General features: G+C 43.9%; 1 protein-coding gene across 2 annotated transcripts; it reads right to left on the reverse strand.

Annotated features, from left to right (window-relative positions):
• Nucleotides 1-6,530: 6,530 nt before the first annotated feature.
• On the reverse strand, nucleotides 6,531-33,624 carry SERP2 (stress associated endoplasmic reticulum protein family member 2). 2 transcript variants are annotated; one of them, XM_055124034.1, is made up of 4 exons: nucleotides 33,481-33,624; nucleotides 33,133-33,250; nucleotides 27,230-27,302; nucleotides 6,531-6,950 (listed from the first exon to the last, which is right to left on the reverse strand). In XM_055124034.1, the coding sequence occupies exons 2-4, from the start codon at nucleotides 33,214-33,216 to the stop codon at nucleotides 6,910-6,912; spliced, it is 198 nt and encodes a 65-aa protein (XP_054980009.1). In that variant the 5' UTR covers nucleotides 33,217-33,250; nucleotides 33,481-33,624; the 3' UTR covers nucleotides 6,531-6,909. The 2 variants fall into 2 exon arrangements, with proteins under 2 accessions (XP_054980009.1, XP_054980008.1); XM_055124033.1 differs by lacking the exon at nucleotides 33,481-33,624 and having other exon boundaries at nucleotides 33,133-33,458.
• Nucleotides 33,625-72,089: the final 38,465 nt, after the last annotated feature.

Below are 72,089 nucleotides of genomic sequence, written 5' to 3' on the forward strand. Positions count from 1 at the left end.
CCTCCTCCTCCTCCTCCCCTATCCTCCTCCTCCTCCTCCTCCCCTATCCCTCCTCCTCCTCCTCCTCCTCCTCCCCTATCCTCCTCCTCCTCCTCTCCTATCCTCCTCCTCCTCCTCCTCCTCCTCCTCCCCTATCCTCCTCCTCCTCCTCCCCTATCCTCCTCCTCCTCCTCTCCTATCCTCCTCCTCCTCCTCCCCTATCCTCCTCCTCCTCCTCCTCCTCCCCTATCCTCCTCCTCCTCCTCCTCTTCTTCTTCTTCTTCTTCTTCTTCTTCTTCTTCTTCTTCTTCTTCTTCTTCTTCTTCTTCTTCTTCTTCTTCTTCTTCTTCTTCTTCTTCTTCTTCTTCTTCTTCTTCTTCTTCTTCTTTCTCCTCTTTCTTCCTCTTCCTCTTCCTTTTCTTCCTTTTCCTCTTTCTCCCACTTCCCCCCTCCTCCTTCTTCTTCTTCCTCCCTCTCCCTCCTCCTTCCTCTGCACATCCTCCTCCCCTTCCCTCTATTGCCACATTCAATCACAGTCTAATAGTAACACCTTCAATAGCCCATCAAAGTTTGCTCCCTGGCATTCTGCTTCACATCTTCTCACCGGAAGTATACCTTTAGTTCATGCTCCTGTCCCTACCAACCCCAACTGTCCCAGTGGGAAATAGCTGACCCAAATGTTAAGAGTCAAATGAAAATCAGGGCAAAATAAGACCTTTTCTCCTAAAGAAATGACACAGGCATGGGATAAACTAAAAGTATCCCTCCTAAAAACATTCCCTCAATGCTGTGATTCTGAGATGGGAGATGGAGTGGGGAGATGTCATCTGCGGCCTGGACAGATGCAACACATTGGTGATTCATGATTACAAAGAGAATTGAAACTGGTACCAAATGCCTTCCTCCCTCCCTCCTCCCTTCCTTCCTTCCTTCCTTCCTTCCTTCCTTCCTTCCTTCCTTCCTTCCTTCCTTCCTTCCTTCCTTCCTTCCTTCCTTCCTTCCTTCCTTCCTTCCTTCCTTCCTTCCTTCCTTCCTCCCTCCCTCCCTCCCTCCCTTCCTCCTTCCTTCCTCCCTCCTTTCGTCCCTTCCTCCGTTCCTATATTCCTCCCTCCCTATATTCTTCCCTCCCTCCCTCCCTCCCTCCCTCCTTCCTTCCTTCCTTCCTTCCTTCCTTCCTTCCTTCCTTCCTTCCTTCCTTCCTTCCTTCCTTCCTCCCTCCCTTTCTCCCTCCCTCCCTCCCTCCCTTCCTTCCTTCCTTCTTCCTTCTTTCCTTTCTTCCTATCTCCTTCCTTCCTCCCTCCCTTCATCCCTTCCTCCCTGCCTACATTCCTTCCTTCCTTCCTTCCTTCCTTCCTTCCTTCCTTCCTTCCTTCCTTCCTTCCTTCCTTCCTTCCTTCCTTCCTTCCTTCCTTCCTTCTTTCCTTTCTTCCTATCTCCTTCTTCCCTCCCTCTCTCCCTCCCTCCCTCCTTCCTTCCTTCCTTCCTTCCTTCCTTCCTTCCTTCCTTCCTTCCTTCCTTCCTTCCTTCCTTCCTTCCTTCCTTCCTTCCTTCCTTCTTCCTTCCTCTTTGTCCTTTCTTCCTCTCCTCTTTCTCCCCAAAGCCTCCACTATGCCCACCTGTTTGGAAACTCCAGGGCTCTGTGAACTGACTGCATGTCCTGCTTTCACTTTCTTCAGGACTCTGTGGCTGGGAGAGTTGAGGATAACGGACACGTGATCAGAGAAAAACTAGCAGGCACGCAGTCCTCAAGGACCCCATAGATCAGCTTCATTAGATGCTTCATTTTGTACTCCACCTTCAGGAATTACCATAAATATTAGTAACAGTCTGCACAAACATGGCACTGGCAGTGGGATCTGAGCTCTGACTTCTCCCCCCACCAGTGGGGTAGCCGATGTCACCCCGTCCACCCTCCCCCTGCGGGGTCCTCTTGCTGTGGGAATGCACTGTGCTAGAGGTGGGTCTGAACATGAAGCAACGTTTTGTCTGTGCCGTCCCCACCTGCCCTGAGCAGTAATTATAATTATATGATGATGTGATTGCCAACAATGATCACATATATAATTGTGAACATCTATAATCATATACATATATAATTTGTAAAGCATTTTATAGTTTTTTTTCAAAGTAATGTCACCTACATCATGTCATTTGCTTCCCACAATAGCACTGTGACGTGGGAGGACAAGATGAGAGAAGCAAGGTGCAGAGAACAGAGTGTGAGCAGAGGCCAGGCCAGCAACCCAGGGACCTGACTTTTTGTCCCAGCCTTTCTACAGTTGCTACCACTTAAATACTGAATCTAGGACTCCTACAACATGCTAAAATACAACATACATTGCACTTGAACAGAGTTCAGCACATATTCCTATGCACCTGGGTTTTCTTCCAATTTTCCTTGCAGCGAAAATGGGCCCAAGTGGTGGTGTGCAGAAGTGAAGGGTCCCTCTCAGGCCAAGGCTGTGAATGGCTGCAGCCCTCCCACCTTTTCTCTATGCAGTGGTGTGCTGGGCTGTGATGTGAGGGTGACAGAACCCGGGTTTCCCGGCACTCCTGGCAGACTCCTCACTAGCCCACGGCAGACGGTGAAAGGAGTGAATATTTATTGTGCTGAGTAGGGTTTCAAAGTTATGGCTGCACAGCCCATTCTCTCCTGACCACTGGAACTAAGTCCTGCCTCAGCTCCCTCTGTAAAGAGGATTCTAGGCATAGAAAGGACAATATATTCCTTTATCTACTTTCAACACCCAGTTCTTGTTCAGAGTGGATTACTTCCAACTAGTATTGTCACAATGGACCATCCTCTATCTTAACTACCCTCCATCCCCCATGCCCTTGTGGTAATTCCCAACCTTTAACCAATCCTCCTGGCCCATTTATCCCTGACCTTGGATGTTAGTTTCATACAAGTCTCACGATGGGGACGTTACTGGTGCCTGCTCAAGCAAATCAATGAACAAGGGGACGACAGTGCTATAGTGCAGTGCTACTTCTTTTTAATATCCCACAATACACATGATGACATTTTATCATCTGTATTGCAAACCATAATGCCTAAAATAGAAGAGAGAAAGAGACAGAGAGAGAGATTGAGAGAGAGAAGAGAGAGGTGCCTTCCATAGAGGATAGAGAACGGCGGGGTGGGGGGCGGCTTGAAGGGAAACTGGGGACATTGGTGCTGGGAAATTACACTGGTGGAGATATGGGTGTTGAAATATTGTATGACTAAAACTCAATCATGAACAGCTTTGTAATGCACTGTCTCATGTTGATTCAATTTTAAAAAGAAATAAAGAAAGACCAATATAGAGGCAGAGAGAAAGAACAGGAGTTAAGGTGCTTGATTTTCATGTGGCTCCAGCTTGATCTCTGGCACTGCATATGGTCTCCCTAGCACTGCCAGGTGTGATCCCTGAGCCCAGAGCCAGGAGTAAGCCCCAAGGAATACCAGGTGTGTGGCCCCCTCCTCCTCCCCAACTCTCCCCTCCAAAAGAACACCTTTCATATAATGTTCTCCAGGGAGTTTGATTCTTAGCAGAGTAGATCCTTGGGCATGGAGTCCTCCTTCATGAAACTCACCCCAAGTCCAAGGGATGGTAGCATACAGCAGGAGCATACTGGCAAGTGGAAAATCCACATGTTTCCGTGGATTCAGGCTGGGGACTGCTTTCTCTGAGGTCTGTCAAGGTACTTTAAATTCCCAAAGAATTTGGTGCTGTCTCTAGATAGGCCTCTGGAGGTAAAGGCTTCAACTGAGATGTGACGTCAGGGGCTCGCCAAGTGCAAGCAGGACGTCAGCATACTTACACTCTAAACTCTGTAAACTTGCCTCTCCCCAAGGCACTTATTTCCTCTGAAGAAATGAATTTTTCAGATAGTGGATTAGAATACATTGGTTGCACATGAGTTGTCACTGTCACTGTCATCCCGTTGCTCATCGATTTGCTCAAGCGGGCACCAGTAATGTCTACATTGCAAGATTTGTTGTTACTGTTTTTGGCATATTGAATATGCTACAGGTAGCTTGCCAGGCTCTGCCGTGCGGGCGAGATATTCTCATTAGCTTGCTGGGCTCCCCGAGAGGGGCAGAGGAATTGAACCAGGATCATGTCACAAAATCAGTGAAGGAAGGTACAACTAGAATTTTTTTTAAAAAAAAATTGGACTGGAGAATAAAATCAGGAAGTATGGTACAGGGGTGAAGACTAAGTATTGGCCCATGAAACATAGTTTTGGCAGCTCTGTGGTGCACTGGGTGGCTGTGCATGCCTTATAGTATGCCAAGGCTTACAGTTTGCTCATTTCTGCCACATGGAGTAAAAGAAACAGCACTCAACATACCTGGTCATCACCAGGCGCTGCTTGTAGAGACAGATGGAGGAAGCCATCAGGGAGGGCCAACTATCGTAAGCAAGGGCTCCTTAAAAACTAGTAGAAAACTGATTAGTAGATGAGCACATAGGCCCAGGAGACCAGTGAATCCTGGGAAGTTTGATGAGGATGATCATGTCAGCCCACCACCCCTCTCACAGGAAGCTGGCTGTGTCAATGGGGCCCTGTGGTCTCACATTCCCCTGTTCCCTTTCATGAAGTAAGTATTAATCGGTGGGCAGGGAGAGATACTCCCCAATACTGGATGAACCATAAAGCTTGGGCTCAGCAGTCACCTGTTCTGTTGGTTTGGTAGCTCAAAGTCATGAATTAGAATTCTCGAGAATTCTCCCTGTGTTCTTTTGGGCATTAGGGGATCAAGAGCAAGACCTACACCCAGGATCAAGTCTAAGCACGATGGGAGTCCGGAGGGTGTAGTGGGGCTTCTGAGCAGGTAGACCTACGACAAGGGGCCTCCTGTCCCCACCTGTGGGACCTGGTCACTCTCTGTTCACTGGTCTATACTGGCCTGGAAGAATTCCAGCAGGAAGAATTCCACAGGATAGGGAAGTTGCTCGTGTGTGCAATGGAGAAAGTAGGGAATATCTCTGCTTGAGATGGGCGTGGGGTGGGCAACAGTCAGGGTCAGGTTTTTGTTTTGTTTTGGGGCCATACCCAGTAGTGCTCAAGGATCACTCCTCAGCAGGGCTGAGGGGACCATATGATGTTCAAAGGATCAAGCCTGGGTCAGTGGTGCACAAGGGAAGTGCTTTTCCACTGTTTTGTCTCTCTGGTCCCCGGGGCTGCTCATTTAAGAGCACCTGCCACCCTCTCTTTGATGGGATGAGGAAAGTAGAAAGAGGGAGGGAGAGCAAGCCTGAAACATCACTAAGGGGTTGGGTGACAGGGTTCAGCAGACAATTTTTAAGCATGCAAACAGACTGTGTACATGCAATTCTTTGAGGAACTTGGGGGGGCCTGGCACTTCAGCTGCTTGCTCTCCCAATTTTAAGAGGGGAAATCAATGGCCAAGGTACAAGTACAGATGGAATGGAAATGAGACCCAAAGACCAGGATATGGTCTCTCGGGGTAAACAGCTTGGATTTTGTTGCTGAGTTCCAGTGCTCCCTCCACTTCTTTAGGGCAGAGCAGAAGTAAGAAGTGAAGGATGGGTCCAGTGTCACCCATCCCTGCCTGAATGCCAAGGTGCCACCTTTAGAGGTTGCTGCTGGGGACAGAAGCATGTTCCCTCCATGCTTCCTGGCATTCTGGTCTCCATATTTCACAAGCATCAATCCCTTCCTTTAATGAGCTCATACAAATATTTATTTTTTGAGGGGTAGGGCATTCATGGTGATGCTCAAGGCTTACTCCTTATGCTGTGCTCAGGGATCATTCCTGGTGATGCTTGGGGGACCATAGGGGACTGTATGTGATGATGGGAATCGAATCCAGGTCTGCTGTGTGCAAGGCTAGCCCCCTACCTGCTCTACTATCATTCCAGGACTCACCAGCCCCAAACATTTATTCTTATCCCCCATGCTGGCAGTGCTTGCTACATGCATCTGAGATGTATGCACCCACCACCCTTGGCACCCCTTCCCCCCCACCCCAGGGACATGGGGAGTTTGGCGGACCAAGGCTTAGAGAGGCATGGGAAGGCTAAGCAGGGAGAGAGGGCTGACACCCACCCTCTTCTGGGCCTGCCCCTTCTGCAGCTGACCACCCAGAGAGCTCTGCCCTCACGCCTAACCCCTGCTGTGTGTGCGGTCAGGACTGGGCCCTGAGCTTGGATGGTTCTCACCAAGAGCCTTGGAGGCCTCCATGCGGGCCCTACAGCTATCCACAAGAGCTAACCACCAAACAAACGCCATCACACGGGGTTTTGGGTGTGTGTATGTGTGTTTGTGCGGGGAGTGGGGAAGAACAACCGCCCAACACTCTCTCCTTGCACTCCCACACCAGATAAAAAGACGGGGGGTAGGGGAAAAGGAAGAATGGTCTAATGTGTAGACTCCCGCTCTTCAGGAAGTTGGAACCCCAGACCCCATGGGCTTGCCTGGGCCCTAAGTAAATGTGCGTCTGGGCCTGCAGATTCCCTGACCAGCTCCCAAGGGCGTTCCCCTGGGAAAGGCTCAGGCATTTTCTTGCGTTTTCTTGCTGTCACCCACACATGGTGCAAGGTTGAAGAAAGACATTTATTTGTAAAACCAATTCCCCATGGGAGGAAGAGAGACCCACTCCATAGAAGGCCAGCCCAAGATCGCGATCATTCTGAGGCCCGCATGCAAACATGGGTGGAACCAAGGGAGAAACAAACAGCGGCCAGCCGCCCACACAGCTCTGGCTCCTGCCACGGAGAAGCAGAAAGTCCTTTCCGCTGGAGAACACGGAGGCGCCGCCCGAGAGGTGCTGGGAGAAGGCAATTTGGTCCAACATCCGCGAAGAAGCTATCAGAAGCCTTTGTTCCTATGCGGTCTCTTCTAGTTGGTGGCTTGCTTGCATCCTACCTGGCTCTAAACTTACATGGTCTTCCAGTCTCCAGAGGGTGGGCCTCCTCACATGCCCATCCTTATACTCTGAATGATCTGGAAGATAGCTGAAATAGAAAATCAAAACAACAGCTCAGCCACTAGACAGCGCCCAGCAGGGACGCCCAGCCTGCACAGTGAGCCCGGCTTCTCCTGACCCCCCGGCCCTGACATGTTAGCACACAGCTGATTAGATATTTCCTAACAAGGAGTTAAGTTAACAAGAGGTCAGTGAACTTCTCTTAAGAGACAGCCATGCCCCCTCTGTTGATGGATGCCTGTGGGATTTATAGATAACGCCTGCTAATTCCTCCGGGAGTTAGGGCCAGAAATCACTCAGCCGATGAAGGATTTGGCGCCCCTCCCCCCGCCCCCCTTTCCAGATCTGGTGTAGTGCTGGGGAGCCAAGTCAAGCCTACCTTTGGGCCTGGGGCTCATTTCAGAGGTTAGTGAGGCCACTGTGTTTTTTGTAAGATGGCCAGTCTCTGGCAAACGAGCAACCACAGACCAGGAATCATGGCCCCTGGCTACAGAGTTCTGTCTCTGGTGACTCTGCCCTGTGACCACTGTCCTCAGCAATATGGACCCTGTCAAGATCTGTGTTCACTCAGTGCACGCCTTTCCTGCTACACCCATGGGGTGGGTAGCCTATACGTTCACAGACCATTTCTGGAATGCTCACTTATTTTGGTAAGAACTGGTTAAAGGTTCCCACCCTAGTCTGGTGGGTCCATTGAGCTTAAACATTACTGGAAGACAGAAGCCAAATTTCCTTTTCACCTCCACCCAGCAGGTACTACAGGTCAGTCTTAACAAAGGTGATGTTAATATTGGTGATAGCAATTACCTTGTGTTGAAGAATTTTTTTTTTTTTTTTGGAGGGGATGTTGGGAGTCAGCTCGTTTAATCAATAATCAAGGTAAATAGAGGTCTTGGGAGCCTTGTCCCTGCTAGCCTTCACTAAGGCATACTGGGATAGATCCACAAAGCTCCCTATATGACCTCCGTCAAATTGGGCTTCCAGACACTCAGGAAACAGAGTAGTGAGCCATTGCATTTGCTCAGCTTAGTGACCACAGCCCCATGCAGACCCGGGACTTTGTGGATACAGAACAAAGTCACACGTTGGTCCCAGAGGGATTCTTCTTGGGCAGATTGAAAAGGCAGAGAAAGCCCTGGTGCTCCATTCCCCATTGCTTTCTGGAAAATAAGTCGCGCACATCAAATATTGATACACATCACCATGATTTTATATGAACTTTTCACCAATGCTCAGTGTGACCATAATGAAAAATAATCCCTGTGTGAGACTCTGCCACACAGTCCCGGAGAGTTCCCTGCATTTAGCCTGACACCAGAACGGTTCTGGTAAGCTGTGCTCTGGGGCTCTCATGTCAGCTGATTGGATTTTGTCTCAATTTACTCTCTGGTCATTTCTCTGGTGAGACCACACCAGTCAGAAGTGGGATTTTGTCTATTAGGATGTTGCTACAGACTAAGCTGAAACAAAGACTGTTAGAATGAGGGATAAAATTAGAGACTGCCAGGTGTCTGTGGTCCAAGGAACTCTAGATACAGTAATAGGGGATTTAACTACTTGTTAATTTTATTCTGGTTGTGATAGGAGGCGTTCTTGGCTTAGTAATTTTTTTTTTTTAATTTGGGTCATACCTGGTGATGCTCAGAGAGTAATCCTGGCTCTGCACTCAGGAATTACTTCTGGAAGGGCTCAGGAGACCATATGGGATGCCTGGGATCTAATCTGGGTTGGATTCATGCAAGGCAAGCACCCTACCCATTGTACTATTGCTTTGGCCCATATTCTAAATTTCTGAATGTATCTTGACAGGATAAATTGCTAGATGAATGAGAAAGTGCCATTACACAGTGTAAAATAAGCTTGCAGATTAGCTGACACGTCTGTCTTCTCCCCACTCCCCAAAGCTGACAAGAAATGAAAATTAAATAAACATGCTCTATCTGGCTTAACAGGAGTGCTGGTTCAACAACATTAGGAAAAAAATATTTACATCTATCATGCCTCAGGCTTTGTTCCTGGGATCAGGGAACTGTCCCTAATCTTCATACACAGACTTTAGAACAGAATGTGAGGTCCCAAGGCAAAATGTTAGGTTTGAATTCCTATTCTTCACTGGATGAACAATTTAACTCCATCAAGTCTATTTCCCTCTTGTCTAAGTTGAGGACTATGGAACTCAGAACTTGCAGTGTTGTCACAGGAGTTAAATGATACGACAAGCACGAAACTCCTCGCACGTCAGGGATTCAACGTGTGGGGGCTGTTACTATCACTACTGTAACTGACTCTATAGCAGGGACTTCCATGTATGGATACGAAGACCAGAGTGCAAGTCCTAGGTGCCTAGTGAGCTTGGGGAAATTTACTGAACTGCACTGAGCCCTGAATCCTCTCATTATAAAATTGGACATTACAGGGCTAGAGCAATAGTGAGCAGGGCGGGCCTTTGCCTTGCACATGGCCCACCTGGATTCAGTCCCCAGCATCCCATATGGTCCCCAAGCAATGCCAGGAGTGATTTCTTTTTTAAAAAATTTTTGGGTCACACCCAACAATGCACAGGAGTTACTCCTGGTTAATGCACTCAGGAATTACTCCTGGCTGTGCTCAGGGGACCATATAGGATGCTGGGAATGGAACCCGGGTCGGCCTCATGCAAGGCCAACGCCCTACCCACTGTGCTATTGCTCCAGCCCCGCCAGGAGTAATTTCTGAGTCCAGAGCCAGGAGTGAGCCCTGAGCATCACTGAATGTGACCAAAAAAGCAAAACAAACAAGCAAACAAACAACCCCCCCAAAAACCTGTCCATAATAATGTTCCTCAAAGGATTGATAGGAGTAAATATAATGAAGCTAATGAAAGACCTGCCTGAGGGCTGGGGATAGAGCTCAATGATAAAAATGCATTTGTCATATATGTGAGATTTGGGTTCTATCCCCGGCACTGAAAAAAAATAAAACAACAACTTAAACTCTTGGGATTGGGGAGCTAACTTGGAGGGCTGGAGCTTATGCTTTGCATGCAGGAGGTCCGGGTTCATTTCTAGAACTGTGTGAGCACACTGGGAGAAGCCCCAGAGCACAGAGCCAGGAATAGCCCCTCAGCACCACTGGGTGTGACCCCAAGGCCCCTTCCCAAATTAAAAAGACTTTCCTGTGATAGAAGCTAAATGGGGCTGGAGCAATAGCATAGTGGGTAGGGTGCTTGCCTTGCACAAGGTGGATCCAGGTTTAATTCTTCCACTCCTCTCAGAGAGCCTGGCAAGCAATGGAGAGTAGCTAGCCCACATGGCAGAGGCTCACAAGCTACCTGTGGCGTATTCGATATGCCAAAAACAGTAACAAGTCTCACAATGGAGACATTACTGGTGCCCGCTTGAGAAATCAATGAGTAACAGGATGACAGTGATAGTGACAGAAGCTAAATCAATATTAAAACCCCTTAAATTTTATTTTATTTTTTTTTTGACTTTTATTTATTTATTTATTTTTTTTATTTTTTATTTTTTTTACAGTTACAGATTTATACATTTTTGTGCTCATGTTTCTCCCTTACAAAGTTTGATAACCCATCCCTTCACCAGTGCCCATTCTCCACCACCAGTAAACCCAACATCCCACCCCCCCTTCCCAGTCCCGTCTCCCCCCACCCCACACTGCCACTATGGCAGGGTATTCCCTTTTGTTCTCTCTCTCTGATTAGGTGTTGTGGTTTGCAATAAAGGTGTTGAGTGGCCATTGCGTTCAGTCTCTAGTCTATATTTGGCCCGCATCATCTTTCCCCCACATGACCAACAACCACATTTTACTTGCTGTTCCCTTCTCTGAGTTGCCCAGGATGAGAGAACAGCCTCCAAGCCATGGTGACAACCTCCTGGTACTTATTTCTACTATTCTTGAAACCCCTTAAATTTTATCCCCAGACAAAAATCAGTAGGATGTAGGTCAACCTGTAAGAGTATATTTAGGCCATGATAGGATATCAAGCTAACTCTTGACTGCGCAGTGTGAGGTAATCATAAAATTCCTTTATTCTTTCTTAGGACCTGCTCCTAATTTCTCTAGTGTTTCAGACAAACTATGCTTGTCTCAGAGGTGCAACACTAAGAAGTAAGTTAATGAAAGCAACTTACCCATGCCTGAGTCTACTGATTCTAATTGAATCCATGAATTAACTCCTAAGAATGTGATAACCCTTAAGGTGTGTACTGGTGGTCCTTTAAAATGGAATCTTCTTAGAGAAATTACTTTCATAAAGTCTTAGCTTAAGCTCACCAGTTGTTTGCTTCCACATCTAAGTATTGGAGAGTTGGTTGAGTTATGGTTCATTTGCAGTTGTAGCAATGTCCTGGAGAAGGCTTCCCTGCCTCTACGATGACTCCAGCTGTGATTCTGTGTGCCTACCCAGAGCGACCCACGGGGAGACCCCCGCCCCCGAATGCGGGCTTTCCAAGGCCAGCACAGAGGAAGGGAGTCAAGAGGGCTTCAAAGTGGGAAAGGAAGTGGGGAGTCTGGACCCTGATAACTAACCAGTGGGTGAACAAAGCTGAGAAAATAGCTGAGCAGGCTGCAGGAAAAGAGGCCGTGGGCAGGCGAGACAGCAGGATGGAGAGGTGCCAAGGAAGGGGGCGGGGCAGGCTTTCCAGGTCAGGGCATCACAAGGTTCTGAGAAATGCAGGCTAGAGCGAGAACCAGGGGATCCTCTGAGCCACTGCGCTCTGCCACCTGCATTTCAGACCCTGGCAGGGCACCACCCCTCCGTTAGCCACCACCTGCTTCTTCTGAGAGAGGCTGTCACTAGGCCAAATAGGCAAGAACGACTCCCACTCAAAAACCTGAGCAAGTCTCCTTGACTCCGCCCTCCCATCAGCAGATGAGCCGCTCCCTCTCTGCTACCATTTTCAAAAGCTATTTTCCTACCTTCTTGCTCTGCTCCTCCCCCTTCAAGTCACTGCATTCCAGCTTCAGTTCATTTCACTCCCTTGAAACGTCTCTGGCTAAAGTGACAGATGACATTTCCATGGCACTCCACCCAAGAGGCCTGCTCCAGCCCCTGCTGGCCTCCCTAGTCTACTCGTTCTTGCTGAGCCTTCCTCTTCTCAACTCTCCCTGTGCCTGGCCTCTGAGACACTCGCCTCTCAGTAGTTTCAGTTTCCTCCTTCCCTCTGGTTCCTGCCTCTAACATGTCTTCTGGCAGTATCCTCCTCTTGGGAACAAGAGGCAGGAATGCCACTCACTCAGTGCATATTTTCGCATTCTTTTCATTCTCTTCCTTCTCCCTGGGCCATCTCAGGCTGGCTCCGAATCAAAACTGCCACTTAGCTTCCATCTGCTGACTCACCAACCTGTGAGGCCAGGTCTAAGCTCTCCTCTTACCTCTCTACCCGCACCTGCCACCATCTCTAACTGATAACTGCACTTAGGAGGCTCAAAGGTCAAGCACAACAGGACCTTCCTGTAATCTCTTACTGTAAAGCTTGGCATGATTTCCTATTTTCCAGGAAAACCAAAAATTCCTTTAAGAAAAATTTTAAGGTAGAAAACCCAACTATTTTATTGATTTCTTACAATCAAATACAGCCAACTAGCATTACTTCCACGTATGGATTATTAGAAACAAAAGGATTATTGCCTTAGTACTTTCAAATGATGCAGTATACAATAAATGTAATGTTAGAACCTAAATGCATCCTAGTTTTTAAAAAGCATAACCAATAATTTGGTTCCTTCTTTCACAAAATGGAAATTTAAATACTTCTCCTGATAGTCTTGAGGTTATCATTATATTATGAGTAGAGCAAAGTTTGGCACAGTTTCACCTAGAAAGGTGTCTTACACACCTCATTACACATCAACGTGCATAACAAAATGCATAGTCAGCAGTGCTTGATAGAAAGCATGTTTCAAATATGAGTCAGCTGCTAAGGTCATCATATATTTTTTTAGGTTCTATGTTATCAATTATGGAATTACGGATTAATCACTGGCAACAGACATATATAGTTTAACTCTGAAGATAAGAAAAAGTAACTGCTGCTTGAAAAAATGATTCTAGGTAACAACTAAAAACCAAAAATCCTTAACACCTCCCACTGTGCTCAGTGGCTACTTCCTGCTCTGTGCCTGGGGAGGTCAGTCCCGGATCACCCTGGGGGGCCATGTGGGAGACCAAAGGTGGCCTCCCACGTGTGAAGCATATTTTCAGCTCATTGTTGAACCCAGTATTCCTTCCGGTCCTGAACTGTGTGCTTTAAGAATCCTATGATGATGCAGCCCTCCCTCCCCTCCCCCGCAGAACTGCCCTAGTCAACATGTCCACTATCTTTCCCCAGATCTCTCCCATTGGTCTACTCCCGTTCCTTTTCAAACCATCCTCCACCATGTAGTTAGAATTATTGTTTTTCCCCCTTTTTCAGACATTGGATTATTCTTTGAATAAAAACAAATATGATGTTGTAAAATTTTTTGGGTCACACCTGGTGGTGCTTAGGGGTTACTCAAGGCTCTGCACATAGGAATTGCTCCTGGTGGTGTTCGGGGGACCATATAGGTTGCTGGGGATCAAATCTGGGTTGGCCATGTGCAAAGCAAATGCCCTATCCACTGTATTATCACTCTGGCCCCAGACAGTGTGATTTCCCAGTTCTTTTTTTTTTTCTTTTTGGGTCACACCTGGCGATGCACAGGGGTTACTCCTGGCTCTGCACTCAGGAATCACTCCTGGCGGTGCTCAGGGGACCATATGGGATGCTGAGAATCGAACCCGGGTCGACTGCGTGCAAGGCAAATCCCCTACCTGCTGTGCTATCACTCCAGCCCCCGTCTCCCAGTTCTTGATGAGGCCCCCATGTCAACCTATTAGAGTGATCTTTCACACTTCTCACTTGGGACTCTCCCTCAGTCTCCCACAAGTTCTTTCTCTTATTTTAGGGCTTTACTTGGGGGTGGGGAGGTGGGGGTGTTGTTTTAGACACACACCTGCCTGTGATCAGGATGTTTTTCATGGTTTTGAGCTCAGGGATCACTCCTGGTGGTACTCCAGGGACCCTATGTGGTACCAGGGATCAAACTGGGGTTGACTGGCTCACATACCTTACTGTAGAGTTTTTTTTCACATGCCATATTTCTCCCTAATTTTTTTCCCCCATCCCAGCCTATTGCCTAGATTTTCTTTATAATTCAGACATTATTTCTTCAGGGAAGCTTTCCTTGACCATACGAAGCAAGAACTCTCAAACTCTATTACCATCTTCTGCAGCTGATACTGGACCCAGCTCCCAGAGATCCTCCTGCAGGAGGGCTGGGCAAGAGCTGAGAATGTTCCTAACTGGGTTGCTGATGATGCTGGAGCTGATGGTCTGAAGTCCACCTGCTGAGAGTGAGCCAACACCAGTCCTTTCCATTCCACACATTCAAAGCTCTACAGGCCTCTCCTTCAAATAGTCCACAGCTAAGATCTCACATAGCTTTGTGATTATTTGATAATCTCAACTCTCTACCCCAGTAGACTTTAATTTCCATGAGAGTAGGGACCAAGATTGGTTTTGCTCACAAGAAGCTCAGCTCCACCCACATAGGATGTTCTTAGTAAATATTTATTAAGGGGATGAAGGTAAATGACGGCCAGCTACATGGATCATAGTAACTTTGCAAAGCAAAAGAATCAGGTTTGAATGGCCACCTTTAGACTCATGTCCTAGGAGATCAGTCCATGAAAAGGAAAGCAAAACCATGACACCATAAATTCCTTAAGTCTGGAACTATGTCATTCCCCACCTACAATTACTCCAGGAAGTGCCAGAAGGGCGTAAAGATGACACAGCGTGTCTCTTAGGTAACTGCCAGACATTGAGAGGCTTCAAAAAGCCACTTTTATTGAAAATAGATTTTTGATGTTAAGAAAGATCAAGGAAGTTGCTGAAAAGAAAGAGTGAAAGACCAGAGAGGTGCAGTCTTTTGGGGAAGAAGGAAATTCTAGAAATCATGCAAGTCTGGTGATTATCATTTAAAAAAACAAAATAAGAAAGAAAAGGATGAAAGAACTTATAAGAAAAGCTCCAGGAGACACAGGTGGAAACATCCAGGAGGTAAGATGTTGCAGAGGGGGTCACCAAGCTCAAAGAATCCCAAGGAAAGGGCAAGGCAACACACCATTCTTTGTAGTATTTCCAGAAAATGTCTCCAGAGATGGAGAAGAGGCCATAGAGGGAGAAGCCAGGCACAGATGAGGGTAGGAAGGCACTGTGAGAAGAACAAATATTAGACAAGACCGTGAAGCCTCCTTTCCACACTAAACTGTGTTTCTGCAGAGGCTGGGAAAGAGACCCCAGACAAAACCCAAGGTGGCTGGAGCTCAGGGTAGAGGGAACACTGAACAACTGAGGCACAGTCACCTTGAGGACGCCAATGGCCGAAGAGACATCTCCAGATCGTCTGTCTCAGTACCTCAGGCAGGAATTCCAGAGCAGGCGCATGGGGTCAGTCTTTCCTTTGGCTGAAAGAGAAGGGCTTCTCCCAGATGCTTCAGTTCCGCAAACAGGCCACTTGTGGCATCACCGTGTTGGGAAGGTTCTGGCAATCTCCTGTGTGAGTGGTCCGCTGCAAACTGGTGAAACCAAGTCTGTCTTGGGAACAAATGTTGAGGGAAAAAGAGGAAGGGGACTGAGTACCCCAGTAGCCAGGTCAAGAAGTTATCCAGGGCTGGTCAAGACTCCTCTGTGAGCAGCCCTGGGATGGTCGGACATGAGGAACCTCTGGCGACACACCTGTCCTGGCAAAGAAAGTAGGGGATGTTTTAACAGCCATAAATGAGCTATAGGGATTGTATGGCTTGAAGAAAACCAAAGACCTCGGCCTACCTTTATCACACATCCTCAAGAAATGACAGCCCAAGTAGTATGAACAGAACCTGCCCACCCTTGTGGGCTGATTTAGGAAGAGTCCTATCTAGAAGGAGAAAAGAGGCCCCCACTATTTCAGCTGCTAAGTCCTGCCCTCTCTTTGCCCAGATGGACACTGGGCTCTCAGGGCTTCCTCCTCCCTCAGACCTCTGCTCCCTGCTCCAGCTGCTCTCCCCACAGCAAGAAGTCACTGCAGAGGTTGAAACATCTGCCTGGTCCGCTGAGGCTTCCCAATCTTGCTCAGAAGCTCGCTAGGAAAGCCAGGAGCTGGGGAGACAAGGAGGCAGAGGCTGATGCCTACTGGATCCTGGCAAACATTGACCAAATCATGACCAGGCCTCCCTGGTGCATTTGACACAGATCAAGCTCCTTTTATCCTTGGGGGGTAATTTTCAGGTAGAGCTTGGGAGTTCGGTGCCTGCGCCATCTCTTTTTTAAGAAAGGGAGGTCAGAGGTGGGGGTGGCGGTGGAGAGACAGCACTGCAGGAAGGTGTTTGCCTTGCCAGGTGGCTCACCCCCGGTTTGATCCCCAACACCATCGATGGTCCTCTAAGCACTGCCAGGAGTGATCTCTAAGCATAGAGTCAGAAGTAAGCTCTGAGCACTACTGGGTGTGGCCCCAGTAAAAACAAACCATGGGAGGGTGAGGGTGGACAAAACTGCCCCACTGGCAGATGGTCAAGCCCAGTTTCAACTGCCGCTACGTGCATGAAAGACTCACTCTTCCTCTCTCTTCCACCCCCCTACCCCTAATAAAAGCAGCCTGCAGAGAGGTTGGGAGGTAGGAGGGGGTCTTTCTGGACATGCAGAGATCTTTCAATGCACATGGGAAGGGAGGTAGCTGGATCACCTAAATAAGAGGCTGGGCAGTGCGACTCAGTCATACCAAGGACAACTCAGAGAATCACATCATGTTATCTGCTGGGAAAAGGCTGTCCAGAGGAACAGCGCAGTCTGTGACATGTTATCTCTCTCCTCCCTCCTGTGCCCACGGACACAGTCCCTGGAGGATACTGGAGAAGGGAACAGGCTGCTAACCAGCAGACAAAGGAAGCATCCTTGCCCTGGAACAGTGTAGCGACTCACAGCTCACAGTGCCAAATTGAAGGAGCAGGCTCAGGGCTGAAAGGCATTCACTGTTATTACTGAGTGCTGGACCACACACACTTCCCCAGATGATAGGAAAAGAGGGTCCAGATGTGTGGGCCCATCAGGAGCAAGACAATGAGAAGATAGAGCAACACACACACACACACACACACACACACACACACACACAAACTTTCTGCTTCAAGCAGAATCGTGGCTCTTTTCATTCCCTCTAAGGTTTAAATAAAGTATACTACAGAAAAAACAAACAAACAAACAAAACCACTAATCTAGACATTTTATTCTTAAAACATTCCTTTTGGGGGGTGCCGGGGTGATAGAACAGCTGGTAGGGCACTTGTCTTGCATGTGGTCAATGTGGGTTTGCTCTCTGGCACCATAGATGTTCCACCGAGCACTGCCAGGAATGATCCCTGAGTATAGAACCAGGGATAAGCTTGGGATGGGCTGGTCGATCAGAGAGTTCCTCTGAGAACCAAAGGATGAGGACAGGGGGGTCAAAAGGTGCCCCCAAAGAATTCCCAGCTGAAACTGCAATGAGGGATGAGGACAGAGGCTATACCGATGTGGCAAGGAGAGCTGTGACAATTGCTGCTCTCTGTCAGTGTGCTGAGTCTCACTCAGCTCCTGAAGAAGTAAATAACAGGACAAGATCCCAAGAAACATGTATTTGCTGACCAGACAACCACAGCTCAGGGTAATGAGCCTCTTTAGAAAATAGGTCTAACTCCTTGGGCAAAATGGAAAGGCGAAGACTCGAAAGGTTGTTATGCCATGACCACGGTGGCTCTGGATTATAAGAAGGGGGGGGGCGGGGATGGCAGTGATGAGAAGAGACCCTGCTGTCAACTCCATGGCCGTGGTGGACACGACAAGTGGACTGCCCACACTCTTCTTTCCAGAAATGAGCTGAGGGTGAACGGGAGTGAAAGCCCAAGGTCAGGGCACTGGGCAGACACAGTGGGGGAACTCTTCACCATCGGTCTGGGAAAGCACATTCAGACGCGAGTGTCTTGTGCAGATAGTGCGTGGTATCCGGGTGACAGCACCTCTGTGGCCTCAGACAGACATTCGGGGTCATGCTTGTCTCTGAGTCTCCAGATAAGAGCCCGCGGTCCTCATCTCTATCATGCACTTCTCCCGAGAGAGGCAGGTTTTGAAACCAGGAATGGAGGCAGCAGGGATGAGCTGCTTATCTGGGAACCAACTGCAGAAAAGTTCACACTTTTATAATGGGGGTGGGGGGGAGGGGGGAACAGCAGTCTCTCAAGTATTGGGGGTGGAGTGGGGAGGTAGGTGACGCTTAAATCCCCTGCATCACAATGTGGATCAGGAGTGTGAAGAGACCAAGTAAAGCCAAAATTAGGCAGTTACAAAGGCTCAGGCCAAAGCAAGTTGCAGGCCAAGACTTGAACCAGCAGAATTTCTGGTCTATTTGGAAAAAATATTGTGAGGGGACCCACCACAGGTATTTGACTGGGAACGGGTTTTAGACTTCTGACAGACTGTCTATCATAAAAACAGCAGTTGAACTGGTTACTCAACGAAACAAAACAAAGCCGCAATGGCCCTGAGCAGGGTTATCTGGCGGATCCCTCGCCCAAAAGAACACACTGTTCTTAAAGCTTTTGTATCACGCAGAGATAAGTGTTAGAGCAAAAGCGGTGCTGTGTTCTGGCTGCTTTAAGGGGAAAGTTCTTAATATTTTGCTTCTGATAATCAGGTTAAAGTACAGACCGCTACTCATTGATTTTTAGTCTGCATTGGGATGCTTTCTTTTTTCCTGCAAGATTTTGATGCTTTTCTTGGGAACAGTGTCTCATGCATCTGGGGTGTTGCTACAGAAAAGCTTGCATCATCTTGCAAGTCCTTCTGGAAGATAAAGACCAGTGGGGATGGCTGAGCCTGACCGTTCAGAGCACAGCAGGGAAGCAGTGAATTCTAATGGAAGTAGATGCACTCACCACACCCTCATTTCCACAAAGTCTCAGGGAGGGATGGAGGTGATGCTGACCAGTGCTGCAGGTTTCAGCTGGCTGTGGGCCTACCCATCCCATCCTTAGAACCACCGGTGGGGGGGGGGGCGGAAGCTTTGGAGAGACACGTACAGTTCCCCTTTAAAAGATCTCTCTAAAAGAGATCAGTGCAACATAAATCATTGGTCTGAGGTTATTCAGCTGATAAATCAAGGCCTTGAACCCCACATCTGACAGATTCCAAAACTATCCCTTCCTTCCCAAGGCCTCTTATTCTGTCATTACTTATTGGTTGGGTTGCAGTGATGTCTCTTGCCCAAGAGACCATCTGCAACCACGGCGGGTGGGAACGGACTTCCCGGGGAAGAGGGGCGTGGTTAGATAAGCTGCTTCAACTACTCCCCCATAGGGCTATGCATCAGAGATCACAGTTACAGATGTAAGGGAGACCGGGGCATGGCTGGGCTGGACTAGGGCCACGGGGCCTCCCGGCAGCCTCGAGGAGCTGGCACGTTTATCTGATTTCCTGGTGAACATTGCCTGTGCGTGTCTGTGTCAGGCGCCTGTCCGTTCCTGTGCTCTGCACCCTCGCTGCTCTCCTGGTTCTTCCTTCCTCTCTGTTATCTCACCACAGGCATGAGCGGCATGTGTGGGAAGGAGGAAGGCTGAGCAAGAAGCCAGAAGCAGGACTGAAGGTCTGGCAGTACGCATCACTCCCAATGATGGGGTCTTGAAACTTGCTGGAATATTTCCCTGATTTTCCATTTTAAATGGAGCAGCACTGTAGCACTGTTCTCCTGTTGTTCATCGATTTGCTTGAGCGGGCACCAGTAACATCTCCATTGTGAGACTTGTTGTTACTGCTTTTTGGCATATCAAATATGCCACAAGTAGCTTGCCAGGCTCTGGCATATGGGCAGGATACTCTTGGTAGCTTGCTGGACTCTCCGAGAGGGACGGAAGAATCAAACCCTGGTTGGCCGCGTGCAAGGCAAATGCCCTACCTGCTGTGCTATTGCTCCAGTCCATTAAATGGAGTAAGAGGGAAAAATGAATGGGCCTGGCATTCCCTTTAATGTCACCACTTACCAGCTCTACCTCTCTCCTAGAATAGAGTATGGAAAACATAAAATATGCATTCTGCATTGTTTGTCAAATCCTGCATATTGAGTTACTTTATGTATAATGACAATATTTCTTTTTTCTTTTTGGGTCACACCTGGCGATGCACAGGGGTTACTCCTGGCTCTGCACTCAGGAATTACTCCTGGCGGTGCTCAGGGGACCATATGGGATGCTGGGAATTGAACCCGGGTCGGCCGAGTGCAAGGCAAACGCACTACCCGCTGTGCTATCTCTCCAGCCCCGACAATATTTCTTTTTAAATAAACTAAACATTATTATTGAGGCAACATGATTAATAATTGTGTTAATGTTTATACTTAGATGTACAGAGTACTATAATTCTATCTTCACCAAACTACTCAAGATCCTCTACCACTGTCTTTAGATCCCTCCCAGTTTTTCTTCCTTCCCTATACACCTCCACTACTGTAGGATAACATAGCCTCAGGTAGTTTAGGTTTACTGGGTTACTCCCATTACAGTGCTCCCATTCCTCTTTGTTTATTTGTAGCTTATTTCTTAGTGTTCTGTTGACTTGCAAATATTGTTTTTCTCTTCTCCTTGAGTCCTTTGCATAGTTTATTCAGAGCCATGTCCTTTTTGTATGGACACAGGAAGACTTAGCAAATGCTATGCTTTTATAACCTGGGAGTCATTTGACTCTACATGATAATTTCCTCCTGGGCATCTGTTCTCTCAACCTAAGCCTCAGCTGCCCTTACTTCCTATCACCCCCAAAAGCAGGGTCCCGATGAGGGAGGAGACGGACCCAGGGCAAGCGGTGAGTTGTGTGCTACCCTGGCATCGAGATGGGCCTGGCCAAAGTGCCTAATGCTTAACTATAAGTTAAGAGCTTGATCATGGACAAATGTTGTCATGATCCAGTGATAACTAGATTTGGACCCTGCTAGGGCTAGGAGTGATTAATCTGGCCTGAGTGCTGTGGTCTGAGCCTGTGGCAAGATGTTGTCAGGAGAGCTGCCTTGCAAGCCTCAATGTATCTCTTGCTATGTGCATACAAAAATAACTAGTATTAAGGTGTTAATAAGTGTTTGGACTAAGGAAAAGAAAAAAAAAAAACCTTAAGAGTCAGGAAGGGCTTTGGAATGCCCTGCCTCAGGAAGGGCTTTCTTATGTTGATTTTGCTACCTGGCTGGGTGTAGCCTAGAGGGCAAGGTGGGAGAGACAAGTGGGAGAGACTAGTAGGAGGAGGGAGAGAGAAGCAAGAGAGGTGGAGCTGGGAGTGCAGGAGATGAGAAAGATGGAAGACTGTATAAACGGTAACTAATCAGCAACCAGCTTGGTCCTCGTTCTTCCTTCGCCTGTCCTTGGCCAACGGCTGTCCCGATCCAGCCCATACACAGCGGTTTCAGAGCACCAAACGCGGGCCGTGAGACAGAGCCGCCCGGAGAGCCTGCGAGTGCACACGCCCCTCAGCGAGCTTTAGTTTTTTACACACTACCAACTTGATTACCTTTGTCTTATATTACTGACACTATTTCTAGAAGAAAAGAGCACTTTTACCAAGCTGTCATTCATTAGAACGTGGAGTCACACAAGCTTGCTGGAACCAAATGAGTCTTTGAAGAGATCTGGATCAATCACCAGATCTTCTTTAATATTATATTTTCTACGTGTCTTCAGTATCTGTACAAAAATTTACAACATATAAATAATCAAAAGCCTGAACACAGAGAGGGACAAGGGTCTTAGGTCTTGCTGCCACTGGATGAAATGGAAGCAGTATCTGGAGCAGGACCTTTCTTTCTTTCTTTTTTTTTTTTCTTTTGGGTCACACCTGGTGATGCACAGGGGTTATTCATGGCTCTGCACTCAGGAATTACCCTGGCGGTGCTCGGGGGACCATATGGGATGCTGGGATTTGAACCCAGGTTGGCTGCGTGCAAGGCAAATGCCCTACCCGCTGTGCCATTGCTCCAGCCCTGGCAGGACCTTTCTTGCCCAAAGGAAAGAGACCTACAGCAAGGACAGGTAGTGGAGGTCTGTCTGCGGAAGTGAGAAACTTCTACAAGAACCCCCAGAGTGTTTCTCAGGAGTGTAACAGGCAAGAGTATAACAGGTGAGGGTGCACAGTATTGAGGTACAGTCAGAAATGAGACACAGGAGATCTTTTTCACTGGAGGTTACAGCAATGGAACAAAGAGGTGTGAGACCAGTGATCTGAGGCTTCAAATGCATAGGAGCCTATCTTCAAAAAGGCTCCATTATGTAGAGACTACATAAAGTAGATTTGATCTGTGGACCGGTCTAATTTAAGTAAATACAATACTTACAAATTTAGAGAAACAATGGGTTTTTACCAGTGGGAGCCTGTGGCCAGGACCGTCCAAAGAGAGAAACTCTCTAAGGACAGTGGACTCTCCCTCTGGGTGTGCATGGGGACTAATCCCAGAGGCAATGGGGACAGAGCTGAAGGAGCTATTGTGTTTTTCGTGGCATGTTTCGAAAAGGACATGTACAAAGATAGAAGGAAGGGCACGGTCCCAAGGACATACTGAGAAGAGTGACACATTTCTGTGAGAACAGTGCCTGACTTGAGCTGAGGCTAGCAAAAGGAAATGCTAACATCGGCCAAAAAAAGAGGGAGGTGGTAGTAGATTATTTTTAGTTATGATTTAAAAAGGGACAGGGCCCATTGCTCAAGGGTCATGGTAGCTTGTTAACAGGGGATTAACAGAAGATAGGGAGAGGAAGCCTGCTAAGCACCCATTTTATGTCTAGCCTCTCCATAAAAGTAAACTAGTCTAACTAGGAAGATTTAAAGGTGCATCATTACACAAGCCCTGAAAACAAAGGGAGAGGATGTAGCATACTAATTTAGTATGTGTGTGTGCCTGCCTGCTTGCCCTCCCTCCCTCCCTCCCTCCCCCCTCCCTCCCTCCCTCCCTCCCTCCCTCCCTTCCTTCCTTCCTTCCTTCCTTCCTTCCTTCCTTCCTTCCTTCCTTCCTTCCTTCCTTCCTTCCTTCCTTCCTTCCCTCCCTCCTTCCCTCCCACCTTCCCTTCCTCCCTCTCTTCCTCTTCCTTCCTCCTTCCCTTCCTCCCTTCCTTCCTCCTTCCTTCCTTCCTTCCTTCCTTCCTTCCTTCCTTCCTTCCTTCCTTCCTTCCTTCCTTCCTTCCTTCCTTCCTTCCCTCCCACCTTCCCTCCCTCCCTCCCTCCCTCCCTCCCTCCTTCCTTCCTTCCTTCCTTCCTTCCTTCCTTCCTTCCTTCCTTCCTTCCTTCCTTCCTTCCTTCCTTCCTTCCTTCCTTTCTTCCTTCCTTCCTGGCATGCTAATACCCCTCTTTCTTTTCTTCCTTCATTGTATCAAGGATCAAACCCAGGGCCTCATACATGCAAAACATGTGCTCTCCCACTAAGCCCTCCTAGTGCCATCCCCTCTTACACTCTTTCCTACACACCATGGCATGTGCTCTTAAAACCACTTGAAGGCAAAATCTCCAGGTTCTCCATGTCCCTATCCCTAATCCCTGGGCAAATGGTATAACAGAGCCCCGAGTTTGTGCTCTTAGAAAATGACAGGTGATGAGAGGGTGCCAATAGTCTGCTGTCAGCAAATGTGTTAATTTACTCAAGGGGGAAAGATATACTTGCTACTCTGGACTATTCTCTGATATAGTCCAGAAGATATACTATGGACTAATATAGGAAGGAAGGAAGATATACTCTGGACTAATAAGAGTAGCAAAATTACAGTAAGTTTTTAAGCCCTTTCAAAAGAATATTTCATTTTGTGCCCCTATAGACCACCTCAGAGTGAAGACTGGAGTGGCCTAACAAACTGTGAGAAAAGAAGGAAGGAACGAAGGAAGGAAGGAAGGAAGGAAGGAAGGAAGGAAGGAAGGAAGGAAGGAAGGAAAGAAAGGAGGGAGGGAGGGAGGAAGGAAGAGAGGGATGGAGGGGGAGGGAGGAAGGAAAAGAGGGATGGAGTGAGGAAGGGAGGGAAGGGGGGAGGGAGGGAGGAAGGAAGGAAGGAAGGAAGGAAGGAAGGGAGGGAGGGAGGGAGGGAGGAAGAGAGGGAGGAAGGGAGGGAGGGAGGAAAGGAAGGAAAGAAGGGAAGGAAGGAGTTCTGTATTTCTTCAGGCCCTGACCACCCAGGTTGCATAAGGACAGGAAGGCCACGTCTCAGAGATTCCTACCATCGAGCTTTGGCCATTCTTGAGTCTTGGAAACTAGGTCAAGCCTCCGTGCTTTGTCAGGAGTGTTCCCTCATGTGGACTAACCTCCCACACACCCTTTGTGTGGGTGTCTGTTCTTCAAAACTCAGCTCTGATTTCACTTCCTCTGCTGCTATCTCCTGCCCAGTCAGATGGAAAAGTCTCTCTATGGCCCCCTTATGTCTTGGTGGAATCACATCCACTGAGCTAGACGCAGAAAGTAGGGGCTCTGGAGGTGATTAAGTCATGTGGTGGAGCTTCATGAAGGGAAGAGATGGTATCAGGAAAGAGACCCCCCCCCAAGTCCCAAACTTCCTAGCTCCTCCTGTCACTTGAGGGTAGTGCACGGAGACACAGAAGGGTACCACATGGGAAGAGGACCCTTTCCCAGTTACTCATCTGACTTCCAGCCTCCAGGACACTGAGCAGTGTATCTCTGCTGCATATTTCTGCCACCAGTCTGTGGTATTTTGCTACAACATCCCACATACAGTAAGACAAGTCCCTTATCCAGACTGCCAAGTGGCCGGGGCACCCATTATCAAAGCCTTCTTTCCCCAGCTAACAACGAACAGCTTCCTTATCTGCCTCCTCCAGTGCCTGCCTGTTCCTGAAGGGGTTGCCTAGGGCCTGACAAAATGCCAGGCACATGGGGGGGATTCTCAAGACACAATGATTGTTTAAATTTTTGCCAAGATGTTGAAAGCTAAGGGAGTTGTCTATAGTTGTGTTCAGTGGTCTAGCCTTTTATTGGTGTCTTAGAAGCATAATATACTTTCAGAATCTCTAAATCCGGGAAGGAAAGATAATTAGATAAAAGACTCAGGATTCAAGATCTAACAATCTATTGGGTGGCCAGAAAGCCTGAAAACATAGATAATGTTTTCATATATGTGGGTTTTTCTGGATTTTTCTGTGGAACCCTCAACCACAGGTTTTTCAGTTTCCTTGTTTTTAATTTTTTTTTTTAGATTAAAAATCAGATACAGATCATCTGAAGCAATGTCTTACACATGCATTCACAGGGGCTGGCATTGACAGGATGCAAGAAGGCACGGTATTCATTGCAACTGCATGCAGTACTTGAAACCAGACAGAGATGACATGGTACATTGGGTATATCAAGTCATGTCCTTGTCCATACTGTACATATAGCATATTACCAGTAAGTCACTCCTTTATGATATTCAGCTGTGTTTCCACGTTTTATGGCTACTTTATAAAAAGACAACTGATAATCAACAATACAATTTTAATAGAAAGATTTATGAAACTTAATATTAGGTCTCAAGAAAGTCAACTGAATATCTACCGAATGGTCCATATCTGGCTCTATTATTCATCCAGGCAGCCTGCCAGTCAGACTTACTGAGCACTCATATGCTAATACTATGCTAGGATACATATGTTTAGTAGAAAATAAACGTGACATTTCCTAAATTTATCTGCTAAAAGAGGAGAATAAATATTACATAAACAAATGACAGAACTTGAAATGCTGAGGAGGCCATGCTTCAGTAAAGCTATGTGTAATGAGGGCAGGGGACCACTTTGAGTGGTGGGGTTGGGGTTCAGGCCGTGTGCATGCATCTCTGAACTTGCTGAAAGTTCCATGTGAAGAATATGGTGGACCTAGTGATCCATTAGCTCAATGTGAGTCAAGGATGTTCTGTGACAGGTAAAAAGAGACTAGATCATAGGGCCAGAAGCAGAGTGATGAGACCTAGTCTAATGACAAGCCTGTCCTCTCTCTCACAGTTACACTACTTCTAATCCAATTTTGCATTGTAAAAGGCTTTGCTTTCGGAGAGTCACACAGAAGATACAGAATGGGGTTCTAGATACCATATCTGATAAGACCAGGTGGGTGCACTGAGGCCGTTTAGCCCATACCTGAACTGGAGAAGACAACACAGTGTAGTTCCAAAGAGAAGCCGTGTTTCTAAAAAAAAATATTAGAATATACAGAAATGGGACAGACTTTTTGAAGAAATGAGCACTCCATGTTCAGAAATTTTCTGGCAAAGAGGTTGGATAAACTGTTCAAGACAGTGAGGAGGGATTCCTAAGTGGGGCAAAGGTTGTCCTTTGAGGATACATTTTTGGGAATACGCTACAGATTGTTTTCTTGGAGAAAATATATTCTTGATAGGACATATCAAATGACATTTTAATTCTTTACGCCTTAATCTACAAAGTACTTTGGGTCACTCTTACCTCCTAAGGCCTTTCGTGTCCTCGGAAGAATGATTTCTTGAAGAGCAGAGGCACTGATCTAGCTTTAGCAATGGGTTTCTTTTACCTCTGCTGTAGAATGATGTCTTTCCGGGAGATCTAGGTCTTTGCAGGAAGTAGGGACTCCTCACCTTCCCAGCCTTCAGCAAGGTTATGGGGAGTGGGAGGTCACCGAGGCTGACCTTACCATTAGAAAAAGGGACCTCCATTCACTAGTATTTCAGACATTCAGACATGGGAACCGGGAACTATGTTACATTTCCTCAAAACAGAATTGGGCTACAAACAACTGCATGATTCCTTTGTTTAAATCTACCCTGTGTCTGTGTGTGTTTGCATATAAGTTAAGTTACTTGAATTTGTCACCTTCCAATCAGGTGATATGCTGAGGTCGAGGACAGGACCCAGTTATACTTAGGAGCTCTTAGAGCATCCTCTTAAAACATAAAGCCTCTCTGGTTTTCTGGAACATGGATTTGCCTCAAGGAAGACAGGTGCTCACTTTCTGCTCAAAATTACCAGTTTGTGGCTATGTCTTCACAGAAAGCCCCGACTGAACTCTAAAGTGTGTAGTATGTGGAGAGCCAATTTAATGGCTCAGCATGATCATGTAATGATTGTTATTTGGTTTGCTGCAAAGTAGCAGAGTAAAAACCTATTACTAGAAACTTCAGGTAGCAGTGATTAACTTGAACCTCAGACCAGTGCATCTTTGCCCATTTACCTTGTGAGTAACACGTGTGTTTTTGAAGATTGGTAAAGAACATGATTAGTGAAAAACTCATACCTGAACCACAGACAACAAAAACAAACAGTGCCAACAGCCATGGTCCCACAGGATATTTCTCTTCTTGTGGCCTCTAAAAAGAGATGGGAGAAAGTCGATTAGTTCACCCATTCCACAAACATTTATTGAGTACTACTTGGTAAGTGCTAGGGGTGGGGATCTCATGGTGAATGAAGCAGACCTGAGCTCAACACCCAATGGACGGATATGGATGAAGAAAATTTTAAAAAGATGGATAAACGAAAAAGAGGGAGAAACGTTTAGAAAAATTCACCAATAACCATATTCATAACCCTGTAATGAATGAACCTGGTGGTTTTAAACATTCTGAGAATACATAGGGTATAAAGACATAAAAAGCAGAGTGAAACAAGAGCCCCCAATCAATCTTTCTAATAATTGCTTGTATTTGTTGAAAGCCTACTCTCCCTTGGCACTACAGGAAGCAATCCACAGTTATTTCTCCCTCCATCTACAGCTCCAGGCAAGGCAAACTTTACCATCTCTGTTTTGTAGTTAAGAAACTGAGACTCAGTTGTTTACCTGAGCAAGGGCTGGGATTCACATTCAGTTCTGCCTCATTGCAGAGCTTGAGGATTCCACAGATGCATTCATCTTTAATTCCTGCACCCGTGAAACCCAAGCACAGTCACAGAGTGCAGTCATTTCCTCAAAACCTTCTCTGTGCTACAAAAATTGGAAACTTGGGGTACTGGAAATTTGGCAGGACTCATTAAATATTTCCTCATTTTCATGATGCCCAAATAGTCTGTAGTCCATCAAAGGTATAGAACTCATTTTATTATAGATAAGGGAACAGTTCTTAGGTTCTCAGCTTACCTATTACATTCTTTGTGACTTCAGTTGGGTTCTCTTGTTACTTGTATCACCACATACTATTTTCTTGGTAGTATTTTCCAGTTTGTAGCTCTATATTTATCCGTGTGATAATGTGTCTCTGTCTGTCTCTACACTAGACTGTAGGCCCACAGGAACAGGCACTGTATGCACTATATCCCTTTTGTGGATCAACAACAACAATACCTGGCACAGATTGATACACATAAAATGTTTTTTTGAAGGATAAATAAGTATACATGTATCATTCGGTGTGATTTTATAAGTCAGATAAAGGTAGGGTCTGGAAAGGATGGGAGTAATTCTTATTTATTATTTATTCTTATTTATTATCTGGAATAATTCCGATTTACTAATACTTCCTAGCTACCCCTATATTTCTCTTACTAAAGGATTATGGTGAAAGTATCAAGGGCAGGTGTATTTTGAGTAAGGAATAAGATCATTCATATCTTAGTCCCTGACAAGCATATATCTATCCCCATGCTTGCATAATGGCAAAATCACTCTGGGGTGGGGGGTGGGTGGGTGGGTGGGGGATAGATGGCTGTTTTCCTTGGAGCTTCAAAGACAAGAACAGGAACACAGTTTTAAATAGTTGCATAAGATCATTTTAACAGGTGTTATTACTAGGCTATATTTTGATGCTAAAAACCAGATTGAAATCAGAACAAGTAAACAACAGAGGTACTATTTAAATAAGGTTACCAGCATTGTGTTATCTATGTCTCCCTTCTCTCTTTCACCAACTTTCTAACCATGTATTATAGTTGACCGAAAGTGCTACTGCTGGATCTGGAGCAATAGTGCAGCTAGTAAGGCACTTGTCTTGCATGTGGCCAACCTGGTTTGGTCCCTGGCATCCCCATATGGTCCCCCTAAGCCCACCAGGAGTGATCCCAGTAAGCCCTGAAGCACAGATGGGTGTGGCTCAGAAAACAAACAAACAAACATCATAAGTTCTACTGCTGTCCTCACACTAATACTATATGACTATTTTTCTTAGAGTATTCTCCAGAGAAACCAGCAAATGAGTTCAGGAGCCTGTAAATGAATGATTGGTCTGGGACAGATGCCACATGGTGTCTTTTTGTTTTCTTTCCAGAAAAATGTAAATTATAAGCATGGCATGCAGAGATTGGGGGCATAGAAAACAGAAAACTATAATCTTTAAAAAAATTTTTTTTTTGCGAGAGCTTTCCTTTGCTTTTTTTTTTCTTAAGGAGAAAGGGGTGTAAGCATAATTCCACTAGGGAAAAACATCATGTAATCTGGAAACTATTGCTGGAAAGACTTAAGGAAAGCAATAACGATCCTACCAATGACATAATTTATTTTACAATGGAATTTGGCATGTTCTGAGGTTCCAAAATGTGATGGTATGACTTTCCTATACTAAATACTAGTAGATAAGTAACTCAGAGCTCTGAAATTTAAGTTCCCCTTTCAATGTGGAGAAGTCCCTATTGAATAATCACAATTCTCTGTTTCTTGGATTAATCTGCTATTTGGGAGTAATACTGATTCACCTTATCACTGTTAGCTAGTTATGAAATAACTACTTTGAAATTTTTACTTTGAATTTTCAGTTACAACGTTTTTGTTCTTGCTTATTAAACTCCTAAATAAGCTGTCCTTTCTTTAAGTTAATATTTGCAAAACATAATAACATTTGACTAATAATTGGGAATATAGGATTTAGATGGTTTTTTTAAAAAGAGAATTTAGTTTTCCTTTTTTGGATGCTGATCAGTTTATCATAAACTTAACCAAAATTCTTCTAAGTGAAAATAAGGATGCATTGTGGCCCAGGGTGAAAACCTTTCATTACAAATTTAGTAGAGCCATTTAAAACCCCTCCCAAGCGCCAGACACTTCTGAAAGGTCTAAGCATTGGTATATCAGGACCTATTAAAAATTCAATCACACAGTACTAGAAGTGTATTTTGAATGTAGACCTCAAAGCCTACTTGAGTTAAATTGCAGGTGACTATATTTTATAGACTTTTAAATAAGTTTTATTCCAATATTTTCATTTTCTTTTTAAATGTTAGCACCAATAATTTTTCTTTCCAATCTCATTTTCTAATGGTCTTGAAAAGCTGGAGGTGTCAACACTGAGTTTATCAAGCCTAGAGGTATGGCAAATGAATAGCAATAATTGTTAATCTTGCAATCAGATAAGTTGTCAATTGAATTCTACAGAGAACTGAATACTGGCTTCGAGTTCTTCAAACAGAACCACACAGCTAGAGATTTTTAGAACATCAACCAGTATTATATCCTGGGAAAAACTGATATCTTAGGAATAGAAGACCATGAGTGCTTCCAACTGAATTAAAAATGGGATTTCAGGCAGGGCTGGGGAAATAGGGAGGGGGAGCACATGCAAGACGGACCTCCAGTGTCCATCCCTGGCACCACATGCTCTAGGCCATCACTAGGGACAGTCCTTCAACCACACCTGAACGCCACTGGGTGTGGCCCCCAAATAAAACAACAAATAATTTTGTTCAATTTTGTCAATTTTCTCAGCAAATTTTCTGAGTAAAAATAAATAGGAGAATCATCTATGTGAAACAAAAAATGGTTTCCATTTGACAACACATTGCCTTCTCACTGCCCATCACACTCAAATGATCTAATTCTGTAACTAGAGAAGTTGAAATATCACTGAGCCTGGAGCTCTGTGAAAAGGTTCAAGGAGAGCTGAGTTTTTTGGGGGGGCTAGGTAAGCTTGGTGGGTCTTTTTTTCCCAAGCTTTTTGGGTTACACCCAGTGATGCTCAAAGGTTACACCTGGCTCTGCACTCAGGAATTGCTCCTGGTGGTATTTGGAGGCGATATGGGATACTGGGGATCGAGCCTGGCTTGGCCTCATGCAAGGCAAAAAGCCCTACTCGCTGTGCTATTGCCCTGGCCTAATAACGCAGAGTTTGATTCTTAGGATTCTCTGCCGCAATATTGCTTGATTTTGTGAGAACTCTAGTGTGAGCACAGTGGATCCAACTTTTTTGCTCACTTCATCACTGTATCACTGTCATCCCGTTGCTCATTGATTTGCTCGAGTGGGCACCAGTAACGTCTCCATTGTTAGACTTGTTGTTACTGATTTTGGCATATTGAATACACCATGGGTAGCTTGCCAGGCTCTGCTGTGCAGGCTGCATACTTTCGGTAGCTTGCTGGGATCTCCGAGAGGGACGGAGGAATCGAACCCGGGTCAGCAGCGTGCAAGGCAAACACCTTACTCGCTGTGCTATCACTCCAGCCACTTCATCAAGCCAACATAATTTCTTTGGCTAAAAGAAATGGCTTCAACTGGTTGCTAAGCTTTCCCAGCCAAACCCCAAGTTTCAGCTGTGCCTCCACTTAACTGCAAAGGATAATGGATTCCATGGTGCCTCTGCTCATAGTCTTGGAGTCTGACCCTGCCCAACAATTTGGACCTGTACGTCCTAACTCACAGGCCTGGCATTTTTCTGTTGAAGATAATCTGCTTTGCTAAACCTCTCTAGACAAGGCAGAGATTTTACCAAAACATCCAACTATACAAAGAAAGAAAAACATTGCATGTTCTCACTCATATGGGGAAGATAAAGATACCAACCGAACAAAACAAAAGCACACCTAGGGACTAAGTTTGGTTAGTCCCTAGGTTATTGGCTCTAACAAAACAAAATACTGGCTGCCAGAACAAAGCGGTACAAGGAAGACTAAAATGGCTCAATTGCATGATGAAAACTAGACACTAGACTTTTGGAGGAAACCATCATATAGCACATGCAAATTGGGACTTAAAAAGCCATATGCCCGCACCTTAATAAAGTTTAAAAAACCAATGTTACTTCAGTAACACTAATTTTTAAAGAGTCCAATTGCAAAGCTTTAAGTTACAGTTGTGCATAGGCGGGGGAAGACAGCACAGGGAGCTTGACAAAAAGTCATCTTTAAAAACTCAGGGGGCTGGAGCAATAGCACAGCGGATAGGGTGTTTTTCTTACACGTGGCCGACTCAGGTTTGATTCCCAGCATCCCATATGGTCCCCTGAGCACTGCCAGGAGTAATTCCTGAGTGCAGAGCCAGGAGTAACCTCTGGCACAGGTGTGACCCCAAAAGCAAAATAAATAAATAAATAAATAAAACTCATGATCATACAGTTGGAATAAATTCATGGAGTGAAAGAGGTTAATGCGGTATTTACACTTTAGCCCAATGGCCAGAGACCTCTTGGGGGGAAAAGCAAAAGAGAAACAAGGATGGAGAGGGGAAAAAGCTGATTCAGAATTTCAACCCACACTTGCAAGGCATTGGGATACATAGTTACAAAGTGGCTGGAAATTTCTTTCCAGCTGTGAGTTGTGAGAGATGGCCCCGAGGCCCAAACCTGGGAGACAGAGAAGATAAATGCATGCATTCCTTGACTCGTTCCCTTTATTCATCCATCTATTCGTCCATTTATTCATCCATCCATCTATCCATCCATCTGTCCATCGGTCTGCCCGTCCATCCATTCATTTGTCCATCGATCCATCGATCCATCGATCCATCCATCCATCGATCCATCCATCCATCCATCCATCCATCCATCCATCCATCCATCCATCCATCCATCCATCCATCCATCCATCCATCCATCCATCCATCCATCTATCCATCCATCCATCCATCCATCCATCCATCCTAGCTCCTATTAGGCTCTGGGCCCTTTGTCAAGCGGTTCACTTAACTGAAGCCTTAAGGACGAGGTTTTGCTCGCTTCCCAGAGACAAAGGCCTGCACCTCCTGGGGAGGCCCTAGCTAGCCCCAGCCGCCCCTCCCAGAGTGGGGCCACGACCACCCAGTGTCCTCTGGGCCCCTGGCTGGAGGGAGGCATCCGCGTCGCCTGCAGCCCAGCTCGGGCACCCACCCGAGGGGCGGGCTGGGGCGCGGGGGAGCGGGGCGGCCGGGCGGGGAGTCGGCGGCCGCCCCGCCCCGCCCCGCCCCGCCCCGCCCGCCCGGCCGGCCCTGCCCCGCTCGCCCGCTCGGCGCCGCCCCCGCCTTACCAGGGTTTTGGCTACGTTCCCCCTCTGGGTGATGTTTTTGCTGTGCTTCTCGTTAGCCATCCGGATCCGCTGCTTGGCCACCATGGCTTGGGCGCTAGCAAAGGCGCTCGACTCCCACCTGCAAGGACCCCCCACCCCCCGCCGCCGCGTGAGCCCCCGACCGGGCCGAGCGCGTCCCGCCCGCGCTGGGCGCTGCAGGTGGCCAAGCCTGCACCCCGCGCACCCGGGTCCCCAACCCCCAAGGAGCAGGCTCCAGAGAGAGGCCAGAGCCCGGACGGAAGTAATCTTTCATCTCAGGAAACCCTCTCCTACTTCCTCGCCATCCTTCCGGTCCCCCCAGCTCCCTACCCGGCACGGCCCCTCCGGCTCCCGGCAGGCACCCGCGGCCCGGCCGCAGCGCGCCCCAGCGCCCGGCCCGCGCCCCTGCGACCCCGGGGGGCGTGTGTGTGTGCGCGCCCAGGGACCACCGTGCCGATCCGCCCAAGAGACACCGAGCCACTGGGGCGCCGCGCTCCCAGCACGCCCCCTCCCCCCCAGTACTGTTGCCTAGCGTTGCGGCTGAGGGCTAGACCGGAGGGGACCCACGGTGGCGGGGGACGGGGTGGGGGTCATCGAAAAAGACAAATACAACCCAAACTAGCCTGGATCTGCGCCTGCCCCAGAGTTCCCCCCTGGGGTGTCTGGGGAAGACCCCAAGCAAAAAGTGGGTTCAGCAATAAGGGCCCAGATCCATCCCCCTATCCCCCCCACCCCAGCCACAGACAGTGATTAAAGGGGTGTGAGGAGGTGACATGAGTGCCTGTGGGACCAGCATGAGTGCTTGTACCTGCAGCTCAGGTGGAACTCAGTGGACGCTGCCTGAAGGAGGGTAGTGGGAACCCGTTTCTGTGTCTTACCCGCTGGATTTCTTTCCACCACCCATGTCCCTGAGGACTTCTGAGGCCACCCCAGGTCAGGGCTGTGAATTGGAGTCCTTCCGCCTTAGATGGATAGAACCAGGAGACTCTGCAGGGCTTAGGGTCCAAGAGGCCTGAGGCAGAGGTGAAAGGTTCGGCCCCTCACCTTTGGACATGCCGGCCAGGTTGCCACGGGCTCTTAGAAGCTCAGGGAGGGACCGCAGAGATGGTACCGGAGTGAAGGTGCCCACCTTGCATGCTGCAGACCTTGACCCAGTACTGGGTGGTCTCCTGAGCACCACCAGAAGTGGGAGCAGAGTCCGAAATAGCCAGCTGTGCCTCCTGGCCCCCAGCACTTCTCTGTGGCTGGGTGTCTGTGGGCCTTTGTGCGAACAAAGTTTCCCTGAAATGTAAAAGGGCTCCTTCTTTACAGAGCTTGTCCTTCTTTTACTTTATTTCATTGAGACCTTATCTCAGAACACAGCATCTACCTTTGATCATTAGTCCAGTCTTCTTGCTCTGTTTTCTACTGCAGGGGGTCTGTGAAATTTCCAGACCTCCTCGGTATCTTAAGCACTCCTGGCAACCCCCAGTGCTGCTCTGATACTGTCTAAGCACATGTCCCCGGTCTAGTTTCATGCTCCAAAGAAAACTGACTTTTAGGCTTGGGAGGAACTGTGCTTGTAGCTGCCTCCAGGACACTTGTGGAGCCAGAGACGGTGTGGTGGGATCAGGCCCTTTCTGTCCAGCCTCTCTCAGATCTTGACCAGGTGCCTGAGCTAGGCTGAAAGCAAATGTCCCTATCTCTTTAAAAACAAAAGAAACCATTCCTTTGCAATTATTTTGCTATTTGCTTTTGCTTACTCAAGTTACCAATATTCTCACATCTACTCAGATATTATCTCCTTTTCATAGTCTAAATATTTCATAGTGTGATCGAACAGTTAAATATTGAACTATTGGAGGATAGTGATTTCCAGGTTTGTTTGTTTTCTGGGGTGTGTGTGTGTGTGTGTGTGTGTGTGTGTGTGTGTGTGTGTGTATCATGCTTTAGTGAACATGCCTAGACAGACATATTCATGTGCATGTGCTGTCTTTCTGTGGAATGGATGCTGGTGTGCAATGGTGCAGCTTCCCCTGGCTTCTCTCTGGCGGCTTGAGGAAGACACCACTTCCTGCTGGACTCCTGCTTTCCCCTCCTCACCCTCTCTCTGACCCTCTGCAGTCAGTCCTGTTCTGCTGCTCCTCTTTGTTGCCTTGAGGCTCTATTAAAAAAAAAAAATCTCTTCAGCAGGAATTCACTGTTTTTCTTCACTCACCTCCAGCTTTTTAAAAGTAAAAGTAAAAGTGGAACAGCCTCAGCGCAGAGAGACTCTTCAGAGGGGAGTTGTGCCCAGCCCCTAGCGTTGCTGCTGAGGAATCTCCAAGCTAAGAAAGAGCGAGGCCTGGACTCATCCTGCTTCTTTGAGGCAGGAAGATTAATCAAGAGCTGAGCATTCCTGTTGGTTCACCTGGGTTGGCTGCAGGAATCTTGACACCCGGGCAGCATGCATGCTACACTGCAGCTTCTAAAATTGCCCTGGACACAGCTGCAGGACATTGCTAGCTGATGATACTTTAATTTAGGCTGGTAAAGTCTTTAACCCATAAAGCAAGAATTCCTGACAAGTCGATGTGTATTATTCATGAGCCTGTCCCATTTAGGGTGCTGAGTTTGGGAGACTGTAGAGATTGGGGATCCTCACCTCTTTGAAAACCCATCTTTATCAAAGTGCAAGGATACCCTAACTATTGAGCTATGAGGTAGTGGACACAAGTCATTTCTCTGTGGCTGATCACACGCAAACGTCCTTTCTATTTGGAATCCTCCCTCACGGTTCGAGTTTAAAGACCCTATCTCCCACTGCGGGAGCACATGAGAATAGACATTTGGTCTCCCCACCCGGGATTCTGGAATTGGGGCATGTGACCCAATTTCTGGTTCTTGTTTTAATTTTGAGCAGGAAGTACAAAGACAGATGGACAAGAAATTTCTCCCTGATGGTGGGGTTGCCAAGAGTTTGGCAGCCACCAGCAGCAGGTGTTGGAGGTGATGATGGGAGCCAATGGTGGCATTGGCTCATTCTGTGGCATCTGAAGCTCCCAACATACATTCTTCTTTTCTTAGCCAGAGTCTGATTGTCTTGTTTACAAGCTAGAACCCTGACTAATGTAAGTTAAAACAAACCAGAAAAGCCAAACTGTTTTCCTTGGTCATTTCCCCTTTCCAGATCAGGGTGATAATTCTGTCTCTGGAGGCTTTCAGACACTGTTGCTAGAGGCTAGTCGTCAGTGGATCTTGACAGGGGGAACTCAGTATTGAGGTCTTGGTGTCAGCCTCTGTGGTTGGTGGGTTCTCTTTTAAAAATTTTTTTTATTTTATAAGGTACTTCACAATATTTGATTACTTTTAATATTCAAACACCAATCCCACCACCATTACACTTTCCCACTTTTCATCCCAAACCACAATCCCTGTCCCAAAGCAGAACCAAAATAATATATTTTGTATTGTTTGCTATGGAAAACAGATGAAAATGCTACAAAAAAGTATCCATAGAGGAAAGAGTGTGAAGATTATTCTATTTTGGCAGGGATATTTAAGACCTTCTATAAGATATCATTAACATGTTGTTAAAGGTTGAGCCTTGTGAATTTTCATATATATAAACATATATACATATATTTCCCTCTATGATTGGTTGCCTATTATTTGAACCCCATCAAATGTGGTGTGGTAGTCTTGGAGAATGGGTAGGGTGTGTCTTATGATGTCTCATGCGGTAGCTCATGCGTGAGGCTAGGCCAGAGCGTGTGGGGAGCCGCCTTGAGCATGGCAGTGGTTGGGTTGTGGAGGTTTCCAGCTGCCAGAGCTGGGTCCTTTGGGTTGGAGAGGACTCTCCCCTCCACCCCGGGGCACCCCTAGTGAAACAGCCTGGTGCAGGGTCCGGCATGGCTATGGCAAGCGTCGTGTTGTGTTCCCTTCTGGAAGAGGACAGACGATCTGGGTGGTGACCAATTACAAGATTATCTGGCAGTTGGTCGGCGGGTTCTTGATTATGGATTTGAGGGCTTGGCAGGTGCACCCTGCATAGATAAAACCAGCAGATTGACAGCACTTCAAATGGGTGCTTTTAGATTTTTCCTCAATCAAATCACTTCCCATACTGTTAAAAAAAATTGGCACATCTTGTTATCTGCTTCTGTACATAATATATCTTCTGGCAGAAGATACATCCTCATGCTCATGGAGGTGTTTCAACAGTGGGCAGAGAAAAAGAAGTGATAGTCTTATCTGCTGCTCGTGTTGGGGGGATTAAATCAACTCAATGCATTGCAGTTTTAATTTAGGCGATCATGCCATAATGTAACTGGAAGAAAGCACAGAGCCACAGTTGATTAGTATGTTTACTAATTGTCTACTACATGCCAGACACTATTTTAGACACTGAGAATCTAGTGATTGATATGAGTTTCTGCCTTAAGGCAGCTCTCAGTTGTGTGGAGGAGTCAAAAAAGTAAACATTGGGAGCTTGCCTTAATTTCCCAAATGAGCAAAAGCCTCAGAATGACAAATTATGAATTTTATTATATTTATTTATTTATTTTTAACTTTTAAAAATTGAGTCACTCTGAGATAGACCCTTACAAAGCTGTTCATGATTGGATTTCAGTCATACAGTATTCCAACACCCATCCCTCCACCAGTGTACATTTCCCAGCACCAGTGTCCCCAGGTTCCCTCCCATCACCCCCCACCCCACCCACTGCCTACCTCTATGGCAGACACTTTTCTTCTCTCTCTCTCTCTCTCTCACTCTCTCTCTCTCTCTCTCTCTCTCTCTCTCTCTCTCTCTGTCTCCTTTTGGGCATTGTAGTTTGCAATATTGTTACTGGAAGGTTATCAAGAATATCCCCTTATCTCCTACTTTTAACCCTCAGATCTTGTCCTATGTGATCATTCCCTGCTATTACTGTCATATTGGTCTCTTCTCTATTGGTCTCTTCTCTTAACTACCCTCAGCTCCACACACACTTGTGGTTATTTCCAACCATTGACCAATCCTCCTAACCCTTGTTTTCCCTGGCCATGGATATTAGTTTTCTACTATATATATTTTTATACACCACAAATAAATGCAGTCATTCTGTATCTGTCCCTCTCATTATGACTCATTTCACTCAGCGTGATACTCTCCATGTTCATCTATATTAGGAAACTATGACAGATCTACACAATGAAATACTATGCAGCTGTTAGGAAAAATGAAGTCATAAAATTTGTCCAATTCTGAAATTTAGTAGTAGAGCTGAAAATAAAACTGAAACCTCTTGATTTCCTGTTTTCTAAAAATAAAATCAAAACAAACAAAACAAAGAAATTAATTTACAAGGTAAATTTGAGTGAGGGTTGGGATGGCTAGGCTCTCCCCAGGATTTCCTTCCCTGAGTTTAGAGAAGTTTATCAGTGCACACAAAAACATATGCATACATGCATACACACCCAAAACTGTAGAGCAAGGAGGCCTCTAAGTTTTGAACTTTGGTCTAGAAATGGCAGTACAAGTCTCACTTTAACAATTTAGATAACTGTAAATTCATTGACCTAGAGGTGATCAGATTAACTTTAGAAAATGCAATATGTGATTACCATCATCCTTAAGTAATTGCACAACATGTGTTATTAATAGTAGTAAAAGCATCATATCCTGAGGGGGTGGGAAACATATCCCACCACAGACTTTCCCTGATGACATCCAGGGCAGTCCACTCAGGCTTAAGCTGTCTGCACTGGTTTCAATAACAAGAGGCCTTGTTTCTCACCAATTGGGTGGATGTTTTCAATGGATGGAAGAGTTTCCTGACAGAGAAGAAATAACACCAGTAATAATAGCTAACATTTCAGTCATACAGTGTTCCAACACCCATCCCTTTACTAGTGTAATTTTCCAGCACCAGTGTCCCCAGTTTCCCTTCCATCCCTTGAAGTCACCACCACCCTGCCCCCCAGCCTGCCTGTATGGCAGGCACCTCGACTGAAAAGCAACCATGAACAATTTTGTAATGCTCTATCTCATGGTGATTCAATGAAAGAAAGAAAGAAAGAAAGAAAGAAAGAAAGAAAGAAAGAAAGAAAGAAAGAAAGAAAGAAAGGAAGGAAGGAAGGAAGGAAGGAAGGAAGGAAAGAAAGAAAGAAAGAAAGAAAGAAAGAAAGAAAGAAAGAAAGAAAGAAAGAAAGAAAGAAAGAAAGAAAGAAAGAAAGAAAGAAAGAAAGGAAGGAAGGAAGGAAGGAAGGAAGGAAGGAAGGGAGGGAGGGAGGGAAGAAGGGAGGAAGAACAACATAAATCCCGATAGATATACATAAAATCTGATGTGAAGAAAGTTTCACTGTATTTTTTTTAATATTAAAAGCTTTGATAATTCAAAAAAAATAGCTAACATTTCCTAAGAATATCCTGAGGGCTGATCTCCCCTAAGTAGTTCATTTGCACTTTTTTATTTCTCACTACTGACTAGAAGTAAGTACCAGGATTGTGGTGACAAGCAAATCCTGGCTTTCCTGTCACCTTAGTTTGGTGATAAAGGTCTTTTTCATTTATAAAGTTGGAATATAGTAATCACACTTACCAGCCATGGTTGTCTTGAGATGAAATAACTGACGTCAAAAGCACTGCGTACAGAGCTTAGATTACTGAAGTTATCATGTTATAAACATCAGCTGCCACTGCAGTTATTATTTCTATATATCATGGAGGAAAATATTTGCAAAAGTTAAGTAACTTGACAGAGGAACTTTAACACAGATGAGCTGCAGTCCTTACTCTCAAGGAATTTGGTGTCTTCTTGAAATACTTAAACTTACTGCTGAATACTGTAAACCCAGATAAAAACCAGGAGCTATTTAAGTGGGAGACACACGATATGTTGGATGTTTTTTCTATGTAATTTCTTTCTTTTTAATTATTTAAAAATCTGAAAAATAAAATTCAAAGGAATGTAGAGAAGAGCCCATTTTTCCTCATTCCTGATCATAAATTCAAAGCAATTTTCTGCACATCCAACACATACACATGATGAATTTTTTTATAAGCACATTAATATATTTATGGGTGATATTAATTTAGTTCTTTACAGACTCCCTTAAATCTGGTTTTTAAAATATCAAACTGTACTTCTCATTCAATGCATCTTATTCTTGTTTTTTTCCACTTCTCAATATATCATGGAGATAGAGTTGTATTATTATATCTAGATCTAGTCATTCTTCTAAAATGGCCTTATGGAATTTTACTGTGTGGAGATACTGGAATTAATTTAAACAATCCTCCACTGATGGATATTTATATTGTTTCCAGGTTTTTATGCTACTATAAATCAGTGAATAACCTTGTATATATGGGTTGGCAAATATGAATCATATATTTGTCAGAGAAATCCCTAGAAGTGTAATCACTGAGCCAGAATTTATTTGCATAAAAGTATAATAGATATTGCCAAATTATCCTGGAAAGCTAATATTCATTTACATAACCCCCCTCCACTTCTTTCTATTTCTTTATAAAATTTACTGACTAGTTTGAGTACTGTGGTAATGAGATCAAGGTTATGAATTTGTTCACTAAGCAGTCAACTAGCTTTTCTGTCTCCTTAATCATGGTTAGTTCTTTTCATTGCATGAGCCTTAATAGGAACCAACCAAAGGAGAAATTGGACAGAGGAGCAATATTCCTGGCCATATCTGGGTTTACTGAAAGACCCTACCTTAATGTAAGTGGTGTTACCAAAAGACTTAAATATGATTTAAAAATCTTTAAATATTTAAAATATAATTAAGATGGCTGTTTTTAAAATTCACTAGACAGGTGAGAGAGAGAGAGGATGTGTGAGAGAGAGAGGATGAGAGAGAGAAAAAGAGAGAGAATATGGAATATGTAGGGGTTATAAGGGTTAAGGTGCTTTCCTTGCATGTGACAGACCCCAGTTTGATCCCTAGCACCTCATATGGCGGTTGTCCAAGGAGTGGCTCCTTGGTGTTACACAAGGCCTCCAGGTGTTATATTACTCCCCACTCAGTTCATTAGATATTAGACACATTTATATTTAGAATTGTACTCAAAATAATTTAGTGAAAGAGGACTAACATTATGGACAATTTAGCTGTATGGAAATTTCTATTTAGTACAGTTTTAGCTACTTCTAGGAATAGACTGATTTTAATTATGAATGTATTCATATCTGATGACACATATAAGGTAGGAGGTGGATATTGAATGGGATAATTATGGAAAACAAAGGGTTTGGAGAAATCAAATATTAATTGCAAAAAAAATCCATTGTTTTGTTTCATTCATCCTGAGTCCATGCCAACTTATGTCAAATACACAAAGCTGGCTTATACTCTAAGTTATGACATAGGTGTCTGAAGAAGACAACTTTAAAATTTTATTTCATTGCCAATGTTATTTTTCTTTAATATACATTAAATTATCAATTTAAATAGTGTACTTATTCTACTCGCTTCTCAGTATTGGTGTCATTTTTATCTCTGTCATGTCCAATTTTAAGAAAAGTCTATTCCTTTTAGCCATATTATCCAGTTACTTGAAAGCAGCATTGTGGATGACCAGGTCTGTTGGCCTCTCTGAATGTCAGCACATTGGACATAACAGTCTAGCTGCTAAGAACCTGTCACAAATGATGAACTTTATTTATTTTATTATTGAATCACAGTGAGATACTGTTACAAAGCTTTTATGATTGAGTTTCAGTCATACAATGATTGAACATCCATCCCTCCACCAGTGTACATTTTCCACCACCAGTGTCCCCGTATACCTCCCATCACCCCCACCCTACCCCATCCCCTACATCTATGGCAGACAATTTTCTTCTGACTCTTTCTCTACTTTTGGCCCTTATGGTTTGCAATACAGATACTGAGAGGCTATCGTGTTTGGTCATTTATGTACTTTCAGCACACATCTCTCATCCTGAGCGATCTCTCCAACCATCATTGATTTAGTGATCCTTACTCTATCCCAGCTGCCTTCTCCCCCATCTCAGGAGGCAGGCTTCTAAATGTGGAACAATCTTCCCAATCCTTGTGTCTACTGTCCTTGGGTGTTAATCTGATATTACGTTATTTTATATTCCACAAATGAGTACAGTCATTTTATGTCTGTCCCTCTTTTTCTCACTCATTTCACTTAGCATGATACTCTCCATGACCATCCACATATAAGCAAATTTCATGAATTCATCTTTCCTAACATCTTCATACTATTCCATTGTGTAGATGTACCATAGTTTGTTTAACCAGTCGTCTGTTCTCCAGCACTCGGGTTGTTTCCAAATTCTGGCTATTGTGAACAGTGCTGCAATGAACATACAGGTGCAGATGTCATTTCTACTGTGCTTTTTTTTTTTCTACTGTGTTTTTTTGCACCCTCGGGATATGTTCCCAGAAGTAGTATTGTTGGGTCATATGGAAGCTCAATTTATAGTTTTCTAAGGAATACCCATATTGTTTTACAGAATGGCCGGATCATTTGCCATTCCCATCAACAATGAAAAAGAGTCCCTTTCTCCCCACATCCGCACCAACACTGGTTGTTCCTGTTCTTTTTGATGTGTATCAGTCTCTGTGGTGTGACATGATATCTCATTGTTGTTTTGATTTGCATCTCCCTGATGATTAGGGTTGTAGAATATTTTTCATGTGCCTTTTTTCCATTTGTATTTCTTTTTTTGAGGAAGTTTCTGTTCCTTTCTTCTGTCCATGTTTTGATGGGGCTGGAGTTTTTTTCTTGTATAGTCCTACTAATGTCTTGTATGTCCTAGATATTAGCCCCTTATCCCCTTATCTGATGGGTATTAGGTGAATAATTTTTCCCATTCAGTGGACTCTTTGGATTTTCGTCATTGTTTCTTTTGAGGGGAAGAAGCTTCTTAGTTTAATGTAGTTCCATTTGTTTATGTTTTTTTCCACTTGCCTGGTCAGTGGTGTTTCACACAAATGATGAACATTAAAAGGACTTTGTAAAAGCTTATTGACAATGATCACTATGGATTAGAAAGGAACCTGCAGGAAACCTAGATGTTCGCATGGGACTGTTGCATTGAAACCACGGCAACCCCGTGTGATCTCTATATTCATGGTGCTTCTACCAATCTGCTTTACCCAGCTTCATCTGGGTAGAACTGTGTACCAGGGAGGGTCTGCCAGGAGGTTGTTATAGAGCAAAATGAAATCTAACCACATATGGAAGTTGGTGTGTGAAGAGGAAGAGGAAGAGGAAGCATGGAAGACTGTGTCTTTTGGTTCACTCTAAATATTTAGAACCCCCAAGACTAGAACCACCTGAAAATATTAGCCTGAGGTCACAAGACCTAGCCCACAAACACACCCAATTTGACCTAGAAGCAGAATCAGAAAAAAAAAAATCAATCTGGGGTATGAAAGGAAATGATTCAGAGCAATTGGCAGTCAAAGTGATTAAGTTAGGAAGTCCTCTGAGTGTGATACCGGGTGGGTGTTTTAAACAAATTGCCCTTTGACTCCAGAATATTTTTGTCCAAATATGGCAAAACACCAGCCATGAGTGACCAAGGCTGCAGGCTCTCCCGAGGGGGCCTGGGGAATGGTGGAATTTTTCCTGACAGGCACTTCTATGGCTCATTTTTCAAGGTATTTTACAGGCTTCATTTGCCAGTCCGCCCACTAGTAGGAGTCAGGTCAGTTTTATTGTTCCTTTGGGAAATAAGCTCAAGATTGGTGACCCTTTCAGAATTTCTATATAGAAAGACTGCAGGAGCAACAACCTGGCAAGAAGGGGATGGAGTACTCAGCAATGGAAATTTGTATCGATGTCATATTTGCATAGCATTTTATATAAAAATTGAGAAAAGCTCTGTCATGTTCATCCTCTAGTCCCCCCATCTGCACACTTCTTTGGTGTCACTGTTGTCCACTGTGACAGCCATGACTGTTTACCTGTGTATGTACGTGTGTGTGTGTATGTACGTGTGTGTGTGCATATGTATCCTGTACCACTGGTGGCAGACCTTAAAGGGCACAGTTTGCTCAGCCCTTTTGCTTTATGTCACAGTTCATTGGTGAATAGACTCTGTTCCTCACATGGACCATGGGGCTTGAAGGTTAGAAAGGACCTTGGAGAAGATCCAGTCCCAGTTCCCACTTAAAGGTGACACAAAGGGAAATGCCAAAAGATAGAAGACTTAAGCATGAGGGTTGCTTGGTAACTGAGAGTGACTTTCATATGCAAAAACTGTACTCACTGCATCTGAGTGCAGTGGAGGCGGATGCCCGTTCCTGGCTGCTCTCTCTTTCTTTCTTTTTTTTTTTCATAATATGTAGGACACAAAGTTAAAAAAACATCTCTTCATTTTCACACAGCCAATTATCATTTGCTAGTAAAAGTCATAAGTGAAATTGGCAGTTAAAGGAACAAAGTCTAGATGGAAGGAAATGATTAGTTTGATTGGGGCTTTCTTTCTTTCTTCCTTTCCTTCTCTCCCTCCCTACCTCCCACTCCCTTTCACCCACTCTCCCTCCCACTTTCTCTCCCTCCTTTCTTTCTCTCTCCTCCCTCCCTCCCTCCCTCCCTCCCTCCCTCCCTCCCTCCCTCCCTCCCTCCCTCCCTCCCTCCCTCCCTCCCTCCCTCCCTTCCTTCCTTCCTTCCTTCCTTCCTTCCTTCCTTCCTTCCTTCCTTCCTTCCTTCCTTCCTTCTCTTTCTCTTTTTTCTTTCTTCTTTCCTTTTTTTTGTTCTGACAGAACACAAATACGGTTCTTTCTGTTTAACAATGGTTAATGTTAGAATTACTGTTTTAATAATAAGCACTTACAATTTGACTGGTAAGCTTGGTTTCCCATGAAAGATTCCATCAGCTTGTCCTGGTCTGTTAGTACGTTGGTGCTCCTTTTAAGCTTTAGTTCATCACTATAGTTGATATTTCATGGGTGTATTCATGTGGCACATATTTGCCTGATCAGTTTTCTCTTTCTCTGATGACCTTCCATACAGAGCTTTTCACAGGACTCTGCCGCTCAGTAGACATTGAAAAAGATTGGCACAGTCGTCCTGCATTAAAAACAATATTTGTCTGAATGCATGCTCCACTGGTTCTATGCAGAGGAAAGAGCTGAATGTTTTCACTTCTTCCAAAGGGAATACTCAACTCAGACTGCCTCTAGCTCATTCTGCAGTTACTCTGTAACTCAGTTCCATTACTCTGATGGATACAATAAAGCTTTAATCAATTCCATCTAGAGCAAACCACACCATTTCTTTTTTCAAGATTTGGGTTGCCTTTGTGCTCGTGGAGCAATGGGGAGCTCATGGAAAGACAAGAGTCTGCTGGGTCTCTAGTTCCTAGTGAGACCAAGTCTGTTGACTTGCCCCTGTTCTGCCATTTCCCCTGGTGCTGCATCTTCCTTGAGATCGTCACACCTGAAGCATGAGTGACTGTGTGGCTTTGTGACCTCTGTGCATTTTGTGGTCAAGTTCTTTCTGCTCTGCCTCAGTGAGAATCAGGGAGAAGGTGCCATGCCATGGCTGGTACTTTTTTCCTCCACTGCCCAAACCCACAGCCTCTAGTAAGTACCCAACCAGCTTTATCACAGAGTTGACTTACTCAATGCAATCACTTAATAAAAAGTGACTTGAACTCTGCTTGCTTCTTTCCATCCATCCCTTTAGCCTTACTCCTCCCCAATTAAAGATCCTCTGATAAACTAATAAATGGTGTGGCTGGCTGTCTCCCTCCATCCCTGACTTGTTGGATCTGGAAACAATCGACTCATTGGATGTGTCTTCCCATAGATGAGCTTGTCTAAATCAAACTGTGGTTTCTTTTGCTTCATTGGCTGTTTGTTTTCCTAACTCTGAAATGTACTTCCTCTTCACCACCCCCCTCCATCCTGTGCATTTTGTTTATCCAACGTGGGTGGTTGCCAATATGAAAGAAGAAAATGACCAGTTAGGGCTCTGAAGAGTTGAGTAGGAGTGTGAGAGAGGGGACAGGAGGCCAGAGAAGGAGGGACTGGGTCACTTGGAAAACTTGCTGCTAGGGAGGCTGGTAGACCAAGGCTAGTCCTCCGCAGGCTCACTGACTACATCTGGCCTCATGTCAACAGAGGATAGCTCTTTTGCATGAAATAAAATTTTACCCTTTCAGTGCTTACCAACTCTTTACTCAACATGCCCCTTAGGATTCAAATTAAAAAAAATTTTCCTGAAAAGAATTTTCCTTTAATGTTTTTTTGAATGGTTGGGATGATTAATCCCTTTTCTTTTGTGGTAGGATACACATAACAGGATTTAATGATTTAAAATACTCCAGTTGGCAGTAAGTACATTTTGCAATCTTATTTAACCATCATCGCTATTTTCAGAAATTTCTCATCATCCCAAACAGAAATTTTATCCACTAACTGTCACTGTCGTCTGGTTGTTCATCAATTGGCTCGAGCGGGCACCAGTAATGTCTCCATTGTGAGAGAGTTGTCACTGTTTTTGGCATATCAAATACACCACGGATAGCTTGCCAGGCTCTGCCATGATTTACTAATAACTCTAATGTTCCCACCCCTTCCCAGGCCTTGGTAACCTCCATTTTTATTTCTCTCTCTCAAAATGACCTGTTTTAGGTACTAAAGTATAAATTTGAAGTCTCAGCTTCCATAACTGGCTAATAATTGGCTCAAAGCTTCATGCTCATCTGTTTTATTGCTGATGTACCATTTGGGAGACTGAATTGTTCCTTGGATAATCCAGAAAACAACAGTTCACCTGAAGGGCTCATACCACAACTCATTGCAAACGATTTCACTTTTCTTTTTATGCCCTTTGGAAGTCTCATTTTCATGCTGGGGGAGATGACTCAAAGGGTTGAAGTGTTTGCTTTGCATGCAGGAGCCCTGGGTTTGATCCTTACCACTGTATGGCCTGTCAGTACTGCTGGCTGCATTCCCTAACCCCCCAACTCCACCCGGATTGTGTTTTCTCTCTTCCCTACATTTATATTTTACAGATAATTTACTGAAAACTGCTACATTATTATAAGAGCAGGGGTGTAAATTTCCCTGCTCATTACAATTAGGAGATAATTCTTGAACCTGGTTTTGGAACAAATTGCTTTGACTACCTTTGTTTTTTAATTGTAGAATATACACAACAGAATCTACCATTTTTAAAAATTTTTAGTTACCATAATTTGCAATTTTTCAATGCTGTCAATGCTAGAATTTGTCAATTTAAAACATTCCTTGTGTCACCATCACTGCTTTTTTTCCCCCCCAGAACATTCCTCATTCCCAAATTGAAACATCATACCTGTGAAGCAGTCGTGAACATCATACTCCTGGCACTCAGCACTCTACTTCTGGTCACTTACAGAGTTATTTATTCTAGCCTCATATAATTTCTCTTAAATGATTTGGTGTCTATGAATCCTGCTGAACAGCAGAAAGGGGATTCCATAAAAGGAAAGGAACTTATAAAAGAACTGGTTTAATTTCATGATGTGTAAAGATTCATGCCCCAAGATTCCTGGGAATAGACCTGCTTTTTTTTTTTTTTTCCTTTTTGGGTCACACCCGGCAATGCACAGGCATTACTCCTGGCTCTGCACTCAGGAATTACCCTTGGTAGGTAGGATGCTGGGGATAGAACCTGGGTCGGCCACATGCAAGGCAAATGCCCTACCCGCTGTGCTATCACTCCAACTGTTAGACCTGCTTTTTTGAGGTTGCTTTTTGGTGACGAAGTAACCACTTGAACACATGTTATCTACAGATTAGTGGCCTAAGACACATGAACCATATGGGCTGTTCTTTGACTACGGACAAGGCTGATTTCCAAAAAAGAAGGCTCCTTCCTGGAGAACTATTGACTTAGTTAACTGTTGGAGGAGGGGTCCTCAGGTGCATTCAGCACACTTACAAATTCCTGTAGTAGGGGAGTGCAAGTAAAAACTAACTTTTGTGGCAGGGCAAGTATAGGAACTAGACCTGAAACAACCCTCTTAATGTTGTAGCTGGAGAAGTCATTTACTCTAGTTTTTGAGAGTGAGAAGTTGGAGGGAAGAAAGGATTTAAATCTGTTTTCTTGACCAGAAAGCATCAAGACAAAGAGCAGATGTTCTTTTTTTGTTTTGGGAGGGCTGCACACAGTGGTGCTCAAGATTTACTCCTGGCTTTGTGCTTAGGGATCACTTCTAGTGATGCTTGGAGGACCCTATGTAGTAATGGGATCAAACTGAAGTCAGCAGCATGCAAGGCGAGTGCCTTAACCTCTGTACTATCTCTCTAGCCCAGATAAACTGATGACCTTAAAAATAAACAGAAGGACAAGATCACAAACATATTCTTTTAGTAGACTCCACGCCAGGCTGTTTTCACTCAGGTTGCCCCAGAGGGGGCGGATAAGAGCCCTCCCCGCCCCAAGGGACCCAGCCTCCGCAGCCGACCTCCACTACCCAATTGCTGCCACGCTCCAGGCTACTTCCAGTGACACATTATAAGACACTTCCTACCCATTTTCCATATTTACCACACCATATTTGATAGAGTTCAGGCAGTAGGCAACAAATCATAGAGAGTAATAATATATATATATACATATATATATGTATGTATATATATATACTAAATATACATATATATATACACACACACACATATCTCTCAGAGAGCCCGGCAAGCTACTGAGAGTATCCTGCCCACACGGGCAGAGCCTGGCAAACTACCCATGGTGTATTTGATATGCCAAAAACAGCAATGATATGTCTCATTTCCCTGACTCTGAAAGAGCCACCAATTTTGGGGAAAGACGAATAAGGAGAGGCTGCTAAAATCTCAGGGCTGGGAGAAATAGAGACGTTACTGGTGCCCGCTCGAGCAAATCGACAAACAATGGGATGACAGTGATACAGACCCAATATCTCTTCATGAATCTTCTGACAATTTTGCCTTTTCTGAAAACTTCCTCCTCTTTCCTAAGTCATTTAGTAGAAACTGTGTAGAATCACAGGAAATACTTTGCTTGTGTTTAAGATCAGTTATACACCTATGTGTGGAGAGCCACCATGGGACCATGCTTTGTAGCGCTCTTTGTAATCAACACCTGTGTGCTTCGAAAACAACTCCTAATAAGGAAACAGGATGTCTTGCCACGCCCATAAGCTGTGACTAACCTATCAGATGCGGACACGTGGGCATAAGCAGGCAGCGAGAGGTATATAAGGGCGGAGGTCACCTAGCTAGTGGGTTCTCCCTCATGCGTCCCTTTTTCCGCCTTACTCCACGTCCCCTTTCCTGATTTCTTCCCTAACGCATGAGAAAGTTCCTAAATAAATCGCAGCCAAAAGGATCTCCGAGTTGCGTGTTTCTTCGCTGGACGAAGCGGCGCGCGACACCTATGGACAAGTTTATCAAGACAATAACCAGTCTTGGCATCTGCTTTTTAGTGAGCACTTACTAAGCACCAAACAACACTTTGTTAACACTAGGCAGTCAGTCATAATTTTGTGAGATTGTTACTGGAAGGGGAAAATAATCTGTTTTGGTTCTATGAATTATTTCTGTGTTTATTTTTCTATGGGACTAAGTAGGCGACATACTATATTCAATTCAAAAGCAGAGGGACTAGAAAGATATTACAAGGGCTGAAGTAACTGCCTTGCATACATGTGACCCAGGCTCAATCCCCAGCACCACATGGTCTCCTGAGTATTGCTGGACGTAGTCCTGGAGACCCCTGAGCACGATCATAGTAGCCCAGGTAATTCGGCACCACAGGACCCAGACAGGAATACACCCTTGGGCCCTCACATTGAACTGTAAGCCCAGTTGGTATAGAATGACTGAAAGGGACCCTTTGCATCTCTGAGTACCGCTGCAGCCCCCTTCCCAACAAAGCACTGACTACCAAACTCAGCTAAAAATTGGTACTGCTGTTGCTATTGTTTTGGTAAGCGTTAAAGTAACAACCAAGAGTTCTGTTTCATGAATTCTGAAACCCCAGGTGGGAAACCAGTCCTATCCTCTCAGCCCAAATTCCTTGAATGTGTACCATGGAGCTTCTTCTTCAGAGTAAATGTGGGGGCTGGAGTGATAGCACAGCAGATAGGTTACCGTGCAAGTGTGCAAGTGGTCGACCTGGGTTCTATTCCCAGCACCCCTTATGGTCCCCTGAGCACCAGCCAGGAGTAACCCCGGTGCATAGCCAGGTGTGACCCAAAAAAGAAAAAAAAAGAATAGATGTGATAGAGTGCTGAACTGTATAACCTTACATTTATTTATGTGTTTATTTGATTCATGTTGGTGTCCCCTTGGTCTGTGAGGCCAATGAAAGCAATCACAATGCCTGCTATTACCATTTTATATGACCAAGTTACATGAAAGTATTGATTTACTGAACACAGAAAATGCAAAATATACTAATATTAATAGATTTTTGTATTACTATAATTTTAGTTTTATCCTCTAGTTTTATCCATGTTGTTGCAAAGTCAAATACCATTTCAAAGGCAAGTTTTAGGTCATTTCAAAGACTATAGCAGTGGCCAGGGCTTTGAGTTCAAGTCCTGACTTACTACTTGGTTGCTGGGTGACCTAAGTCAAATTACTTAACTTCTCTAAATCTCAATCTTAGTACTTGTAAAACCAGTTTAATAATATTCAATTTATCTGGATAAGGTTTAACACTTGGCACCTGGTAGGTTTCTAGTGAAAGGTAGTAATTAGTATTAACCAAGAGTTTGGCTGGAGTTTCCACAGAATACAAATTAATCTTCTGTGTCATTATTGTACATGAAAAGAAAAAGATGATTCACCAGCAATGGGCAATAACAACAACAAAATTATTGAAGATCAAAATCTCTACTTGAAAGGACTCTGGGGTCTCATTTTCCAGGTGTAAAAATAAAACATGGATGCATTCTTGATTATGCCTATTCTATTTATATGAAAAACTTTCTGGTTTTGGGGATCATACATTTCAGTGTTCAGGGACTATTCCCAGCTCTGTGCTTGGGGGGTTGCTCCTGCTGGTGCTCAGGGGACCATGTACCGCTGGGACACAAACCTGGCACTCCTGCATGAAAGACATGAGCTACAACACATGGAGCTCTCTCTCCAAACCCTAAATGAGCACCATTATTTCTAAAGACGTCTGTGAGCAAATAAACTTGTCGCATGTTGATGACCACATTTTATAGGAGCAATTTCTATTTTAATGTGTTGTTTCTAAAGCTTATGATACTAGTGAGGTAGATAGGATAGAAAATAAGATATAAAGTTGACATGGCTTTATGAGATGAAATTATAGATTAATAGAGCAGGGTAGTAGATTAATAGATTAATAGAGCAAGGGAATTCAATTAGGACTGAAAGGAAGTACACTGTGAATTGAGCAGCAATTTCATCAGAATTATGCCATTAGACCTGGCGAATTTCCAGACTGGCATATGAAGACAGAAACTACATAGGTATTTACTCTCATGACAAATTGTCATGGTTTCCTAAAGAAGCGATGTGCATGGACTCACAAACTAGAAGGAAAAAGAAAAAGAAAAGTTATTTCACCACTGTTTCTTATGACATAGCTTAGAAGGCTAGCCAGAAGAACAAGAAATCTAATAAGGTATTTGTCATGCAAGCCCCTCCTAGTAGACCACTGATTAAAATCTTTGTGTGTGTGTGTTTGTGATTTTTTTTTTGTATTGCTTTTAGAGTGGACTGTAAAGAAAGTATAACTGAGAATTAGACTCTTCTGGATTAAAATTCTTTTTTTTCTGCTTTTTGGGTCACACCTGGTGATACAGGGGTTACTCCTGGCTCTGCACTCAGGAATCACTCCTGGCGGTGCTCAGAGGACCATATGGGATGCTGGGAATCAAACCCAGGTTGTACACGTGCAAGGCAAATGCCCTACCCGCTGTGCTATCGCTCCAGCCCCTGGATTAAAATTCTCTTTCTCCCAGCTAACTTATCCTCACACCATGTCATCTCCATATATTATAAGTATGATTTGTAAAATGTGACTAATATTCTCTTAATTCATAAAATCATGATAAACACATTAATCGAAACAAAAAAATTTGGAGCACAGGCTTTTATTAAATGTTTCCTTATTCCTCATTATTATTATTATTATTTTGAGGATCCTCCCAGCAGTGCTCTAAAGTCTGTAGTCACTTGGCTTTGTACCACCAGGGCTCTGGTGGTCAGGCTTGGGTTTGTTCAGGTGATGCTGCTTTGACCTGGCACTCATGCTAGGGAACATTGGGGCTGCATCTTATGGTACCAGGAATTAAAAAAAAAAATTTTATTATTTAAATTTGTTTACTTTTTAATTAGTGAGTCACAGTGAGGGTACAGTTAGAGATTCACACATTTTTGTGCTTGTTTTCCCTCATGCAATGTTTGAGAGCCCATCCCTCCACCAGTGTCTATTCTCCACCACCAATGAACCCAGTATCTCTCCCACCCCCCCAATCCCATCCCCCCACCCCACCCCGCCTCTGTGGTGGGGCATTCCAATTTGATATCTCTCTTTCCTTTTGGGTGTTGTGGTACCAGGAATTGAATTCAGGACCTTGCACATACAATGCATGAGCTCTAACCCCTTAGGCTAGCTTTCCCTTCACATTGCATTCTTTTTTTATGCCATAAGATGTACAAATTTTCCCTCATCTCTTTGAAATACTCAGGAATATTTCTTTCTTTCTTTTTTTTTTTTTGCTTTTGGGTCACCCCCGGCTATGCACAGGGGTTACTCCTGGCTCTGCACTCAGGAGTCACCCCTGGCGGTGCTCAGGGGACCATATGGGATGCTGGGAATTGAATCTGGGTCAGCCGTGTGCAAGGCAAACGCCCTACCCCGCTGTGCTATTGGTCCAGCCCCATACTCAGGAATATTTCTGTAAAAACACAAGCATGACTGATTTATCTCTGTGTGCTGAGTATTTATCTCTGTGTGTTGAGTATTTAATGTTTTAATTTATTGTTATTATTATTTTTGAGCAGGGGTGGTCAGGATTTATTCCTGGTTCTACACTTAGAGATCACTTTGGGCAGAGCTTCTGTCGGAAGACAGGATTGATTTTAGGGATCTACGACGGCCAGGGCTGTAGCTTACACAGGAGCAGGAGCTCCACTTTTTCTAAGAAGGCCGGGATGATTGATCGAATGAAGTGAGTACTTATGAGCACTTTCCTGAGGATTGGCAATACAGATCAGGTAACAAACTAACAGTTTCCAATCTATCTTGATTTATATATAGTATCTGAAAGAGAAAGGAGAAAGAAGCTACTTTAATAAAATGCAAGACCTACCTGATTATACGACATCCCTTTGTGCTGTATTCTGTAAGAAATAATACAAAACCATGCCACATACAATTTAAAGATGTTAATGATTATAAGGAGGCCCTGAGTTGGGAGATTTTATTTTTATTTGTATTTTAATTGAATCACCATGAGATACACAGTTAAAGGGCTATTTGTGATCAGGTTTCATTTAGAGTTGGGAGCTTTTAAGGTGGGGGAAACTATATGACTTAGAGTAGATAAAGTATGGTCATATTTATCAGTGCTTGTTGCGTACAAAAAAAGCATAAAGCAGAGTTTCCCAAATTTATGTGCTCTATTATCCCATCTTCAGGAAAAACTCTTCGCTCCCTGGAAATCTACCTTCAAGTATCGAGGGATCCCCCACCCAATTGCAACTGAGGGTACTATCACTTATCCCAGTGCTAGTGTGGGGCACCCACATTACCACTTGGGAAACAGGCATAAAGCCGTGCCTTCTTATCCATGCCATGTCTGCCAGATCCGTGAGGAGGGTGTTCTCTCCTACACTGTAAAGATTCGGAGATTGTGATACAGGTAATTGTGTGGCTAAATGGTTTCATCTTGATAAACATGGACACTAGAATTTATATCCAAGTCTATCTGATTCCAAAGCTGATTACTCAACATTGAATTTAATTGTATATTGACCTATCAATAAGTTTGAGTCATTTTTCTCAAGTTTTTCCCTTGTTTTTTATTTAGTAGTCATGACTTACAATATCATTAATGATAGTGTTTCAGACATACATGTTTCAACTCCACAACTAACAACACACCAGTGTCAGTTTCCCGCCACTCTCCAGGTCCCTGTCACCCACCTTCCCCTACCTCCCTAGTAAACTCGGTTCCCTATGCTGACTCTTAGGTTCTGTTGCCTGTGGTCATTTGTTATTTTCCTGCAATGTTTCTTTACATCCCACATAGAGAGAGATCATTCTACGTCTGTTCCCTCAACTTCGGCTGGCTCCACTCAGCATGATTTGCTACTCCCTCCCCCCCCGACCAAATTCTGTCCATATAGCAGCAAGTTGCATGATTTTTTTAATTATAGTTGGTTAGTATTCCATTCTGTGTATAGAACACAGTTTATTTATAGTTATCAAAATAAAAAATCTGTTATAGTTTTGCCTATGTGTTTATAATAGTGTTGATATTTATGCTCTTGATGTGCATATTTGTGTCATGTAATCACTGCCAAACCCCCTCCCTCCATGCCCCTGTGTCACCTCTAGTCCACCAGAGGTGGACTAGACCCCCCTAATCTGGTGCTCTTGTTTGTACTCCAGTACCAGAGTTTATCATTTGATATGATCTATAGCCTTGTTTTGTTTCCCTATATAGGCCATAGTTTTAATTATCCACTCATTGTTCTTAAACCTTTGGGTTGTTTCCAGATCTAGGCTATTGTGAATAGTGTTGCAATGAGCATAAGAATGCAAAAGTATTTTCAAAATAGTGTTTTTGGGACCTTGGGGCAAATGCCAGGAAGTGGAATTGTTGGGTACTATAAAAGCTCAATTCTTAATTTTTGGAGACATGTTAGTATTGTTTTCCACAGAGGTTGAACCAGACAACATTCCCACCCCGTGGATAAGGGTTCCTTTCCTTTCACATCCTGACCAGCACCTTGTCTTTATTTTAAGGTCAGAAAACATCTGACTGGATGCGTCGGATATCCTAGCCAGATTTTCCTCCTTCTGAAATCATGAGTCATGTCCCATATTTAGGGGATAACTGACCCCAGAATTGAATAATACTCAAAGGCAAAACTTGCTCATGCCCTTGCCTGAGACAAGTTGATTGGCCCGCCTTGCTGGGCTTGGAGGTCATCCCTGAGCATGGGGTGCCAGAAGCATGACAACAAGTAGGGGAGGGGGCAGTATTGGTCAGACTCTTTGCCTGATACTACCCCCTTTTGCATTTTGGACGAAAAGTTTCTTAGTTCCCAAATAGCAGAGAATACAGCTCCACATATTCCACTAGCTTGAAGGAACACAATGCATACTTCTTTTTCATAGCTGCTTTAGAGAAAAACTTCTTCAGAGAAATATTCTGCTCTCTTCGTCTCATTAGACATCATCACATTCATAAGTGTAGCATGAACTTTCCAACTCATGCCCTTTGCTTTTCCACCCTGATATACCCTAGGAGGGTATCTTATAAACATTTGCAGAGGCCTGTGGGGCTTAAAAACGTTCAAATTCCTGGTGTCCTGCTTGTACCAAGCACGATCCTTCTAACAGCTCTATTGTCTGTCATTTTGATGCCGTAAATTATTTCTAGCCACACCATTGACAGGTCTGTGAGTTCCATAAAATAAGCTGTAACAACTGATGAACAACAGGACTCAAAGAAAGAGGCGTGAGTATCATAGCCAGAAAGTACAGTGCTGGTGAATGTGTATGAGAGCTGCACAGTTATTCCTCACTCCCCCATAACCACCACAGCCACAGCTTGTGTGCCTCAACAAAGAATTGGAGCTGTGGTGTGCACATGCAAGCAGCACAAACTAAACGGTGAAAAGCTCAGGGAGCACCATGAGGCTGTGTATGAGGACCCCACCCTGATGTGTGACTCTGTGAGCACTTCAGACTATAGGTGTTAAGCACCACGTATGCACAGCTACCATCATGGAAGAACAACTACAACAGTAATGGTGACAATGAAGGGGGAAGGGAAAAACAAAAGACTAAAACAGAAAAACCACATTTGTTTAGATGGTGACATTTACACACTGTACTTTCTTCATTGAGCTGGAGCGATAGCACAGTGGGTAGGGTGTTTGCCTTGCACACAGCTGACCCAGGCTCCATTCCTCCCTCCCTCTCAGAGAGCCCAGCAAGCTACCGAGAGTATTCCGCCCGCATGGCAGAGGCTGGCAAGCAACTGGTGGTGTATTCGATATGCCAAAAACTGTAACAAGTCTCAGAATGGAGATGTTACTGGTGCCCACTCGAACAAATCATTGAGCAATGGGATGACATTGATATAGTGTTACTTTCTTCATTTTGTATTATGATCTGAACAAGAAGGGGGTAGTGTTGATTTATATGAATCTAGCCCACCAACTTTCTCATCTACATAGTGTTGCATAGTGTGAATATACCACAAAAATCTATTAACTTCCCTATTTGTAGCATTCACACAGAATATTCTAGTAAATCTTGTATGTAGTTGCTTGTATACATAAGGAACTTACAGAGGTATTCAGCTAGGGGCTGGAGCGATAGCGCAATAGATTAAGCTTATACTTTGCATGCAGAAGCCCTGCATTGAATCCCTGACACTACAAGGTCTCCCAGGAGTGACCCCTAAGCACAGTTGTGAATAGACCCTGAGCACTGCTGAGAGTGACCTGCAAACAAACAAAAAGCAAAGAACTACATCTAAGAATGATGTAACTCTCATAGACCACTCTATCCCTCCATTGAGAATTAGGAGCTGCCGAGAGGTGGCAAGTAGGCCCAGGGTGTGGTCAGCCCAGTGCGTGGAAGATGTGTCATGCTCTGAGCTGATGATTGCCTCTGTGCCCACATCCTGTTACTCTGCAGGACTGTAAGGTCATAACAAATATTGACCCTGATTTTCTGAAGTGTGGGTTCCCTCTATTGTTTGGGCACATTCAGGAACCTGATGAACTTGTGGTGTGAAAAACACCTGCAGCCAAGGGTCTTGGCAAACAATGTTGTCTTCCAGATATGAGCAAAGTCTCTTAAGAGTCGATGCCGAGAGCAGGGGAGATGGTTCCAAGGACCGGAGCACAAGCTTTGCACATGGGAGGCCAGCCCCAGTACCACATGGTTCCCTGAGCACTGCCAGGTGTGCTCTCTGCCCCCACACAAATAAAAAACTGACACCAATAGATATGGTGCCAATAGATGAGGTCAGATGAGGTTTTGTCAATAGTTAAAACCTCACCAAGATTTTTCTCTCCTTTTAGCTCTTCAAGTTCACTTAATTATTAGATGCGGAGGGAGGGAATGAACCTGGTGTGCTATCAGCTGATCTCAGCTCTGCCTCTTTAGAAAGAGCTTATCTTAAGAAAGTTATCTCTAAGTTGTGTTTACCTCATCTGTAAAACAATGATCAGAAGAACCCCTAACCTGCAGGATTGATTAGGAATCAGTGGTTATTCAGGCATAGAGTAAGAGTTAATTAATGTCAACTCTGTGTAGTTAAGAATGCCCTCTCTGTGTCGCTCTCATTTTTTTTTTTTTTTTGAGTCACATTCGGTAATACTTACTCTTTGCTCTGCACTCAGGAATTACTCCTGGCAGGCTCAGAAGACCATATAGGTTTGCTGGGGATTGAACTTCAGTCAGCCACATGCAAGACAAGTGCCTTACCGGCTATATAATCCTATACAATCACTCCAGCCTCAGAATTTTCTTTTTTGTGTGTCTGTGATTACAGAATGCAGTCGATCACAAAGGGTCACCTCCAGGCTCAGCCCACTCTAAATGCACCATATGCTATTTCACCTTAAGTAAACATTGTGAACTGGTAGTCCATGGGATCAATTTTATTTGACCCAGAAAACATTATTCTGTATCTTAATTTGATTAAACTCTTTTTATTTGGGTGGGATATTCCCAAACAGGGACCATAGGTGCTGGGGGTCATTCCCTAAGATACTTGACCCAGTAATGTTGGCTGGACAGTTCAATGCTTGGGCTGGCTCAAGTGGTACTATTTGGGGCCCAGAGGTGTTCAAGGTCATCAGGGACACCCCTAGTGATGCTGTGTGATGGGGGAGGGGAAGATGTGGAGCCAGGGATCAAACATGGCAACTGGTACATGCTGACATGCACCCGAGCCCCTTGAAATATCTCTGGCTTTTCATCCAACTTTTGAAAATGAGAAACTTTTCAATATCTTGGAACTCTTGAAACTTTCTAATAATTTTTCTTAAAAATACTGGAGCTTGGGGCCAGAGAAATAATACAGTGAGTAGGGCATGGGCTGACTTGGGTTTGCATCCTGGCATCTTATATGGTCCCCTGAGCCTGTCAGAAGTAATCCCTGAGTGTAGAGCCAGTATTGCAGCTGAGCAGTGCTAAGTGTAGCTCAACCCTACCCTCCAAACTCCCCCCAAAACAAAACAATGGCTCTTTGGTACCACTGGGGCCAGAGGCTGATGTCATGGGGTTATTTTCCAGAGGCTGCTGAATGCGGTGAGACTATGGTCCAGAGCCCCAACTCTGGATGTTACATGCATTCATGTACAATGGCAGGCTGGCCCTAGGAGGAATCTAAATACTTGGCTCCATATTTTGTGCTCGCCACTCTTGCAAGATGAGGACACCATTATTCTCTGGGCAGGTTCACATCTCTGTTCCTAGGGACTAAAAAGAAAGAGGGATGAGAACTGATGTGTAGTGATGAGCCGACTGTACCAGACATGGGTGCTTTGCATTTGACAGAGCCTGTATTATTTCACCTTTACAATGGTTCTAAGTAAAGGCCATTAACCTCAAACACAAATTACAAAATGCCAGTTGCAGGTGATAGAGGGAGCTTGGCAAGTTGAATAACAGGTTAAAGGTCACACTGCTGCAGAGAGGCAGAGTTGGTTTGGGAGACCAGAACACTTATCCCAGTTTGGATAGGTTATGCCTCAGGAAGTTATGCCTTGAATAAAAATCAAAACACAAGAAGCAAAATGAGCTTATCAAGGATGTCAGTGTCCTTATACAGCTATACAGGCTGCCCTGAATCCTTGGGGCTTATTATTGATTTTGAGGTGAGGCAAGGAAGAACAGGATGCATCTGGGGAGGTGAACATGGAAAAGCATCAGGGCATTCTTTGGCTGGCATGTCCCACTGAGCAGCCTTTACCATGCTTCAAAAATTAGCTTCTCAGAGGTGCTATGTGCTGAAAAATTTCAGCACAGGAGTTTTTTTTTTTGTGTGTGTGTGTGTGTGTGTGTGTGTATGAAAAATCTGGGCTTTCTTGGAGTGGGGATGGGCAAACTCTGCCAATCTCCTGTACTTCCAGAAGCTCCAACGACCACACCTACCGCTGCTCATCGATTGGCTTTGTTCTACAGACTCATAAACAAATCTTAAAAGAGATCAATCAGGCACAACATTTCTTGGATACTCATTCAGGCTGAGACTTCCTGGTCGATCTCAGAGTCCAAGTTCCCACCCTGCCAGCTTTAACATCCACTCTCACATCCCAAGAGCCACTGCCGTGTCTCCTGCCAGACTGCTCAGTTAAATATTCTGGATTTTCTGGAGTGACATCTCCAAACTCTACAATACTCACATCCCAATAAGAGCATGGAAAATTGTATGGGAATGTAATGTAGAAGCCAACTAATCTCCGCTAACAAAAACATTAACACAGAATATCTTAGTAAACCCTCAGACAAGGACTTATTGTCCCCATGATGAGATACAACAATTTTCACAAATTTTCTTTTACTGAAATATTTTCTTATCATTCTATTAGCCATTCAGTGGTAGCAAGCTGTGGGCCTGCTATGGGGGGCAGGCTTGAGGGGTGGTTAGGAAACTGGAGACAATGGTGGAAGGAAGGTAACAGTGGTGGTGGGATTGGTGTTGGAATATTGAATGTCTGTAACAAATCATCATGAACAACTCTGTAAATCATGATATTTAAATAAAGTAGAAAAAATTTAAGTTATCTACTGAAGCCACCAACTTCTCAGGGACCCTCTCTCAGGAGGAATAAGGACCCTTCTGACCTAGTTGATGTCTGAACCTAAGTCTTCAGGGTTACTCTGTGTTCCCTACTGCAGCTGTGAGGCTGGCTCATTGAGTTTTTGAGTGAAGACACCCTCTTTCTCTGACTGACCAAGACTTGCCAGAGCAGTTTTAGAAAGTCAGAATGTCAGCAGGAGCTTCTGTGAGCAAGCAGAAACAGGAAGTGTTCCTCAGGGAAGGTAATTACATGGCTGGCTGTAGTAGTAAATGGTAATGAGGTAGGTGAAGTCACCCAGCAGAGACCTCTCTAATAGGCTAAGGAATGTTTCTCTTCCTTGAGTAAATATTTTGCAGCAGTTACCTGGGTGAAAACCAGCTTCCGGTAAGGGGTTGATTACAACCAAAAAATCCCAAGCAAACAAAAAACAAAGACTCCTGTGGGCTGAGAGCTCTGTGCTATGTAATTATTTCCTAACTAATGATACAGACCTAATGTTCTGCACAGAGAATGCTTGAAATCAATTCTTATTGGCCAAAGATGATTGCAAAGTGTCAGGCCATTGCTTCATAACTTCAAAAGTAAAAACGACACACTTGTTCCCTTCTCCTTCAAACAGACTTCACAACAATAGAAATATACTTAGACAAATAAAGTAAAAATGGAATACACTTAACTTTCACCACCCAGAACGTATTGTGTGTGCTCTTAGCAGCTTGGGCTTAACAACTTATTCTGGGAATTGAATTACTTTAAAGCCGCGGTTTCCACTGACACCAACATAAATGAGACAATAATAATACCATCAATTTCTGCTGGCTCTGTGAAGTTCAAGTGAGATTATGTTCAATTTAGGCAATAAACATTTATTGAGTGCCAATGATGTGCCTGGCACCACTCCAGATGTTAGGAAAAAAGGGTGAGAGATTCCTTGAGCCTCAAACACTCCTAGTTTATTGTAGAAGAGCTCCTCAAGGAACCATCCTTTCTGTAGTACAGATGTTGTGGATGCAGAAAGCCAGTCTGCATCCAGCAAAAGCTGGGGGTCCACATTGGGATGGCAGTTCCAGGAAGGTGGTCCTTACTGGGTTTGAGGAATGTGGGGAACTCATTCACCAGGAACAGAAGGGGGATGTCAAGGATGCAGACTATGAGTGTGAAATGTAAGCCCTCTGTAAACTCTGTGATGCTCCTTAGGATAAGGGAGCATCATCCTGGGCCAGGAGGTGAAGCTGGGACTTGGGGGGCACTTGGGCTTTCCTCTGGAGGGGAGGAGCAGCCTTGGAAAACTGGTTATTAGCAAAATGGTTGCAGTGTGTGTGTCAGGGTGGAGGGAGAGGGGAACGCGGGGGTATAAAGCAACATAGGGTGTCAAGTTTGGTAGATGGGAAATGTGGAATCAGTGCTTGCCAGCTAGTCATGGTGTCAAGCTAATCTCTGGACCTTTCTCAGTCCAAAATTTACTCCTCCAGGCAGTCAAACACTTACTTAGAGAGGTTTCTTTCAGTCTTTCATTTGTTTTAGAATCTCCCGCCGTCTTTGCACTAGTGCTCAGCTAGGCTTTTTGCCTACACCAGACCTCCCTGCCCTTGTTTCCAAACTGCGATGGAATCCTGTCCTTCTAAAACAAGGATGAGGACTTCCTTGAAGTCACTCGGTCTGGCCTTGGGGTGTGAGGGGACAGACACAAATGCTTCTTCTGTGTTGCACGTGGCCAGTCTCTGCGTACTGTATGACTTGCAAATTATGTTATAAATATCCAGAGGCATCCGAGCATCAAAAAAATTCCTCACCCTTGGGAGAGATGCCAGGGTCCTGCCAAGACATGCCTCTTCGACAGTCCCCGAACCCTGAGGTCTCTGTCATTCAATTCTGCTCCATCCCGAAGGCAGCTACTGACCTTGATTTGGACTCTTCTGCACAATCATGAAACAATCTTTGTTCTTACCAGAAGCAGAGTCAGGCTTCCCCAACCACAGACTCAGTAGGAGCCTGCTTGCTGGTCCTTCTCATTTCCTCTCCCTTTGGGGCAGATACAGTATCTGGCCATCACCTTGCTCACTTAGGTGAGATGTCAAGCATTTAGTCAGGCCCAAGAGCCAGAGACACAGGAACAAGCCATGCTCTTCTACCGTTGTGGAATGAAAACTCATCCATGGAGCTCATATGCAGGTTAAATGAAGCACACTTCATTCTCATTGCCTGGAAAACAGCAATGGCATTTGAAAATATGTTAGGCTATAGCTTTAACTTAACTATAGTTGGCATAATATTAAAGATGACAATATAATTATCATTATACACGTCTAGGTGACTTTTTCATGAGCTGGTGCTATTTGGATAAATAATACAGCTCTAAGTAATAATAGATTATGAGATAATTGTCACTTATATCTTATTTTTCTTGCTTTATTTCAGTTCAATTCTATGGTCATCATCATCATCATCCCGTTGATCGTCAATTTTCTTGAGTGGTCTCAGTACCATCTCCATTTGTCCTAGCCCTGAGATTTTATTTATTTATTTTTAATTAATTTTTTAATTTTATGCTTTATAATTGAGACACTGTGAGAACAGTGACAGGGCTTTCAGGATCAAGTCTCAGTCATACAATGATCAAACACCCATCCCTTCACCGGTGCACATGATCCACCACCAAGAACCCCAGACACCCTCCCTCCCTCTCCCCCTCTGCCTGTGTGGCAGATGATTTTCATTTAACTCTCTCATTGCTATGATAACATTCGATTTTTGACCAAAAACTCACTATCATTATTTGAAGTTTTTTCCCCCAACAGTCAGACCTGTCAGAATGGCATCATTAGATCGTATGTTTTCTATTGTTGATAACAATGAGCATATGATGTTGCACGGTCGTGAAATTGGCCACCTAGTTTTAGGATTCTGGTATTAAGACCAGAGGTATTTCTGCCAGCAGCCGCTGCATTCCGAGATTGGTTTGTGTGCCTCTGGGATCATGGCTGTTCAGGAAAGGGGAAGTTGTTTGTGGGAGGCTACTGGGGCCTCATTAGGGCAGGGAGCAGGGTCAGTTCTCCCCCCCACCATTTGTGAGTTTCCCCATGCATCCCATCATTGCAAGCTCCTACCTCTCTGTCCAACTAGCACTACACGGTGGTGGTCGCCATTCTGCTGAGAGGGGAAAAGGATGAGGACAAAAACCCTTTCCCTCCCAGGGCTGCACAGGACCATAGTTTACTTCAAAGTCCACGAGTGGAGCTGCCAGCAGCCTCTGGGTTTCTGTGCCTCTGGTATAATGGCCACTCAGGTGTGGCGGAGCCATTCCTGAGCCTTTTCTTTGGATAACAGGAGAGGTCGCACATTTGCTTATGTGGCCGCGCGGTTTGGAGAGATGTCCCAGTCCCACAAACTGGACCCCTGTTAGTAGAAGCTCAGTGTCGCTGGGACTACATCTGGAGAAGGCGGGGACTATGCACCTTCTCTGTCCGGCACTCCGGTGTTGTTGGCCCAGTCTGAGGTCCGGAGCATTCTCTGGCTTGTGGTGCCACCTGCCCGGGTTCTTGCTGCTGACTGTTACGTTAAAATGGTGCCGAGGGTGGGTTGAAGCCCTGAGATTTTAGAAGACTCTCTACTCATCTTTCCAACTGTGCCGCATTGGAAGCTCTTTCAGGGTCAGAGAATGAGACCCATCATTATTACTGGTTTGGGCATATGAATACACCATGGGGAGTTTGCCAGGCTCTCCCATGCAGGCAGGAAACTCTTGGTAGCTTGCCAGGTTCTCCAAAGGGGAGAATTAGGCAGCTGTGCGCTTCTAGGAGCTTGGTTTTATAGTCTCTGGATGTTGCCCGTTGGTGGGATTACACGGTGCTGAGGGCAGTCCCTAGGTGTGACCGCCTAGCTACTGGAAAATGGGAAATCTGGGCGGAAGAGGCCTAGTCCCGATCTGAGCAGGCTTGAAGATCTCAGCCCCGGGTCCCACATACCTGGGTTCCTCTGCCGGTTCCTTCATGCTTGAAGCTCATCCGAACGTGTGAAGAGGGGCCTTGAGCATGGCTGTGGCTGGGTTCTGGGGGTCCTTAATTCTATGGTATTCTATGGACGAGCCTCAATTCTATGGTAAGATTAAAAAAAGTCACATCATTTATGCTCACTTGGTGCTATTGATATAAAAGTTCTAAAATAGATTGTAATTATTTGCTACATCACCTCGTGTGTGTGTGTGTGTGTGTGTGTGTGTGTGTGTGTGTGTGTGTAGCTGGAGATTGAAGATAGGATCTTACACATTCAAGATATGAGCTCTACTACCAGGCCGTCTTCCCAGTTCTGTATTATAATTATTTTAAGGTAACTAAATGAAAATATATTTTAATTAAAAATTAAAGTGAAAATTTACATTGATTTACTGCTTAATCCCAAATAGCTATTTTCCTTTCTAAATATTACAATTACTTATCAAGAGGCAAAATATGCACGTAATGAATAGCTCAAACTTCAGAAGAAAAATTATTTACATAGAGCAAAGTTTTTAAGTTTTATCTTTTTGCTTTTTTTTGGGTCACACCTGGCGATACACAGGGGTCACTCCTGGCTATGTACTCAGGAATTACTCCTGGCGATGCTCAGGGGACCATATGGGATGCTGGGAATTGAACCTGGGTCAGCCGCGTGCAAGGCAAATGCTATTGCTCCAGCCCCTTTAATTTTGTTTTTTAAAAGTAGTATTCTATTAAATATTGAAAGAAAGTGGTCAAAGGTATACATTTTTAGTTATAGTATAAATAAGTATAATAGATATAATAATGCAACTTGTTTATAAATAATACCACTGTGCTATACATAGGAAAGTTGTTGAGAGTCAATCCTAAGAGTACTCATTGCAAGGAAAACTTCTTTTCCATTTTCTTTCTTTTCTCTTTTGTTGTTTGTTCTATGCGAGAATATAAATGTTAGTTGAACTTACTGTGGTAGTCATCTCACTATATATAAATCAAATATCACACAACGCATCTTAAACCTAGGTAGAAATAAATGCCAATGCTTCTCAATAAAACAGAAAAGTTCCTGGGCCTGGGAGATTAGTACAGTGGTGAAGGCACCCATGGTTACCCTAAATCAATCCCTGACACCACATGCATTTCTGGGTGCATCCTGGAGGCCCCGAGCACTGTCTGGGCAGCCCAGGTAATCCCCAGCACTGCAGGCTGAAGAGTACGGACGGAGTCCTCAGGCCTGGCACTAGCACTCAGGTCTAGGAAGAAAAATTTTCATTTGTGAAAACAGAACTGTATATCTATTTCTAGCATTAACTATCTCTAGTTTCCAATATAACAAATCACACTTATCACATGCTTGTGCACACTGTTCTATACATACATAAATGTGTATCCTTATAAACATTGAAGAGTACTGTGCGTTGTTTACTATTGCAAAGTGTTTTTGTTGCCATGTTGTGAATGTCCTGTGCACTTCCGGTACCTCCACCTTCATCCACTGGAGCACACATTAGTTATCCTGCACTCCTGTGAACCAACGCATTTAATTTTGCAAGAGTGTGTGTTACTCATGTTCACTGAAAGGAAGGTCTCAGTAGGTTAATTAATTTGTCTTTTACCTTTGTTCCTCTGCCACTTAAAAATTCTGTGTACTTTGAACAAAATTCACCTCTGACTTTGGCAGTGGCCCAGCCCACAAACTGTCACAGCACTTTGAAGCAGTTGTCTTTTATTTCAAGGACAAAAGAACAAGAGGCGTGGACAAACGATTCCCTGGGGTTTGTATAGTGTCCTCTGAGAGAACTGGTTAGTGATGAGACAGTATTTACGATTACAGTTCATATTGTGCAACTGATGTACACCAGGTATGCAACAAAACAAATGACAGAAGTATCTATCTATCTATCTATCTATCTATCTATCTATCTATCTATCTATCTATCTATCTATCTATCTATCTATCTATCATCTATCATCTATCTATCTATCTACCTATCTATCTACCTATCTATCAATCTATCTATCTATCTATCAATCAATTATCTATCTATCTATCTATCTATATTGCTTTTTGGGTTACACCTGGCGATACACAGGGGTTACTCCTGGCTCATGTACTCAGGAATTACTCCTGGTGATGCCAGGAAACCATATAGGATGCTGGGAATCAAACCTGGGTCAGCCGCGAGCAAGGCAAATGCCCTCTCTGCTATCGCTCTAGCCCAAGTATCCATATATTTTTATGTCATTTTGTTTGTTTATATTAAGTGTTATATATATATATATATACATATATATATATATATATATATAGGCATGCAAAGTCAGGGACAAAAATATATATAGGACATGCAGTTACATTTGAATTTCACATAAATAACGACTGTTTAGGAGCCTCCTAAGCAGTGCTCAGATATCACCAGAGTCAAACTTAGCAGTTCCTGGGGGGATCATGCAGTGCCAGGGATTGCACCTGAGACTTTCACATGCAAGTCAAGCACTTCTGCCCTTAAGTGTGTCCCAGACACTGTGTAGGACACAAATATACTAAAAACTTAGATATATTGCATCTGAAATGTAAAGTCAATTGGGAGTCCTGCATTTTAATTTATTTATTTTAAATTTTTCAAAATTTTATTTTATTAAAGCACTAAGAATTACAAAGTTATTCATAGTTGGGTTTTGGCATACAATGTTCTACCATCAGTCCTGTCACCCTTATCAACTTTCCCCCACCAATGTTACCAAATTCCCTCTCCTGCCTCCTTCCATCCCTCACCCATGACCCCAGTCCCAGCCTGCCATCTTCACCTGAACCTTTAAAATTTGGTAATTAAGGTCTGGATTTTGAGATTTTAGTGTTAGTGACTCTGGTTTCGATACTTTATCATTCCTTAACACCAGCAATGTCCCTTGACCCCAAATCCCATTTCTTCTCATCTATATCTTCTTCCTTTCCTCTTCACTCTATTTCTTTCCTTCTCCCTATACTTTGGGGCCAAGGATGATCTATGATTCCTCGTACGCGCCCCCCCCCCAGCCCCTTAAATCACTGAATTTCCTCATTCAGTTAGGAATCCTGCATTTTTATTTAATGAATTGGGCAACGGAAGAGGCAAAAAAATATACAGTCTGCTGTCCAGGGCCCAGGGCAGTTACTGAGCTATAACAATATCTTAGGGAACACAAAAATGAGGTAACTAGTTCATTGTATTCTGAAAGTCTCAGGACTAGAGCTTAGGAAGGGTTTTTTTTTTTTTTTCAAATTTTTGGGTCATACCCGGCAATGCACAGGGGTTATTCCTGGCTCAGGCACACATGAATTACTCCTGGCGGTGCTCGGGGGACTATGTGGGATGTTGGGAATGAACCCGGGTTGGCTGTGTGCAAGGCAAACATCCTACCCACTGTGCTATCGCTCCAGCCCCAGCTTAGGAAGGGTTTTGAAGTGCCTTTCTACTCATCTGCTACCAGAAATATCTCTGGGAAACTTTTTCTTTCCCAAGTGTTTCTTTGATCATGTGGTATAGATTGCTACTGATTCATTCTGTGATAAAGCTTGAATAATCACCAACTCTTCATTTATTTATCCATTGTACATAAAGTATTTGTTAAATCTTTTTATATATCTACCATGGTACATTTAACGGTAGTGACAGCCAGATGAGGTAGATAGTATTGTCTCTAAGTATACCTGTATCACTGTATCACTGTCATCCTGTTGCTCATCGATTTGCTTGAGCAGGCACCAGTAACATCTCCATTGTGAGACTTGTTACTGTTTTTGGCATATTGAATACGCCACGGGCAGCTTGCCAGGCTCTGATCTCGTCTAAGTATACCCCCCCCCCCCAACAAATCAAGACAAAACAAAACAAAACACCTCAGTGAGATTAAATAATTTGTCTAGCTTCCCACTTGGGAAGTTACGAAGACAGACTCAAATCCTGTTTTTCTAGTTTCCAACTTTTAGTGGCGACGTAAGTAGAAGAAAATGGAGAGCTCATGTACATTGAACACCATTGAAAATGTTTCTTGGTAAAATTATATTGAATTTTATTCTTTCAGATCAAAAAATATAATATACAATCTCTTCTAAAAGAGTGCTCATCCAGTCAAAACAGTTTGACCTACTAAAACTAATAGAAATGCAATGAATCTAAATTACCAAAGAATTTTGAAAAATAAGAACAAGGTTGGAGGAGCTGCTGTATAATATTTCAAATTTATTATAAAACAATTACAATGAAATTCATGTGGTATCTGCATGAGAACAGACATGTAGGTTACTATTAGATTCTAGGAACCAGACATTTGTGGTCAATTTAATTTTTAAAAGAGTGCAAGAAATGAGAGGAGGGGCTGCAGTGATAGCACAGTGGGTAGGGAGTTTGCCTTGCACGTGGCTGACCCGGGTTTGATTCCTCCATCCCTTTGCAGAGCCCAGAAACTTACTGAGAGTATCTTGCCCTCATGGCAGAACCTGGCAAGCTACAATGGAGACATTACTGGTGCCTGCTTGAGCAAATCGATGAGCAACAGTGACAGTGACCTGTGTGCAAAAATATATAGCAACAATAACAAGAAAATGCTCAAATTGTTATATCATGTTATATAGGCTAGTATATAAGTTAGATCAGAAATCTACACTACACAGGATAGATCATAAATACTAATATAAGAGCTCAAATTATAAAACACCTAGGAATAAGCTCTTTCCACCCTTGAATTAGGCAAACTTTCCTGAGATATAACAGCAAAACATGATCTGTACCATTAATAATTTGGACATTATAAAAATTTAGAACTTTTGATCTCTGAATAACATTGTTAGGGGAATAAAAAGATAAGCCAATAACCTAGCAACTCAGAAAAGATATTTGCACATGGAATATCTGACAATAAATTGACAAGAAGTTTTTTTTTAATCTAAAATATAAAAAGAACTCATACAATTCAAAATCAAAACAAGCAGCATATGATTTTTTAAAATGGCCCAAAAGGTGATATTAGAAAAATTTAAATCAAAACAATGGTTAATTATCCCCTCACCTGGATAAGAGAGGACTATAATAAAAAGATTGGAAATTATAAGTATTGGCAAGGACATGGCAAAAATGAAGAACCCAGGACCACTGTTGGCATATATGTAAATTGGTACTACCTCCAAGAAAAATCGTTTAGAGACTTCTTACATAAAATAAAAATCAATTTACTATATGATCCAACAATACAACTTATAAGCATTTATCCAACAGCTATAAAACACTAGCTTAAAGGTGTTTAAAAATGAACAGATATGTTCATAGCAGCATTATTCACAATAGCAAAAACAGCCATGGAATCAACCTAAACATTCATGGATAGATGATTGGATAAGGAAGCTGTGTACACACACACACACAGACACACGCATATACATACGTACACACACATATATACACACATGCACATATACATATATATATATATACTATTTTGTCATTAAGAAGGTGAAGTCATTCCTTTGGAACAATATGAATTAATTCTGAACTGATTATGCTAAGTGAAGTAAGCAAGGAAGTGAAAAATAATTATCGAGTGGTTTTATTCACATATACAATATAAATAACTAAGGTAAGCAGGCAATAAAACAACAAAACTAGCTCCTAGACTTGGTGAAAATGATGATAGCAAAGCAGAGGCTGAGGTGGAAGAATGAGTATAAGAGTGTTTTAGTGGGTGGGATGGCACAGAAATTTTGGTGGATGTGTTAAGTTCTACACTTCTATAGAGGCATAAAGAAATATTCCCTGAAATTCTGTATTATAAAACACTGATAAATCAGGTAAAACGAAAAGTCAGAAATACGTGAAAATACTTGCAGCCATATATTTTTAATAAGGGGACTTATAGCACTGTACTGTCTGCACTGTCCCATTGTTCACTCATTTGCTTGAGCGGGCACCAGTAATGTCTCCATTGTGACACTTCTTGTTACTGTTTTTGGCATATCCAATACGCCATGGGAGTCTTGCCAGGCTCTGCCATTCGGGCAGGATACTTTCGGTAACTTGCCAGCTTCCCTGAGAGGGACTGAAGAATGGAACCCAGGTTGGCTGCGTACAAGGCAAACGCCCTACCCGCTGTGCTATCACTCCAGTTCAAGGGGATTTATATCAGAACAAATAGGGTATTGAACAATTTAACAATGAGACACACACACACATATATACAAATGTGCAACATATTTAAACTATTTTCCTGTAGGATTACATAGCTTCAGGTAGTTTAGGTTTATTGGGTTACTCCCATCACAGTGCTCCCATTCCTCTGTGTTTATTTGTAGCTTCTTTCTTAGTGTTCTGTTGACTTGTAAATAATGTTTTTCTCCTCTCCTTGTCCAACAAACATATGAGCATTCATAATATTAATCGTTTTGTATGGGCATAGCAAGAGATGCATTAAACTTTTAGAATTGCTCTCCTGGGGTCATCTCAATCTCAGACTACAGTGCCCAGGCCAGATTAGTCTTTCCTATCCCTAGCAGGGTCCTAGTTTCGTCATTACTTTAAGATCATGACAGCACTTGTCCATGATCAGACTCTTAACTTATAGTTAGGAATGAGGCCCTTTGGCCAAGCCCATCTCGATGCCAGGGTAGCACATAACTTACCGCTTGCCCTGGGTCCGTCTCGTCCCCCGTTGGGACCCTGCCTTTTAGAGGGCTAGGAACTGAGGGCAACCAAGACTACAGTCAAGAAAGCAGATGCCCGGGAATTAATAATATTCAAAGCAAATTAAATCCCAATTGCAAAGGCATATTAATAAATGTCTTTCTTTGTCCATACAAAAAGGACTTGCTTTGAATAAGCTATGCAAAGGACTCACGGATAAGAGAAAGACATTATTTACAAGACAACAGAACACTAAGAAAGAAGTTACAAATAAACACAGAGGAATGGGAGCACTTTATGGGAGTAACCCAATAAACCTAAACTACCTGAAGCTATGTAATCCTACATTTTCCCACTTCATGAAGGAAGAGAAATGAAAAATCAATAAAAGCATATGGAAAGATGCTAGTGACTATTAACAACTACAAATAAGTATAATAATAAAAATTTGATGCAATACATATACATTAAAATTTTCTAGTGATTGAATTTCCTAGTGTGGAAGGAAATTATAGAGAAGCCTTATACATTGCTAGTACTAATGTAAAATAATTACTTTGGGGAAGTTTGGCAACTTAAAAAATATATAAATTTACTGTTTAATCCAGGAACTCTGCTTCAAACTATTTACTCAAGAGAATGTGTGGAATGTACTTCCACATGAATACTTGTTCATGGACATGCATAACAACATTACTCATAATATTCTTTTAGTCCAAGTGGCTAGTTGATGAATAAACAAAATGTGATGTATTTATACCATAGATTACTGTTTACCAATAAAAGGAAGAACTGCTACAACATGCAACAACATAGATGAAACTGAACAAAAACACCTGTAATGAAGAAGCCAGATACAGAAGATGTTGTTTTGGATTATTCAACTTGTATGAAATATCTAGAAAAGGCAAGCCATAATGTGAGGCTGAGAATGGGAGTGGGCATTTACCAGCACAATTGGGAGAAATCTATGAAAGTTATGCTAAACCTACAGTGAGATGATAGTTATAGAGCTGTATAATTTTGCTACAATTTATGTACCTAAACTTTAGCTATATTACCTTAATCATGTACTTACAGTGGATGAATGTCATGGTGTTTAAATTATTCCTTAATAATATTTTTATTTTTATTTTATTATTTTATTTTTTTGCTTTTTGGGCCACACCCAGCGATACTCAGGGGTTACTCCTGGCTTTGCACTCAGGAATTACTCCTGGCAGTACTTGGGGGACCATGTGGGATGCCGGGGATCAAACCCGGGTCAGCCGCATGCAAGGCAAATGCCCTACCCGTTGTGCTATCGCTCCAGCCCCCTTAATAATATTTTAATGTATTATATTTA

Source organism: Sorex araneus, chromosome 1 (genome assembly GCF_027595985.1).
Source record: "Sorex araneus isolate mSorAra2 chromosome 1, mSorAra2.pri, whole genome shotgun sequence".
Lineage (NCBI taxonomy): Eukaryota > Metazoa > Chordata > Mammalia > Eulipotyphla > Soricidae > Sorex > Sorex araneus.

Coding starts and splice junctions, on each gene's coding strand:
- SERP2 (XM_055124034.1), bottom strand. CDS start 33,216: ATGGTGGCCAAGCAGCGGATCCGGATGGCTAACGAGAAGCACAGCAAA. Junction 27,303..33,132: donor GGAACGTAGCCAAAACCCTG/GTAAGGCGGGGG, acceptor ATCTCTTTTTAG/AGGCCACAAGAAGAGAAATA. Junction 6,951..27,229: donor TTTTGTTGTCTGTGGTTCAG/GTATGAGTTTTT, acceptor TTTCTATTTCAG/CTATCTTCCAGATCATTCAG.